Genomic DNA, 61,394 nt, shown 5'->3' with positions numbered 1-61,394 from the left:
TACAAATTTGGGAATAAGTGGGTTAATGTGGATGCTACCATGATAACAGATAATCATATGTGGATCGTGAATAATGATGAGTGAGAAAGTTACAGAGGCACAAAGATCATACCCCCAAGATATACTAACCTCTCATCATGACCAATAATAGGGGAGGGTAGCATTTTGGGGCGGGGTTATAATATTTGTGAATTTGTGCAAATACTTATGAAAAAATAAGACATTTCAAATGGGGAGACTAGATACATAAGTGCTTTCATTTCTAAACAGTAAAACAGATACCGTATGTTAGAATATACCCTAATATAAAAGGTGACATTCTGTGCTGTCGCCTCATATGAAACATCTTATCTCAAATCCAAAACACTGGAGGATAGGGCACAAAAAATTGTTTTGCTTCACTTCCAAATAAATACAGAGGGGAGTGTATATCCTCAACAATTCCTTTTTCATTAGTGTTTTTAGATTTCATACATTTTTATGGTTTATTTTGTTTATGTGTCATTGATCAGGTTGTATGACACACAACTAATCTGACCTCACATAAAACCACGAATAAGCAATACAGAACCAGCCACCAATAACTAGTATCTAATATTAGAGAGGTCAAATGTTTTTGATAAATTATTCAAACAATAAACTCTACATTTAAATATTTCATGAGCTCTAATATTTAACTCTAGTCCACTGTATAATAGCAGACAAAGGCTTTCAGATCTTCCATTTGGTGTGACTGAGTTCGTCATGGGCATGGGGTAATCATCAGAGAACACATGCACACGAGCAACAAGGCTGTGCTCTGACTTGCACTCCCAGGTAATTGGGCCCAGCAGGATGTTTGTGCACCAGGTGGGGCGGTGCAGGGGATTCAAATGACTACCCCCAGAGCCCCATGGGACCAGGTGAATCTGGGAAGCAAAGCAGCAACCAAACAAGCCAATTAACTGGCTGATTCCGCTTCCAACTCAAGACATCTGCCTTGCATTGATTATACAGTGGTTAAACCACAAACGAATTGTCAAACATTGTCAATCCCATGACCTCACTCAGATACTCCGGTACCTCCCTGCCTTTATACATAATACATAAAGAAGATCACCCAGAGACAGATGTCATGTCCCAGCTACAGGTGGAATGGGGGTTGTGGGAATGATGTAGCTACTGGTACACAGACAGACAGAGACAGACCCTGTGGAGATGGTGAGTTCAGCCCAGGGAGTCCTGTTACGACAGTGTAACCATGGGTACCAAGCCACACAAACACACTGCCCTGAAGGTACTGTACCTTTATCCCTGATGTTGTTTCATCATTCTCATGAAGACAAAGAAAGAATATGTCAGTGCATTTTACATTTGACCAACAACACATTTTATCTTTGTTATCCGATATGATTTAACCAAATATTGTATACAAGTGGAAGTAGTAGAAAGCCATGTTGACTGCCAAGACCATATAAGACTTCCTGTGCTGTATAGCTCATAAAAGTCACCGATTACATATAGTATAGTGTACACAGTATGCTGTGCCTGCCAGCTGGGAGAAATTGGGGCACAGCCAGGGAGACTGCGTGAAAAAGCAAAAATGTATTCCCATGTACAGTATACTGTACCAGTCTATAGAGCAAGTTACAGTAGGCCTACATATCACCAAGGGTTACACATAGAGATCCTAGTATTCTAATTCCTAATTCTATGGGGTTACATTACAGTGATATCATTAGGCTTCTGGAGTTGGGTGGGGAATAATATTTATTTGCGGCATTTTCATTCAATATCGTATCTATTTCTTTCAACATAGTTTGCCTATAATTGTCATATTACTGTATAGGATTGTCTTGAGAATGGAGAGAAGAAGATAGAGGGTATGTGAGTAAATGCACAAAGGCTGACATAGTGACAATATCAAAAAAGAAAAGGGGAGAGGTGGGTTTCAGGAAGATGGACTAAGAGAGGCAGGGGTTGGGGGAAGATTGAGATGAACAGATGTAGCCCTAGTTGTCCAGGTGGCCATCTTTGACTTTGTGCTCAACTTCATGTAGGCAAAAGCTCAAAGTAAACTGGGGTATAGGCTAAATAACAATCTATCCTGAAGATGACCGTTATGTCAGTCCAGATACAGTATTTATTTACTAGTCTATGATTTATGATTTACTCTCAGTGCATCAAAGGCACACTCAAAGGTACACTCATCCATGACATGCCATTTCCATTGCTATTCATACAGCCGTAACTGGAAACAAGGAACACCTATGTGAGAATGCGGTTCATTGACTACAGTTCAGCATTCAACACTATTGTTCCCTCCAAGCTTGACACCAAGCTCAGGGCCCTGGGTCTGAAAACCACCCTCTGCAACTGGATCCTGGACTTTCTGATAGGCAGTCGACAGGCTGTGAGGATTGGCAACAACACCTCCTCCACACTGACTCTTAAAAGGCTCTGCATAGTCAATCCGGAGTCTGAAGTGGCCGTACAGCATTTACTGCGATGCAGCCTCCGCAGACGTCGGGGCTTTCATACTTCTTGCGCTTAGCGGAGCAGAACAGAGCTGTTGTGAAGGAAGTTGTCAAGGAAGTGAGTTTGTATTTATACAGGACCTACCATCCCCACCTACCATCAACCAATCATGTCAATGCGGAGCTATACGGAGTGCTCCGCATTGTTTAAAAAAATTGAGAGGAGCACGGTGATGCGGAACGGAGCTTGATTTGGCCTCTGCATGCCTCCAGAGGCTCAGCAATTGTGTCACACCCTCCATACCAAGCCTCCGACCACATTTCGGATCAAGCATAAATTGTCTTTAACAAAGGGGCCACCCAGGGTTGTGTCCTCAGCCCTCTCCCTATTCACCCACGGCTGTGTGGCTTTGCACGACACCAACTCCATCATCAAGTTTGCTCTCGACGCCACGGTTGTAGGCCTGATAATCAACAATGACGCATCAGCCTATAGGGAGGAGGTAAGTGAACTGGCATTGTGGTGTCATGACAACAACCTCTCCCTCAACGCCAGCAGAACAAAGGAGTTGATTGTTGATTTCAGGAAGCAGAGGATGGAACACGCCCCAATCCACATCAACAAGACTGCAGTAGAGAGAGTCCTCGGCGTCCACATCACCGAGGACTTTTCATGGACCCACAACACCACTACTCTTTTACAGAGGGCACAGCAGCATCTCTACTTCCTAAGGCAGCTGAAGAAATTTGGCATGCCGCCCTGGGTCCCCTCCAAATACTATCGCTGAACCATCGAGAGCGTCCTGTCCGGTTGAATCACGGCCTGGTATGTGAAATGCTTCATCCAAAACCGCAAGGCCGTCCATCGGGTGGTGAAGATGGCCCAGTACATCACTGGGACCGTGCTCCCACCCATCCAAGACATCTACTCAAAAAAGTCCCTGAGGAAGCCACACAGCATCATCAAGGAACCCACACCCCAGCCACAGGTTGTTCACTCCCTTACAGTCGGACAGACGGTATCGGAGCATGAGGTCTGATACCAACAGGCTCAGAGACAGTTTCTATCCACAAGCCATTAGACTGCTGAACACTTGAACTGGATTGACCACCTGCTCTGATTCTCTGCACCATAGCACACATGCACTCACTCATGCACACACACACACACACACACACACACACACACACACACACACACACACACACACACACACACACATCACAACTGCTGCTACCAGACTCTTATTATACTGCTCAATTTATACACTTGCCCCCCATCCCCCCTTCCCCAATACACATGTAACACAGGAGGTTGGTGGCACCTTAATCAGGGAGGAAGGGCTCGTAATAATGGCTTGAGCGGAATTAGTGGGAATGGTATCAATATGTTAAACACATGGTTTCCACATGTTTGATGCCATTCCATTAGCTCCGTTCCAGCCATTATTATGATCCGCCCTCCCCTCAACAGTCTCCACTGACTTGTAAATATCGGACTATAAATAAATATATATATATATGTTTATATAAACATTGTTAAAATCTGTTGTTCTGCCCCTGAACAAGGCAGTTAACCAACTGTTCCACGGCCGTCATTGAAAATAAGAATTTGTTATTAACTGACTAACCTAGTTAAATAAAGGTCAAATAAAAATAATGTTTAAAAATTGTTCCTTTCTGTATTATATTTATGCTAAAATGTTTATTCTATTCTAATGCCATTTACTTTATGTTCGTATCCTTATCTTTTCGTATTTTCTATTGTTGTTGCATTGTCGAGAAGGAACCTTCAAGTAAGCATTTCGTTGAACGATGTATGCCATGCTTATCCCATACATACGACTTCAATAAAACTTTGAATTTGAAACTATAGGCCCTACTCCTAAGCTTTCATGTTGATGATTCCAGAGAAGAAGAGCAAAACACGGAGAAGGTTGAAACTGTAGGCCCTACTCCTAAGCCATAGGGGCGGTGTGGAGCTTTCTTGTTGATGATTCCAGAGAAGAAGAGCAAAACATGGAGAAGGTTGAAACTGTAGGCCCTACTCCTAAGCTATAGGGGCGGTGTGGAGCTTTCTTGTTGATGATTCCAGAGAAGAAGAGCAAAACACGGAACAGGTTTACAAGCACAAAGTCACTATATCACTAAAATGTGCTATTTGGTCTTAATTTAAGGTTATGGTTAGTCATAAGGTTAGCAGTGCAGTTAAGGTTAGGGTTAAGGTTATCTTTAAAATCCCATTTTACGAAGAGAAGTTGTAGAAATGGGCGGGGTTTATAACTTTGTGGCTGTGGTAACTGGTGACGATCCCAGAGAAAAGGAGCAAGCGGAAATCTCTTCGCCACGCCTCTCAGAACTTCGCACTGAACTCGCCGGCATCTCGAGAAAGACTGCTCTTCCCGTCACCTTGACCTCTATTTTAATTACAAAGGTAAGTGACTACCCACATTCATCTGTTTTATGAGAAAACGTAGTGTTTTCACAATATTCAAACTGTTTTGAAGACACAGCTTTGAGTTGTTCCCGTTGAGGTATAAAATAAGGTTATTCGTTTCCGCTAGCCAGCCCATCCACTATCATGTTGATTCATCCTCTGTTTTCAAACAGTGCAATCCGCACTTTCGCACGTTTACTTTTGAGTAACTTTAGTTAGATTCCTAGCTCATTTGGCTACGCAACATTTTTAGTCCAGTGACTGTGTTAAAAATGATGTAGCCATCTGTAGCGCATTTTCCTGTAATGTGACGATACAATTCATCTTCATCGCAGTGATGTTGTGAGTAACCTTTTCATTCATACCGTGCATTCTCAACCCACGTACGCGACTTTTTGCACACCAACTCCACGTTCAAGGGACGTTCCATTGGGAGGATTTATAGGGGATCTCATGTCAATCGGATCATTTGAGATGCTAAGAAAAAACGTACACAATGTCATCCACAACGCCAAGAGTAGATGGCTTGCAACGTTCAGAACGATAAATTATTGGTTTGACTTTCAAGACGTCGTCTATTGACATCCAGTAGTCCTCCTAGCCTTGGCCTAAAGGTACCTTACCAATGCTGCAGTCCAGTGTCTTGTGATTTATCAGATGGACAGTAGCTAATCGAATTAGGCAGCCAACCTACTGCTAGCACGACTAAGCTTTAAAACCGCCAGGAAGGACACCATTTTTGGGAGGGGGACTCTTAGGTGAATTGTATTTGTATTTTTAACCATCACTGACAGGTTGTACTGGACTTGATAGGTTATTTGTATTCAGCAGTCAAAACATGGCCTCTGATATGGAAAGGCCATTTGGGGCAGTGTTCATTGCCTTGACCTAAGGTCAGATGGTTTCTGAAAAACGTCAGTACCTCAAATTACTGATAAACTGAAAGAAACATGCTGATTCACATTTTTAGGCTCAGTAGAGAGTTTGCACAATGGACATTGGTATCATGTTTTATAGGACTAAGAACTCGTGTCATGGTGAGACTATCTGGTAGTCTTAAAAAAAAAAATGTTTTATTACTTTTCTCCTCCAAAGGTCGAGCACCATGTCCATCCTGAAGATTCATGCCCGGGAGATCTTTGATTCCCGTGGCAACCCCACTGTGGAGGTGGACCTTTACACTGACAAAGGTAAACGTTGCTATCGGCCTAACATTATGTTAAGTGGTCCTCTGTAGCTCAGTTGGTAGAGCATGGCTCTTGCCATGCCAGTATAAAACATTCACTGCGTGCATACATTTTAAGTCGCTTTGGATAAGTGTCTGCTAAATGGCATATAAAATCTGAAAATAGCTTAAGCCTAGCTTACCCAGGTAAACACTAGCTTACAAAGAACTCGCAAGTAAAAGCATTCACTTGATGATATTAAAACCAGGTTCGGGCCTTTTACCTTTTATTGGACAGGACAAACCCGTTTTCACGACTTCTGGTATATCATCAAAATAACTTAATCACAGCATGTTTTTGGACTCATTCAGCAGTTTTATCTGATTTAATTAGAATACTATTGGAAGTTAATGTTGAAAGTAAAATGTTTATTCCTTAAACATAAGTTGTAAATGATTCTGTCGCTGTTTCCTATTGACAAGAACTTTTGATAAATTGCTTGATGTCAAAACACAGTTTCTGAAGTGTCCAACTCAATATGCAGAAACAGTTTATGATACCTTTGTGTGTGGACACCCCTTCAAATGACTGGATTTGGCTAATTCAGCCACACCTGTTGCTGACAGGTGTATAAAATCGAGCACACTGCCATGCAATCTCCATAGGGAAACATTGGCAGTAGAATGGCCTTACTGAAAAGCTCAGTGACCTTCAACGTGGCACCATCATAGGATGCCATCTTTTTAACAAGTCGGTCAAATTTCTGCCCTGCTAGAGCTGCTCCAGTCAACTGTAAGTGCTGTTATTGTGAAGTGGAAACGTCTAGGAGCAACAGCGGCTCAGCCATGAAGTGGTAGGCCACACAAGCTCACAGAACGGGACCACTGAGTGCTGAAGCTACACTCACTACCAAGTTCCAAACTGCCTCTAGAAGCAACGTCAGCAAAATAATTGTTCGTCGGGAGCTCCATGAAATGGGTTTCTGTGGCTGAGCAACTGCACAAAAGCCTAAGATCACTATGCCAAGTGTCGACTGGAGTGGTGTAAAGTTCGCCGCCATTGGACTCTGGAGCAGTGGAAGCACGTTCTCTGGAGTGATGAATCACGCTTCACCATCTAGTTGTCCGATGGACAAATCTGATTTTGGCGATGTCATGAGAACGCTACCTGCCCAACTGCATAGTGCCAACTAAAGTTTGGAGGAGGAATAGGCTTCTGGGGCTGTTTTTCATGATTCGGGCTAGGCCCCATAGTTCCAGTGAAGGGAAATCTTAACGCTACACCATACAATGACATTCTAGATGATTCTGTGCCTTCAACTTTGACAACAGTGCAGAATGCGAGGTCCATACAGAAATGGTTTGTCAATCGGTGTGGAAGAACTTGACTGGCCTGCATCGAGCCCTGACATCAACCCCATCGAACACCTTTAGGATGAATTGGACCACCGACTGCGAGCCAGGCCTAATCGCCCAACATCAGTGCCCGACCTCACTAATGCTCTTACTAGTATTTTTAATAAAAATTGTCGCCACCTTAAACTGCATATGCACCTAAAACCCTTTTTTGACAAGTGGTAAATAAATCGCTTGTATCGATTAGGGGGGCAACAGGTTGTATGCGCTGGTGAAACTAACCCTACTGAAAAACTGCAGGATCCTGAGAATAATATGTATATCACTGGTTAGAGGGCAACTTGGAGAAGACAGCCAGCTACATTTTGGATTGTTGCAATTAAAAAAAAAAAATAATAATGATAATTCACGTGGGTCGCCAACGCAAAAAGGTAAACACAACACTATTTTGTTAATCACTCGTTGATATCACATCGAAATTGTCGGGGAAAATGTTTCGGTTGTGTACACTGTTTAAACTAACATTGTTCGAAGGCCACACTAATTATGAGTATTTTTATCACTGGTTACAAGAGAATTTGCTTAAGACGGTGGTCAATTTTGTAATGTCGGGTGGAGATTCTGGGAGGCTGCCGAAACGGGGATGAAACGAATCAGTTGCTTTGTTATCTAACGAAAAAAAATCACAACCCGACATAGGATATCAACACTGACAAGGTTGGCTGTTTAAGTGATAGTTTGACTTTCAAATCTGTGTTGTGAGGCCAATGACCATTTTTATAAAGGGAGACCGTCCTGAAATCTCTGTCCCATTTTGAGTTTGAAAATGACTGCAGTTCTAAATCCTGCGCCCCCGCTCATCCCAGTGCCTATGACAAAATCAATATACTTTTATTTGTTTTATTTTTATACAAACATCACCAATCTGATGTAAAAAGGATGTGTAATTCCTCCTCGAATTTGATTTGGTCAACATGAGTTTGTGTAATTTTAGTAACGCATAACGTTCACATCAAGGAAAGTTGCGTAATATTAAATATGGCTTAGTTTAGGATGATAGTAAAATGAAGCAAACGCTAAGATTGTAAAAAAATATATATATTTAAAAAAATCACATACACTGAGTGTACAAAACAGTAGGAACAACTTCCTAATATTGAATTGCACCCCCTTTTTGCCTTCAACAGCCTCAATTCGTCAGAGCATGGACTGTCAAGTGTTCCGCAGGGATGTTGGCCAATGTTGACTCCAATGCTTCCCACTGTTGTGTCAAGTTGGCTGGATGTCCTTTGGGGTGGTGGACAATTCTTGATACACACTGGAAACTGTTGAGTGTGAAACCCAGCAGCGTTGCAGTTCTTAACCCACTCAAACCAGTGCGCTTGGCACCTACCACAATACCCCATTCAAAGAAACTTAAATATTTTGTCTTGCCCATTCACCCTCTGAATGGGACATGTACACAATCATGTCTCACAAGTTAAAGGCTTTTTAAGCTGTCTCCTCCCCTTTATCCCCACTGATTTTGAAATGGATTTAACAGTTGACATTAATAAGGGATCATAGCTTTCACCTTGTCAGTCTGTCATGGAACGAGCATGATACTCAATGTTTTGTACAGTCAGTGTATGTTTCTCACTAGATTATACATTTAGAGTTTTAAAAATGCTGTTATGCACAATTTAACCAGGTGCTCTAGAAGTAGTGACTGTGCAGCAGCCTGTTCATTCACCCTCCCTACCTTTTTTTTATTCAAATTTGACAGTGAGTTCAAGAGTTCCTCCTATAGGTGATTGCCCTACTTTTCATGAGTCAGTATTTTCTATCTCTATCACTGTTCTCCATCTCCCAGGTCTGTTCAGAGCAGCTGTACCCAGTGGTGCCTCCACTGGTATTTATGAAGCCCTGGAGCTCAGAGACAACGACAAGTCACGCTACCTTGGGAAAGGTGTGTATCTGGGGTTAAAATAGTGTAACTTCATTATACTTTATGATGGCAGTCTCTTCCAGGGAGGTCTCTATAACTTGCAATCTTCAGTCTTCCTTCCTTTTTTATACTCTTCCTCTGTCAGGTCTAAAAAAGCCTGTTAAATTGGTGAGTTTGCTCCAATTATGTATGTGTAAACCCTGGATTATCGATGCTATATATTGGCCAATGAGTCTTTAAAGCCACAGGCTGCCATATTGGTTCTCTTCAGAAGGAGAATGAGTGGAATTCTACAGTATTTCAATAAAATGTTTTAATGACAAAATTACATGTATTTGTTGTAGTTGGGACTTTAGGATTAGTAAAAAAAAAAAGGATAATTTCACTTGTTTCGTTCACATAATATAATTTTAAAGTATACATTAATTAAACCTGCAGTGGTATTCTATGTTTTTTGGCCGGGGCCCCCTTTTTTATTTATTTATTAATCTTTTTTAATTCCACCAGAATTTCTGATGACCCAATCCCAAATATGTCACAATCTTAAAATCGATACACTTAGATTTTTTCACAAAACAAGTAACCTTAAATTAATTACATTTTAATCTCTTATCATAAAGAAAAGAAGCCTATACATTTAATTTAAAATGCTCTTTCTCAAAAACATTTGTATATGGTCCCATAATTGTACAATCTGTGCTCTTCATTTTTTTGCCCCCCCCCCCCCCCAAAAAAAATGTAAAACACTTGTTTTTTTTAAGGGTGGGGGCAGTTGAAGAACACAACTTTGAATATCACTGCCTTAAGGTGTCTGTCGTAGAATATACTTGGCAAAAACGAATGTAGACGTTTGTATTGCTTTTTTTTTTTTATACAATTGGGGAAGAGTACCAAAACAGTGCCCTCTGTCAGTCATACAGGGTTTATACATATTGAAGATTTGCTAGACAAATCAACATTCATATGCATCGACATACTGGAGAACTACGGAGTAGTGATCACTTATGCATGTTTTTTTTTTTTACAAATTAGCTTCATTGTTTATCCAAGGCATCTTTCCTGTCTTGTGTGATGTATGTTCTTGATGACTTTGGAAATGAAAAGCAGACTGATCTGTTGTCTCAACTACTGTACTCATCCTTGTGCATGAAGTCATCCTTGTGCATGAAGTCAACACTTTGTCACAGTAATGGTTGTATGATTCACCAAGCTTGATAACAAGGAAGCTAAAAAAAACTTATTTGATTATTAGTGCTCTGATTGTTTTGAGGACCATTTTGTTTGCGTCTGAAAAAGCATACTGGATTGTTGATTGAATTGCTTGTTTCCAAATCCCCCATCTGTCTCCATGTTTCTTAGTCAGTAATGTTTCCTTGGCCTTTCAGGTGTTTCACAAGCAGTGGACCACATTAACTCTACACTTGCACCTGCACTCGTTGGGCAGGTAGGAACATAATATTTTTAAAGTTGATGTTATTCCGGCAATGACATGGAATGTTGTCTTGATGTTTCCCACCCTGGTAAAGATAAGCAGGCCTAGTGTTCACTCCACTTCCACATACTCCTAGTTAATGCAGGCCTAGTTCCTCAGTGTGCAATGTGCCAAACACTCATTTTATTTCTTCATCTCAGGAGGTGTCTGTGGTTGAGCAGGAGAAAATCGATCAGATCATGCTTGACATGGATGGCACTGAGAACAAGTGTAAGTTGTTTCAGATTAGAATACATCAGAGGAGTATTGTTTATATTGTCTTATGTTTTGCCTAGTTTAGTTGAATGCACTGACTAAGCCACTCTGAATGAGGGCGTAAGCTGAATGACTAAATATTTGCCCCATATGAAAGTGTATCTTATCTATTTCACTTATTTATTTTTCATGTTTTTGACACATCAGCCAAGTTTGGTGCCAATGCCATCCTGGGTATTTCCCTTGCGGTGTGTAAGGCTGGTGCAGCTGAGAAAGGCGTCCCCCTGTACCGTCACATCGCTGACCTCGCTGGGAACCCAGAGGTCATACTGCCCGTACCGGTGAGCACAGGGCATATTTTACTGTTATTTAATATCAAAGTGCACTCACAAATGCCGCCTTCAGTGGTGTAAAAATACTTTAAAGTACTACTTAAGTAGTTTTTTGGGGTATCTGTGGGGCAGCAGGTAGCCTAGTGGTTAGTGTTGGGCCAGTAACCGAAAGGTTGCTGGATCAAATCCCCGAGCTGACAAGGTAAAAAAAAAATATAATAATAATCTGTCACTCTACCTCTGAACAAGGCAGTTAACCCACTGTTTCCCGGTAGGCTGTCATTGTAAATAAGAATTTGTTCTGAACTCACTTGCCTAGTTAAATAAAGGTTACAATTAAAACATCTGTACTTTATATTTTTGACAACTTTTACTCCAATTCCCAAAGAAAATAATGTACTTTTTACTCCTTACATTTTTCCTGACACCCAAAAGTACTCGTTACATTTTGAATGCTTAGCAGGACAGGAAAATCGTCTAATTCATGCACTTATCAAGAAAACATCCCTGGTCTACCCTACTGCCTCTGATCTAGCAGACTCACTAAACACATGCTTCGTTTGTAAATTATGTCTGAGTGTTGGACTGTGCCCCTGGCTAGCTGTTTAAAAAAAAAACGATCTATATCAAGTCATTTGCTTAATATAAGAAATGTTTAATGATTTATACTTTTTCTTTTGATACTTAAGTACATTTCAAACCAAATACTTTTAGACTATTACTCAAGTTGTATTTACTGGGTGAGTCATTTTCTTTTAAGGGATCTTTACTTTTACTCAAGTATGAAAATTGGGTACTTTTTCCACCACTGCCTGTCTTACAGCTTGTTGTGTAGTTACATTTCTCCACCTAGGTATTTTTGTCAAAAGATCTTAAGGAACTGATTAATAAAATAATTAGATATTATGTAATGAAATGTCATTTTAATAAATTGTGGATTTCTGATTTCCCAGGCCTTCAACGTGATCAACGGTGGATCTCACGCGGGCAACAAGCTGGCCATGCAGGAATTCATGATCCTGCCGGTGGGTGCCAGCACCTTCAAGGAGGCCATGCGCATCGGGGCTGAGGTCTACCACAACCTGAAGAACGTCATCAAGAAGAAGTACGGGCAGGACGCCACCAATGTGGGAGATGAGGGGGGCTTCGCTCCCAACATCCTGGAGAACAAGGAAGGTACGAGAACAACGGGATCAGAGGGTTTTATTTTCAGCCCAAAAAACTATATTGTGATACTTGATTGGATTCAGCTCTTTACATTAAGGGAAAAACTCACCTCATTCACCCCATGATCACAAGGTGCTGCCAATATCTAATTAACCATATTTTAACAAATGTACATCTCTGCTTAATTTTCCATAGCTCTGGAGCTGATCAAAGAGGCTATCAGCAAAGCAGGATACACAGAAGAGGTTGTGATCGGCATGGATGTGGCAGCCTCTGAGTTCTACAGGGATGGGAAATACGACTTAGACTTCAAGTCCCCTGATGACCCAGAGCGTTACATCACTCCTGATGAGCTGGCTGACCTCTACAAGAGCTTCTGCAAGGATTACCCAGGTGTGTGTGTCCTGTCCTCTTTTGTTGACCTATTAGTCATTCCTTGATAATTGTTTTAAACCTATGTAATGTTGTCTCTGGCTGGATCAGCTTTATTTATACTTTTTTATTTTATTTTTTATTCTCACAATTCAATCATTGTACGCTATAATTGAGATGGGCACTGTGTTGAATATTATGGTTCAAATACCTATTGTAGGACTGCTCTGAGCTGGCAATTGAAATTAAAGTTACACACAAAGTTATCAATTGTCCTTTTCTATGGTTGTCTACTCTGTAAATTACAGGACCGTGACTTTCCTCTCTGTATGTGATCACTTACAATCAATGTCCCCTCTTTGACAGTGGTATCCATTGAGGACCCCTTTGACCAGGATGACTGGGAGGCGTGGTCCAACTTCACCGGCAGCACTGAGATCCAAGTGGTGGGTGATGACCTCACAGTGACCAACCCCAAACGCATCACCAAGGCCGTGGAGGACAAGGCCTGCAACTGCCTGCTGCTGAAGGTCAATCAGATCGGCTCTGTGACCGAGTCTCTGGCCGCGTAAGTTTCAACCTCCCTTTACTCCATAATCACTTCTACAAGAGGAACTCCAGCCTCTTTTTATTTTTTATTTTATGCCTTTTCTGAGATTTGAGTTGCTGTAATTACACTATAAATATGCATTACAATCATGATCTATTCATGAAACTGTCAACAAACCGAGATGCGTCTCATGAGGCAAGTCAAACAGCCTGACAGTTGCAAGTCTAACGTGAGCCTTACATTTTATTTAATTTTCCAACTGTGTGAAAACGTCTACCTAATGACTCCTCTCTTCCCACTGTCCAGGTGCAAGATGGCTCAGTCCAGTGGCTGGGGAGTGATGGTCAGCCATCGCTCTGGGGAGACAGAGGACACCTTCATTGCTGATCTGGTGGTGGGCCTATGCACTGGACAGGTAAGGGGCTTCCCAAAGGAAATACTGTTGGTATTCAACTGTATATGACAGTTGAAATACCAATTTGTATTATATAGTCATATTACTGTATTTTAGTTACGGTCTTCATTATTGCTGTTTAAGTAATGTTGCCTCTGTCCATGTCCAGATTAAGACCGGGGCTCCTTGCCGCTCTGAGCGTCTGGCCAAGTACAACCAGATTCTCAGGTGAGGGTTCATGTCCTTTACAGCCTAATCAATGTTGTGACGCTTGTCATTTTTGTTCTGCTACAAAGGCTTTCTTGTTGAGCATGGTTTTCACATATGGCATCATAACAATTTGTATTATTGAATATTGCTTTGTAGTGTTAAACTTTATCCCCCGTTCATTCTCAGAATTGAAGAGGAATTGGGAGACAAGGCAGTCTTTGCTGGGAAGAACTTCAGGAACCCCCTGGCTTAACTGAGTGCAATGGGAACATACTCATGGGCATATACATGCACACACACACACAACGGTTTAGCAAGCATTCTAATGATTACTTACAAATGCTAAAGAAGCTTACTGATACTCTTTCAGATTTTGGTTTACATGCACATAACGAGGTAGCTAGAAAGACTCATTCAAAGTTCCAGTCCAATACCATAGGTTATTACATACATTCCGCTGCCCTAGATTAACAAGTTACCTGTGAGTTGCAATGAATGTCTTCCAATATAGAGCAAAATAATTATATCCATGAGTAATCAATGTAATGGATTGTGAAATTGCAAAAGCTGCAGCCTAGCTGTAGATGCAGTGAATAAACCCCTTTTTTTGAAACTGAGCCACTTGCAATTCTTTGGTCATTTATTCTCAGCAGGATGTGTAAATGTTTGATTGTCAAGCATATCATAATAACAGTGTGATGGGTGAATGGAAATCTTGAATTTAGTTATAGCTAAATGTTTTTTGTACGGACCGTTTTCATTTAACCTAGTCAGTTTTCTCGCTTTCTACAATCTTCCTGGAATTCTGAATGATATTTTATACGTTTGATCCTCTGTATTTTTTTTTTTTTTTCCGTCGTTGCTCGAAAGGGGAACGGCTCTGTGGACATCAAGTGGATGATCCTATTAGGGACCGCGGCACATGCTCAGTTATGTCTACAGAGAAAGGAACTTTGAAGGCTGCGTGTGGGGGCTGAGGTCATTGCACAGCTTAGTGGTAGGAAAAAAATCGACTCCTCGTAGCCTCCATTTTGAGTAGTAGCTATGAAATAGAGGAATTGCATAGTTTGTATCGACCACTACGCTGGCAGTGTCAACATAAAAACGACACAAGCCTCCGACATGGACGACTTGTTCAGTCCGAGAAGGTATTCGAGTTGCCTCGTTAAATGTATATGTTTTTGGACGCGAACATCTTGTATTGTAATGTTTACATTGCCATTTTTATGACATCCTTGGGAATTGCAATTGTCGCGATGGTGTTAGCCTAATCTATGTAAAGCTAACAAGCTAGCTACCGCACGGAGAAAATATCATTACATTAGCTAACGTTAGTGAATTTTGGACTTTAGTGGCATACCGGTATGTGTCAAATCAACTGTGACAGAGTTGCTGTGGTTTCTGTCGATTTTTCTGCTCCCTGTAAAGATGGCTAGCTAGCTACACATTGGAAAAGAGTATGTAGCTAGGTTATATCAATACTCCATTTTGCGAGACTTGTCGTGCCACGTAAATAGACGCGTTGACGACATGAGGTTGATTATTTTAAATAAAAAAATATGCGTTATACGCTCGAGGGCAATAAATGCTTGTTGACAATTTGTAAAAAGATGTCAATGTGTGATTGATATGTTTGCAAGGGCCTCGAGACGAGTCTCGTTTATGTAATGCTTGGAGGCGGGAACGTAATAGCCGCACTCAGATTGGCTCTTACTGATGTATGGGCGGGATTAAAGGAAAGCACTGCCCAATTGAAATGCAATTTTAAGACGGTAATATTCTGATATTTAGGGATTAAAATATTGCCACTACTCATAGCCTGTTTGCCTTGTGATTTGTGTTAAATATGCATAATCACTGTTGCATATAAACAACACATGCATTAGTATGTCATAAAAAGGGAGGTATCTAGCAGTAGACCTAGTTCTCTTTCTGTTTTAGAACAGAACATGAATTGTATAGCAATCAACATTTAAAATCCAATACAACTTTATTATCCATATGTTACAGCAGACAACAGAAATTTGATTGCACACAGTTGAGAAGAGCATGGGGTCAAGCTGCAGTGTAGCACCCCTGGATGAAGAGCATGTTGTGGGGTTAAGGGCCCAACCATAGGGGATTGTTGTTAAACTGTGAACCCAGCAGCTCTCCAGTTGCCAGATCAAATCCGCCCTTTATTTCCAGTGCCCTCCCGGGATTCAAACCAGCTAATGCGCCAACTCCTTAGCCGCTGGGCTACCTACCGGCCTTACACTGTTTACTTGATTAGTAATACAGTTGATGAAATTGTGTCAAGTTGACTTGATGCAACAACAACAAAAATACTTGTGTTTCTTGCATTGTCCCAAAAAATATTTATCTTGGTTCCTTTCTGTTCATATTGTCAGTTGCAAATATTATACAATAAAGGCTAGTTAATGTAATGAAATCTATAATAACGTAATTATATAACAATGTAATGCTATATGTAACTTGTTATAACTGAATTATCCCTATTTCCAGGAGCCTGAACAGCACGCAGGGGGAGATCAGAGTGGGATCAAGTCATCAGGTAATAGTCCAACAACCCCCTGTAGGCAGGATGTCACTCTGTCTAGTCTGTATTGCCCATACGAGACCTTAGCAGTACCGCTATGTCTTTGACAATCTCTGTTGCAAAATCTGTGAGCTACTTGATTCATACAGTGTGTCATCATCTCACGGTCATAACCTGTCATAGATTTGCCCGTATTTGTGAATTACATGGCGCAAAAGTCATATCATTGTAATAAACTGTCTGTGATGGTGAGACTAACATGGTACCTGTCTGTATTATTTGTGTGTATGCAGGCCAAGCTCCCTGAGCTGCAACCACGCCCTGTGTTTGGTGTGCAGACCCAGACAGAGAATGAAGAGTTGGTGTGGATGCCAGGGGTCAATGATTGTGACCTCCTCATGTACCTCAGAGCTGCCAGGTTAGTGTCAACTCAGCAGCACTCAATTTTGCCTGGTCCCAGATCTGTTTGTGCTGTATATCCAACTCTTGTGGTTTTTGGCTATACAGCACAAATGGGTCTGGGACCAGGCTACACTCATACTGTATCTCTTGTGTGATGAATGGTGCATACGATTCCTGGCAGATTTAAAGACTGATGGGATGCATTCAAAACCTTGGTGTCTGTCAGCGTTGCATAACACTGGTGGTGAGAGGGATGTGCATTACTATGGTCATTAAGTTGTGTGCAGAAAGAACATAATTGTTTCAGATTGGTGAGCATATCAAGCAAGTGTGACTGCTGCTGGTTTTTAGTTGTCATTTAGTCTAAAGACTTGTCCTATCAGAGTTCTTCGAGCTAGCCTGTCAGGTCATTATTGTTAAAGATAATGTCATTTTAAAACACTTCTATAGGGGTCTGTAGTGTACAATGCTTTTATGCTTGTCATCCTGACTGACTGCACAGCCCTCCTAATTTATTTATATTCCCTGCCTCTTCCTGATTGAAGGAGCATGGCAGCGTTTGCAGGGATGTGTGATGGAGGATCCACAGAGGATGGTTGTTTGGCTGCCTCTCGTGACGATACCACACTCAACGCTTTAAACATGGTCAGCAGGATAACTTTGCTGCATCTAAATGGGAATATGAAATGGAACAATAACATAATTGAATTTTCACCTGTTTTAATTCAATTTTTCTCCTTTTCCTTTTTAAATGTAATTTGTTGTTTTTCTGAAAAAAATGGTAGAGAAAACATTTCTATAGAAAAAAATGTCCAGTGTACAATTGTGTGAACAATATATTGTTTTACGAATAAGATCTGTAACCCTTCTCAGAAGCTCTGTGTTCCTTTGTCTCCCTCTACAGTTACACGCCAGCCGCTACGACGCGGCTAAAGCTCTGCAGCGCCTAGTGAAGAAACCTGTGCCCAAACTTATTGAGAAATGTTGGTCAGAAGATGATGTGGTAAGGCAGCGTGCACCATGCTTACTTCGGGTGCAAAGACAATGTTTAACTTTAGACACTATGGACCCGATTTAGAGTTGAGATGAGCGTTGCAACTCAGGCTTTTGCATAAATCATTCCTTGATGTCAGCGCAGATATTTGAGTTAAGCGCTCAAATTTCAAGACAGAATATGGCCCTATGTGCTGTTAGGGCTGCTCTGTGGTTGCATCGGGTTACTCCAAGCAACATTGCTATGCATGTTCAATATGAATTATGGCCATTGTGTAACATAGACAACAGTGCAACATTACGAAACACGTTTACACTGCATGGTATATTGCACAAGACAAATGATATCATAAGGTGAATGCACCAATTTGTAAGTCGCTCTGGATAAGAGCGTCTGCTAAATGACGTAAATGTTTTGGAACTATGTTGACTTTGTTTTGCTTCCACATCAATCTTTTTACAATCAACAGAAGCGGTTTATCAAAGGTTTGAGACAGTACGGTAAACATTTCTTCAGGATTCGCAAAGAGCTGCTGCCCAACAAGAAAACGGTAAATGAAAACACCTGGTGTAGTAAATTTTACTATCATACTGCCACTCATGTCTGTCTAGACATAACGGACAGATATAACTGGACATAACTATACACACAATCAACAGACCTAACTGCAATCTGTGCCCCTCCTCAAAATCATGCGTGTTGTGTTGTTGGCAGGGTGAGTTGATCACATTCTACTACCACTGGAAAAAGACGCCCGAGGCTGCAGGCACCCGGCCCTACCGTCAGCACCGTAGACAGCCATCATCACGCAAGGCCAAGACTCGCGCCGCCCTTGCCACTGTGAATACCCCCTCCCGGGCCCAATCATGTGAGTGCCGGGAATGATCAACTCCCCTAAGATTTAGACTAACGGCCTGCCATAAAATCAGCGATCTTCTAGTCCAGTAACTGTAGATAACACAATAAGATCGGAATGAATAGGAGTGGGTATAGTCTTTAATCTGATATAGTCTTTAATCTGATCTCTTCTCTCTCCGATCTCTTCTCTCTCCTGCAGTGGACGTGAGTTCGGCCAGTGAGGATGATCTGGACAGTGAAGACAGCGAGCAGGGCACCTGTGGACACTGTGCTACTACCAGTGAGTACAGCTGAACTCTCTCCATTTCTCTCCAGAGAACACAACAATGTTATTCCCCCATTGATTCTATTAGCTTGCATTGATGTCATGTATCGTACTTGCTCCACCAGCCACCAGTGCTCAGGTCAATGGGTTCTGATGCATTGTGTGTCTGTGTACTATGTAGCTGCCAAATCCAATTTCTCCTTTCGGGATCAATACCGTTGATTAAATTAAACTCCATCCCACAAAAACAGGCAAAAATGTATACTAAAAGGGCATTATCATAATTTCCACAATTTCACAGTATTATTCCAACCTCATAGTGTGGAAATTTATGTATACATACATACATACACACACACACACACACACAGGAAATTCCCTTTTTTGACTGCACTGGGTCTTCATTTCAGCCTCTAAGGACTGGCAGCACGGCGGCAGAGATAACATCCTCTTGTGTACGACCTGTCGGACCTTCTACAACAAACATGGCCGCCTGCCGCCCGGCCCCAAGCCTGCTGACCCTCCCTTCATGTTCAAACCTGTCAAAGAGGAAGAGGAGGGCAACGGGAAGCACGGCATGAGGACGCGACGCAGCAGAGCACCGGTAAGGCTGAGAAACTCCCATCTTAGCCCCATCTAGTGGATACCTCCCCTGCCACCCTCACTCATTTGTCTCAGTCAGTACCGTCCAGATCTTTGTCTATTGTTGTTATAATCATTCTCTCTTTCAATACTTACTCCAAGTTGTATCTCTCTCCAGTTGTCTTCACTAAGAAGTGGCCACAAGAGGCGGACCGGCTCTCCTACCAGTGAAGACCAGCAGTCCAGTAGCCATCCGTCTCCTGCACCCAGTGGAGCTAGCTCCACCTCCAACACATCCAGAAGCTCCTGCTCAGACAAGACTGACTCCACAAAGAAGCCTGGCAAGGTACATGTTCTTTTGTTTTAAGTCAGGGATATAGATTTGTATTCACTGTAATGGCGCATTTGTCAATTGAAAGTACACTACATATCTTAAGAAATGTCTACTTGTATATCTGCTATTCAGACCAGAGCTTCCTCTTCGTCCGAAGACTTTTGACTGTGTACATCGTAGAACTGAATTGAATAACCGAATTCTATTCCTTCCATCCAACAGAAGATCAAGGAAGAGGTGCCTCTACCAAAGAGTACTAAACGTTCTAGGGAGAGTGCAGCCCAGGACCCAGAGGAGCCTGAGAGAACAGCAACTAAAAGGACGAAAACACAGCAGGTGAGACATAGACTAAAACGGTAGCGAGGCAATGACAGCGAACAGGATCAAGATCAGTGAGAAGCAAAATGTACAAAACCAGTTCCCAGAAACGCTTTTGTTTCCTCATTATTCTTCAGTTAATGTCTTCCTTATCTTCCTGAGTTACATTGTTGGGTGTGCCTGGAACGATCCAGTGCCTCTTTTCGTGTAACATTAACATGATGAGAACTCCCCTCATCGACAATTCTAACCGTGTGTCATTCCTCTCAGGGTGAACAGGTGGAGTGCCGGTCAGAGGGCGATGGAGAGGCTGAGGCAGAGGGGGGGGAGGTGGAGGAGGAGTGCTGCTCAGACAGCCGCAGTGCCCAGGACGACGGCAGCAGCGACACCAAAGACATCGACCAGGACAACCGCTCCTCCTCCCCCAGCATCCCCAGCCCTCACCAGGGCAACGAGGGCAACGAGAGCGACTCCGACTCCTCTGCCCAGCAGCCCCAGGGTGCCCACCAGGCGGCAGTAGAGACCATCAGTGCCCCTGCTGCTGTAACACAGACCGCACCGACGGTTCCTCCAGTGCAGGCTGCAGTCTCGACCACATTCCTGCCCCCCCAGGGCACCTCTCCCTCTGCAGAGCCTGGCCAGGTACAGGCCCAGGCACCCCCCTCCTCAGAGCCCCCCCAGCCTGCTCAGGCTGGTCAGTCAGCTGGCTATGAGTCAGGCCCACCACACAGCCAACCCCCACCCCACTCCTCTCACCCCATCTCTGGCCCATCACCCCTCCCTCCACCACTGGGACAGGCCCTTCATCCTCCATCTCCTGTGTTCCAGGGTCCTCTTCCTCCACCTGGATCTCTTCCTCCCACCCTACCCCTGCATGGTGCTCCCCCCCAGGGCCCCCGCCCCCAGCGACCCCCTCCTCACATACCCAGGGATCCTCCTTTATCCCAGGCGATCCCCCTTACATCTGGGCCCCAAATCAAACCACCCCCAACCACACCCATCCCACCATCGCACAAGCAGCAGCCACCGCACCTCTCCTCTGCTCCCCCTTTCCCCCAGATGCCGTCCAACCTGCCCCCACCACCAGCACTGAAGCCCCTCAACTCCCTGCCCAACCAGCACCCTCCCGGTGCCCCTCCACCCCCCCTCCAGCTCATGCCCCAGTCCCTGCCCATGCAGCAGGGACTCTCACCCCAGCCTCCCGTGCTCACTCAGCTGCAGAACCTCTCTGGCAGAGGCAGTCACTCCCACTCCACCCTGCCCTCCTCTGGCCCCTCGGCCTTGCACCCTGTCCCGTCTGCCTCTGCTCCCTCTAACATGGGTCCAGTCCCTGGTCTCCAGCCCTCCTTCTCATCCATGCCCCTGCGCCCCTCGCCCGGAAACCCTATTGGCATGGGAGGGTCACATGTCCAGATTAAAGAAGAGCCATTGGATGAGTGTGAGCCTGAGAGCCCGCCCCCTCCACCCAGAAGTCCCTCGCCAGAACCTTCGGTTGTCGACATCGCCAGCCACGCCAGCCAATCAGCACGGTACTTACTGCATGACAACTCATGACGGTCCTATAGAATAGGTTTCCTTTACAGATTTAATTGTGGCCATATTGTTGACCTTCTTGTGGTGTTGTGTTTCTTGATGTACAACAGATGTTGTTCATCTGAGTTTGCTACATTCTCAAACATAATGTTGTGTGATTTTAAAATATGCTGTTTTGATACACGTCCATTGTTTTTCTTTTCAGGTTTATCAAACACCTGGACCGTGGCTACAACTCGTGTTCCAGAACAGACCTGTTCTTCACCCCTCTGGCCTCATCCAAGCTGGCCAAGAAGAGAGAGGAGGCTGTGGAGAGATCCAAGAGAGAGAATGAACACAACGCCCGAGAGAGGGAGAGGGAGAAGGACAGGGAGAGAGAGCGGGAGAGGGAACGAGAGAGGCAGGAAGAGAAAAATGCTGTGAGTTATATGCTGTGGTCTTCCCTCTATTCCTTGTTTGTTTTCTTTGACATAAATAAATGGTGGCCCATTCAGAAGGGAAACCCAAGTGTGGTGGCATCAGCGAATATTGCACAAGTTGGATTCGCACTCTTATTTACATGCGGTCTATTTAAGTCGACCAGTTCTACGCATGCTTCCTCAATGTCAGGCGCACGCATGCGCTGGTGTCTCTTGCTGCCGTGCTGGTGTCTCTTGCTGCCGTGCTGCTATTACTCGCTATGCTTGCTGTTTTCTGATCCTCCCCCAAGCCTCCGCCTGTCTGATTTCTGTGTTTGTTCTTCCAAGGGATTTGATGGAGCATATTGTGCTCACTGCTCTGGCACTGAGCTACATGAAGGAGCAGAGCCTATCGTTTCCTTTCTGAAACTGACATGTCTTACCATCTCCTATCTCAGCAATGATATTATTACATAGTACAACAACGTAATCAGTTATTGATGCCTGTAGGGCTCTATACATTGTTTTCTCGAAAATTTTAACCACCTAAATGTTCCCTCTTCCAGAGAGCGTCCAGCTCGTCCCACGACAGCCGTATGAGTGATGTCCAGATGATCGGCCAGGTCCACATGCGTTCCTCCTTCGAGCAGCCCCCCACCAGCGTGGCGGCCGTCCCCCCTTACATCGGCCCCGACACCCCGGCCCTGCGCACCCTTAGTGAGTACGCCCGACCCCACGTCATGTCCCCCACCAACCGCAACCACCCCTTCTTCGTGTCCCTGTCCCCCGGGGACCCCCTGCTGGCCTACCACATGCCCGGCCTGTACGCCGCCGACCCCAGCATGCGAGAGAGGGAGCTCCGCAACCTCCGGGAGAGGGAGCTCCGCGAGAGGATGAAGCCCGGCTTTGAGGTCAAACCCCCGGAGATGGAGACCATGCATCCATCAGCCAACCCCATGGAGCACTTTGCCCGACATGGAGCCCTGGCCCTGCCTCACATCGCTGGGCCGCCCCACCACCCCTTTGGCCACTTCCATCCGGCCATGCAGAACCACCTGGAGAGGGAGAGACAGGCGCTGGCCCTGGCCGGGCCCCAGATGCGTCCGGAGCTGAGCTACGCTGAGCGGCTGACTGCCGAGAGGCTCCACGCAGAGAGGATGGCGTCTGTGGCGAACGACCCGGCCGCCAGGCTGCAGATGCTGAATGTGACGCCGCATCACCACCAGCACTCCCACATCCACTCACACCTGCACCTGCACCAGCAGGACCCACTCAACCAAGGTGAGGGTAAGGACACGTGTATGTTTTTGTTTCATCTTCAGGATATGTGTGTACATATGTGTGCTGCATATTCACAAATCGATTATTGTTTTACTTGTCTTCTAAAACAATGAAATCTGATAAATAAATAAAAAAGCACAGAATTAAGTGGTAATAGTTGTTCCACATCTATGGTGAGTGAAGCTTAAGCACCAAGCTCTGCTACATGGTAGCTATCTTCATTTAAAAACAAATATTCATTGTTATTTAATGTTGTTTGGTAGTCTTATTTGTTGTTGAGAGAGGATGCTTCTCAATATTACTGTTGTCAGTTGGTATGCGTGTATTGCTCATTCCCCCCCCGCCCTATGTTAACTGATGTGTGTGACATGTTTTAATTGATATACTGTTTGTTCTCCTGCTTCATTAGATGATGTGTGTTACTGTCACCCAGGTAATGGCCCCCACCCTCTGGATCCCCTGGCTCCAGGGCCCCGCCTGGCCCGCTTCCCCTTCCCCGGAGGCCCCATCCCCAACCCTCTGCTCAACGACCTGCCCCACGACCATGACATGCTGCGACACCCACTGTTTGGTGAGAAACCTCAACCTTCACTGTTTTATATGGGAACGCACACATTCAGTTCACTGTATTTAGTCTATATTTCTGTGTTATTGTGAGTTGACTGAGACTCACTCTGAGGTTTTGTGTCCCTTGATCAACAGCCTATGCCGCTGTTGCAGGAGCAGGGTACCCCCGTGAGCTTCAGGGCCCCATCCCACAGATGTCTGCAGCCCACCAGCTCCAGGCCATGCATGCCCAGTCGGCAGAGCTGCAGAGGCTGGCCATGGAGCAGCAGTGGCTGCATGGACACCATCACCTACAACATGGGGGGCCTCTGCCTGGGCAGGAGGATTACTACAGGTGAGGTGATTACCACCTCAAAAAACAACCAACAACAATAGTTTACCTGAACCACAGCGCTTTCATTTATGCATTTATTGAGAAGTCTTAAATCACTAGACCAAAGTAGGATCTTGGTTTATTGATGAGCTATTGCACTGACATTTAATATTGTATTGTTGTTGTTTTCCTCCGCAGCCGCCTGAAGAAAGAAGGTGACAAGCCATCGTGAGACACCTGGCGGTGTGAGTCACCATGAAAATACATAGAGATAGCAATGCTGTGTACTTTTGACATACATTATGCGACAACTAATCTTAGTGTATCCTTTTCTATAAGTCTAAATGTAATTGAGAATTAACAATCTTTGGATCTGTATGCTTGTTTCTTGCTCAGCACTTAAAGGGATAGTTTACCCCCAAATCATCCAAGTTTGTGAGACTTTTTCATATTTCAATAATGGTCTGGCTATAAAAGTAGAAGATTAGCGTAGTCTCTATTCCATGCCATTTGTTGTCTACCACTTAATATGGATTTTGTCGATTCTAGAGTTCTAATGCAATATATAGCGAGTGCGGAATATGGCTCACCTTTTTTGGAGTTATGAAAACATCTGACAAACTTTGATTTTGGGGGGGTGAACTATCATTTTAATTTCTAAACAATCTGAATGATCTCCTTGTACAGAATGACATTTAATATTAGATGTTTGGATGATTGACTGTAATAACCTTGCATGACTGTTTCCCTTTCGATTTTCATCAGAACTTAGAGTAGCGTTGTTAATTTGTGTTTAGACAACTAAAAAGCATAGTAGATTAATTTTATTCTATATCTGCTAAATATTTGTCTAAACCCTAAAGTTTTATATATTTCAAGATAAGTTTTCACAATTTAACCTAAGCTCTGACACACACAGTACATTTTTGAGATTGTAAATAATATATGTTCAATATTCTATATTAATAACTATTATTATTAATATGAGGTGTGAATTCTTGACTTGCAAGCTGGCACAATAAAGTTAAATTATTTAGATATACACACAGTATATATAGCGTTATAAAGTAAAGTGGGTTAGCACAGGAAATTATAAATTGGAGTATCACTATTGTCACCCCTGACAGAAAACGGTGTTTAGAACAGTGGATCCGGATAGTAATATTGTGTTGGTTAGACGAAACAGAAAAAGCATTATAACCTTGGCATCCCTACCATGGACAAATCCTGTTTTAATATTTATGTGAAATAATAATAATATGGAAAAACAAAATGTATGCATTGCATATTTATTTGAATAAATAATTCTGCAATAACATGATAACATTTGTTCAATGTATGTCTTCTGTATGTATGGTTGCTTAGGATATAACTTTTGGGGCAATTGTTCTGGTAACAGCATTTGGCCAATAGGGGGCAGTCCTCACCCTTCCTCATTGAAGCTGTGCTGTTTCAGTAGGATCACTGTACACTCTGTGGCCATTTCAAATCCCAACACACTGAGTGTATGGTAATGTAGACCCTACATCCAGACTTGTGCAATTATATGGAAATGAAGTGGAGACTGAGAGGAAGAGATGCACAGTGGTACATTTAATTGCTAAACAATGATAAATAGCTTCTTGAAGTTATTTCATCAACTTACACACACAGCACCATATTATTATAGAGGTTCATGAAACTTTTCTAAGGTGAAAAGTGCTAGTGTTTGATATTCATTTCAAATTTCTCAAATATTGCAGATACCATTTGGCCTTTCTTTCCACTGCCGAGAAAACAAATCAGAGCCTTGCATAGACCATGTTAATATTGGCATTTTATAATCATGCTGAAGTACATTCAGTTACTTTAATAGGTGCACAATGTGATATAATATGTTGTGTACACAACAGAGCCCTTGGTGGAAATGTAATTGATATCTGAGATGGTAATTTGCAACAGCTGAATGATTTGCTTGGACTGACAATCATTTAGATCATTTATTACACAGCAACCAACCACACGTTATCAAATTGTATCAATTCTTTCATTTAGACATACTTAAAACTCTTCCTCCAATTCTTTTTCTTCCCTCAACGTAACGCTTTGGAAGGACATTCTGTCATGACATGTATAATACACTATACGTACGCTGACCATGTACAATACACTATACGTATGTTGACCATGTCCAATAAACTACGTACGCTGACCATGTACAATACACTATACGTATGTTGACCATGTACAATAAACTACGTACGCTGACCATGTACAATACACTATACGTATGTTGACCATGTACAATAAACTACGTACGCTGACCATGTACAATACACTATACGTATGTTGACCATGTACAATAAACTACGTACGCTGACCATGTACAATACACTATACGTATGTTGACCATGTACAATAAACTACGTACGCTGACCATGTACAATACACTATACGTATGTTGACCATGTCCAATAAACTACGTACGCTGACCATGTACAATACACTATACGTATGTTGACCATGTACAATAAACTACGTACGCTGACCATGTACAATACACTATACGTATGTTGACCATGTACAATAAACTACGTACGCTGACCATGTACAATACACTATACGTATGTTGACCATGTACAATAAACTACGTACGCTGACCATGTACAATACACTATACGTATGTTGACCATGTACAATAAACTACGTACGCTGACCATGTACAATAAACTATACGTATGTTGACCATGTACAATAAACTATACGTACGTTGACCATGTACAATACACTATACGTATGTTGACCATGTACAATAAACTACGTACGCTGACCATGTACAATACACTATACGTATGTTGACCATGTACAATAAACTACGTACGCTGACCATGTACAATACACTATACGTATGTTGACCATGTACAATAAACTACGTACGCTGACCATGTACAATAAACTATATGTACGCTGACCATGTACATTCACATGAAATGTTGCACATCTCCCTTTTTGCAGGCACAGAATATTTAGCACGTTTCTCCCGTTTGCATGCATGACAAAGCAAAGACATATACTGTAGGCTGTAGCCTCTCTCCGAAACATTAACACAAACCTGCCAGGCTGACTGACATCTTTGATTTACACGTAACTCTGACAAATCCATTTTCTCCACATAGACTTTCTACATACAAATTGCGTTAATTTTGCTTTGCACATTTGTCAAAAATAGGCACTATGGTTAGCTTTAAAATTCTGTTGATAAAATGTAGGAACTGACGATACTGACTGACTTAATCACAACAAATGCTTTTTACAAGACCAAAATACTCTGTTTTATTACATGAAGGCACCACAAAGTCATGCTTACCATGTTACTGTAAAGTTACATTGACATACTGCACAGTCTCTATTAGTCTCTATGGTCCACATCAACCTCCGTTCACCCAGAACATTTTTATCACTGCTATTTAGGTGTGTTTAATACTGTCTGAGAAATATTTGCATACTGAACATCGTAATTTAGGTAATGTCTCACTGTCAAAATCTAATATCATTTACCAGCTCAAGCTTCCTGTTGAGTAAAACATTAGTGGCCTGTGTCCCAGACACAGATTAAGCCCAGTACCAGACTAAAAAACACTTTCGATGGAGATTCTCCATTGAGCTTGCTTTTTTTTTGTCCTGGACAAGATTTAATCTGTATCTGGAAAACTGCCCCTATGTGGATTAGAATACTTATTAACTTTACTTCTACTGTCCTGCCAGTAAAAACGATGTAATACTATTGCAATTACTACTGTGATTGAGATATACAGTTGAAGTCGGAAGTTAACATACACTTGGGTTGGAGTCATTAAAACTCGTTTTTCAACCACTCTACAAATTTCTTGTTAACAAACTATAGCTTTGGCAAGTCGGTTAGAACATCTACTTTGTGCATGACACAAGTTATTTTTCCAACAATTGTTTACACACAGATTATTTTCACAATTCCAGTGGGTCAGAAGTTTACATACACTAAATTGACTGTGCCTTTAAACAGCTTGGAAAATTCCAGAAAAGGATGTCATAGCTTTAGAAGCTTCTGATAGGCTAATTGACATAATTTGAGTCAATTGGAGGTGTACCTGTGGATGTATTTCAAGGCCTACCTTCAAACTCAGTGTGTCTTTGCTTGACATCATGGGAAAATCTAAAGAATTCAGCCAAGACCTAAGAAAACAAATTGTTGACCTCCACAAGTCTGGTTCATCCTTGGGAGCAATTTCCAAACGCCTAAAGGTACCACGTTCATCTGTACAATAGTACGCAAGTATAAACACCATGGGACCACGCAGCTGTCATAAGGCTCAGGAAGGAGACGTGTTCTGTCTCCTAGAGATTAACGTACTTTGGTGCGAAAAGTGCAAATCAATCCCAGAACAACAGCAAAGGACCTTGTGAAGATGCTGGAGGAAACAGGACAACGTATCTATATCCACAGTAAAACTAGTCCTATATCAAAAGGCCGCTCAGCAAGGAAGATGCCACTGCTCCAAACCGCCATAAAAAATCCAGACTACGGTTTGCAATTGCACATGGGGACAAAGATTGTACTTTTTGGAGAAATGTCCTCTGGTCTGATGAAACAAAAATAGAACTGTTTGGTCACAATGACCATCGTTATGTTTGGAGGAAAAAGGGGGAGGCTTGCAAGCCGAAGAATACCATCCCAACCGTGAAGCACGGGGGTGGCAGCATCATGTTGTGGTGTGCTTTGCTGCAGGAGGGACTGGTGCACTTCACCAAATAGATGGCATCATGAGGCAGGAATATTATGTGGATATATTGAAGCAACATCTCAAGACATCAGTCAGGAAGTTAAAGCTTGGTCGCAAATGGTTCTTTCAAATGGACAATGACCCCAAGCATACTTCCAAAGTTGTGGCAAAATGGCTTAAGGACAACAAAGTCAAGATATTGGAGTGGCCATCACAAAGCCCTGACCTCAGTCCTATAGAAAATGTGTTGGCAAGGAGGCCTACAAACCTGACTCAGTTACACCAGCTCTGTAAGGAGGAATGGGCCAAAATTCACCCAACTTATTGTGGGAAACTTGTGAAAGGCTACCTGAAAGGTTTGACCCAAGTTAAGCAATTTAACGGCAATGCTACCAAATACTAATTGATTGTATGTAAACTTCTGACCCACTGGGAATGTGATGAAAGAAATAAAAGCTGAATTAAATAATTCTCTACTATTATTCTGACATTTCACATTCTTAAAATAAAGTGGTGATCCTAACTGACCTAAGACGGAATTTTTACAAGGATTAAATGTCAGAAATTGTGAAAATCTGAGTTTAAATGTATTTGGCTAAGGTGTATGTAAACTTCCGACTTCAACTGTAAATGGTTGTTCGTGTTTCTACGTTGTATGAAACTCTTATGACACTCCTATGGACCCAAGTTAAAATATCTGGAAAGGGTTCTCTAGAAGCAATAGCTATATATCATGCCTTATCTTCAGTAGAATCATTCAGATCTCCAGCTTCCCTTCTCTTCACCACATAGCGCCGAAGGTACTGGATGGCAGATATGGCACTCACATTTGCCAGCAGAGCTGAACAATTGTTCAGAGAGAGTTGTTTACATAATTTGAAACATGTCTCGCAATTATACCAGTCTGGTCCAAGCTCTGTTTGTGCTACCTTGGTAACTCATTGTCCGGCCAATGTTTGGCATGGCAATTCCACAAGGAGTTGGCAAGTGCAGAAACAGACTGGCATCCTGGCTACAATTAGACATGAGTAATTGACTTATTTATATTCTGTTTTAATACCTAAGAAATGTATAGAATAAATACAATAAAACATTGATATAAAAACCAATGATAGTTGATGACAGTGCTTTTTAGCAATAGTAAGCAGTTCTATGGATTTACCTGCTTTCCATGTATCTGCAGCCATTGGATCTGCTGACCTCAGTACCCAGGAGGCAAAGGCAATACAGACCAGACACATGTCAGACTGCTTCAGTGAGAAGAGGATGCCATCTTTCTCTACAGGAGGGAAAACACATGTAACTGGGATGGGTCAATGAAAATACATTACCTTAATACATAAAATGTATTAAGTATTAAGTATAATGTACATGTAACTGCCAAAATAAAAGAAACACCAACATAGTGTCTTAATAGGATGTTGGGCCACCATGAATCAGAACAGCATAGATGGCATAGATCCTACAAGTGTCTGGGACTCTATTGGAGGTATGTGACACCATTTTTCCACGGGAAATGTGTTGTTTGGTTGATGGTGGTAGAAAACGAGCTCTCGGGCACCGCTCCAGAATCTCCCATAAGTGTTCAATTTGGTTGAAATCTGGTGACTGAGAAGGCCATGGCATGTGGTTTACATCATTTTCATGCTCATCAAACCATTTAGTGATCACTTGTGCCTAATAAATGGGGGCATTGTTATCCTATGGGGGCATAGCCATGGTAGGCAAAATAATGGCCTGTCCAGGATTTTTATACATGACCCTAAGCATGATGGGATGTTAATTGCTTAATTAACTCATAACTGCACCTTTGTGGAAGCCCCTGCTTTCAATATATTTTGAATCCCTCAATTACTCAAGTGTTTCCATTATTTTGGCAGTTACCTGTATGTGTATAAGAGTATGTATGTACACAATGTGTGATTGTATAGGTAAAGGATCAACCATCTCACATCACTGGATAATACTTACTTGACACTGAGACGGTTGTCTGTAGGCTTTTGAATCGTCTCTGCTTCTCTGAAAGCTGTCTGAAAATCTGGTGTCCGAGTTGAATGACCTCAGGTGGAGGAGAGGAGATCCTGGTTGCCTCATTGACAATTGTATCAGCTTGGCTGCTCAGTGTAATGGGAGGGGGCAGAGCCCTCTGAGCCTGACCCACCGCTGGAGACATCCAGGCACCAGACCTCCAGCACCAGCTACTGCTAGTGCTGCCCATTCCTGGGAAGCGGATCCTTCTCAGGGAGAGCAGGCTCTTCCAGTTCCCTGTCCAGCCTCTCTGGCTGTAGAAGTGGGTGTTTGGTGGGTAACCATCTGGGGCTGCAGAAGAGGATGAGGAGAAGGACACAGCCTCTTTGGCCTGGATGTCGGAGCGAGTCACCACTCGGATAGGAGAGCAGTCATCCTCCTCGGATTCGAGATATGTGTCTTGTTGTGGGAAGAGAAAATCTTCCAGTTTGGGGGACCTGAGGTCTCGTGCAGCCAAGCGGGAGCAGGAGAAGATGGGGACTGGTTCTCCTTCAGCATGCAGAGACTGCTGGACCAGGGGAGGGAATAACACTCCAGCTCCGTACTTAGGGAGAGAGTAGTCATAACAGCTCTCAGCCACTGACGTAGACATAAGGGACTCGTAGACAGAGAGGACATCCTCTGTGAACAGGTACTCATATAGTTCTGGAAAGGTGATTCTGTAGCGCTCGTCCAGTATGTCTGTACTGGGTAGAATTGGGGAGGGTGTTCGGCTGATTCTATCAATCACTGCAAAAACAGGATTCTCCGCAAAGTCTAAGTCCTGACAGCTGTTGAGAAATAAGCTCTTTTCGGCTTCCTCGAGCAAGTCCTTTAGCTCCATCTCGACCTCCAGAGCTTGGACATTGCGCATGTCTTTTGGCCTCATCTCTATATCCAGACCTTGTACAATGGGCACATCCTTTAGCTGCATCTCTGCCTCCAGAGCTTGTGCATTGTGCACGTCTTTCAGCTGCATGTGGACCTCCAGAGCTGCTTGTACATTGCACATGTCTTTCAGTTGCTTCTTGACATCCAGAGCTTGGGCATTGTGCATGTCTTTCAGCTGCATCTCTACTTGAGCTACCTCCAGAGCTTGCACAATGTTGAGCATGCTTCTGCTCTTCCTGATCCTTTTCAGGCATGTAGCTTCTGGGAGGAGGCTGGTGTTGGAGATGCTGTCTTCGTTGGGGATGCTGTCTTCAGAGGAGGAGGATAGTGCTGCAAGCTCCTCACAGTCAACAGGAGTGGCCAGGCCAGTACTGGGGTCTGTTTCTTCCTCCTGTGAGATGGCCCCTGAGCAGGGAGACTCTGATCTTCTCCGTTCGAAGTTCCCAAGCTCAGGGCTGGGGATTGAGCTAGTGCCGAAAAATGGCATGTAGTCTTCGTCAAAATCGGAGAAGGTAGAGAACTCGCAACTCGAGCAGTCTGGCTTGGGGGAGTCATCGTTGTGTGTGAAATAGTCAGAGTCTGCAGTATCGGAAGTGTCCATTAGAGAGCTGTCTTGTGAATAGTATTCCGCAATATCAGTCAGGGAACTGTTCAGCATGTCTACGTCTGTGACATCAACATGTGCACTGTCAGATTCCTGAGGATGGAGGGTCTCCTTCGGGGGAGATGGGCTTCTGCATACCCTGAGGTGCAAGATGTCTTTAATCGTCAATTTTTCCATTTCATCCCAAAAAGCAGAGATGGCATACACTGGGCGAGTGGGGTCCGATGCATTATATGATGTTTCAGGGTTTTCTGATGGTGTCACTGTTACTTCGGGAAGAGGAAGAGAAGGTTGATCTTCTGAAGTGTTCGTCTGTGGTAAATGTTCCCAGACTGTACGTTGCTCACCAACTCTGTGTGCTGGTGTCTCATTAGTCATGTGGGAGTCAGGGCTGTGGTTTGAATCAGCTGGCACTGAGCTTTTCTCTGACATTATAGGGTTACTGTTACTGTGACCAGTGGAGGGACATGTTCTAACAGACTCGATGTAAGCCTGGTCAGCTGTGCTTTCATAACCTTCACGTTGTGACAGCAAGGGGCAATTTAGACAGTCTTCCTGAATTAGTGGCTGTGAATTAGTAGTATCGATTTGTAGGGGAAGAGAGATTCCACTCTCTCCGCCTATCTCACTGGAAGGTGTGTTAGTATCCTCCATTTCTGTGGCTGAGACATACTCCTCTTCAGAATCATAGCTGGTGCTGGTGGTGTAAAATAATTCCCCTTCCTCATTCGAGTACACAGACTCAGAGCAGTGAAGTGCAAATAATAGGTGTTGTAGTTTGGATAATGGATGGTCTACTGACCTTTTTAAGCCAACGGCTGAGCTGTAATTTTCCTGTTTGTTTTCTTCTATAGATGACTCTGTGTCGAGCGCCTCGGTAGAGTCCTCCCTCTGAAGGGGCGACTCTGTAGAAACATTCACTTCTTCACTGAATGATGATGAAGAGCTTAACTCTGAAAAGAGAGGGGGTAACTCTGAATAGCTTACATTTGTTTTGAGAAACTCTATATAGACTTCTCTATGATAATTATTTGGCAACGTGTGTGTGTCTGGCAGTGGTTTTGACTTATTGCATGACTGGGTACTAAACTCATTCATGGTCTCCTGTCTGTTAGATTCCTCCATTCGGTCTATATCTATCTCTGACTCACTCTCAGGGGGAGGGTCTGGCCCCTCTGAGGTGTGGTGGCCCCGTGGGACTGAATTCCTACAAGTTTTTTTTTTTCTTCTTTTTTTTTTCACCGCGGTGGCAGCATGCACTCTGTGAGGCGCTGGACTTTCGTTCACGGTCACAAACCAGCGCTCTTTTTCTTCCCTTGGTGCCACTCTGGCGTGTCTCTCGCATAATATAGCTGTTCCTGTGTGGCAGAACAGCTGCTCCTGGCTGATATTTTGGCCTGGATACAGGTCTTGGGGTGGCAGTGGAACAGGCTGTAGGGAGAGGGGTGTTAAGATGCCACGGAATGTACCAGTGCCACCTTCGCTTGGCAGCTCTCCGTCGAATCCTTTGATATCTGAGACATCACAGGCTCCAGAGGGGTCACTGTTAGCTATGCACGTGTTGCTAGAAGATTCTGGAACTGAACCCAGATTTTTTGTTACGTCCTGGTTCCTAGAGGTCTCTTCTGTGTTCTGCTCAGCAGTCTCTCCTGGGGTTTCTTTTACCAACTCTGTGGTGAGGCTGTTTTCTTCAAAGTAGCCAGATTCTCTGTTTTCTCCACAGTAGCCAGAATCTGTTTCTTTCTGTGCATGGGCGGAGTTGTCAAAGACCCTGTCCAAGAGAGCACCACCCTCTTCCTCAGTTAAGCTCAATGGATCATTTAGTTGTGTTTCTTCAGAGCCACTCTCACAAATCTTTACAGGCAGGTCTGTACAGATGAAATCCTCTCTGAGGGTAGCCTCTTCCTTAACACTGGGCTCAGATGGGATGGCAGTGTTTGGAGCTGCATTCTGCTGCTGGGGGTCATCTTGGACATTGCCTAAGGCCGGAAACACTGGACACACAGAATCCTCTGGTTCCCCATCACTGAGGCCCAAGTCGTCTGAGCCTGCGAGCTCGGGCTGTGGCAGGGAGCATTCCTCACTCTCCTTATAGAAGCTGTCCCAGTCACGCTCCGCTATGTGCACACTGTGGTCTAAGTCGTCCATGGCAACCTTCACAGGCTCCTGCATCTGTAAACAACACAACATTTAAGGACGTCAGTTAAAATGTCAAAGTTGAAAGGTTATAGAATCCTTTACATACAGTTCATTCAAACCCCTTGACCTTTTCCACATTTTGTTACGTTATAGTCTACACACAATACCCCATAATGGCAAAGTGGAAACAGGTTTTTAGAAATGTTTGCAAACTTATAAAAAACAAATACCTTATTTACATAAGTATTCAGACCCTTTGCTATGAGACTCGAAATTGAGCTCACGTGTATCCTGTTTCCATTGATCATCCTTGAGATGTTTCTTCAACTTCATTGGAGTCCAACTGTGGTAAATTTAATTGATTGGACATGATTTGGAAAGGCACACACCTGTCTATATAAGGTCCCACAGTTGACAGTGCATGTGATGTCAGAGCAAAAACCAAGCCATGGAATTGTCCGTAGAGTTCCAAGACAGGATTGTGTCGAGGCACAGATCTAGGGAAGTGTACCAAAAAATGTCTGCAGCATTGTAGGTCCCCAAGAACACAGTGGCCTCCATTATTCTTAAATGGAAGAAGTTTGGAACCACCAAGACTCTTCCTAGAGCTGGCCGCCTGGCCAATTGATAAATTGGGAGAGAAGGGCCTTGGTCAGGGAGGTGACCAAGAACCCGATGGTCGCTCTTGCAGAGCTCCAGTTCCTCTGTGGAGATAGGAGAACCTTCCAGAAGCATAACCATCTCTGCAGCACTCCACTAATCAGACGGAAGCTACTCCTCAGTAAAAGGCACATGACAGCCTGCTTGGAATTTGCCAAAAGGCACCTAAAGGAAACTCAGACCATGAGAAACAAGATTCTCTGGTCTGATGAAACCAATATTGAACTCTTTGGCCTGAATGCCAAGCGTCTCGTCTGGAGGAAACCTGGCACCATCCCTACAGTGAAGCATGGTGGTGGCAGCATCATGCTGTGGGGATGTTTTTCAGCGGCAGGGACTGGGAGACTAGTCAAGATCGAGGGAAAGATGAACGGAGAAAAGTACAGAGAGATCCTTGATGAAAACCTGCTCTAGAGCGCTCAGGACCTCAGACTGGGGTGAAGGTTCAACTTCCAACAGGACAACAACCCTAAGCACACAGCCAAGACAACGCAGGAGTGGCTTCGGGACAAGTCTCTGAATGTTTTTGAGTGGCCCAGACAGAACCCGATCGAACATCTCTGGAGAGACCTGAAAATGTCTGCAGCGACGCTCCCCAACTTGACAGAGCTTGAGTAGATCTGCTGAGAAGAATGGGAGAAACTCCCCAAATACAGGTGTGCCAAGCTTGTAGTGTCATACCCAAGAAGACTCAAGGCTGTAATTGCTGCCAAATGTGCTTCAACAAAGTACTGAGTAAAGGATCTGAATACTTATGTAACCTGTTTTTGCTTTGTGATTATGGGGTGTTGTGTGTAGATTGATGAGGGGAAAAAAACAATGAAATACATTTTTGAATAATGCTGTAACGTAACAAAATGTGGAAAAAGTGAAGGGGTCTGAATACTTCCCGAATGCAGTGTATTCTTACTTGGGGGGAGAAGTGTGCAAAACAAATTGAAAGTAAGGCACATGTTGTTACAGTATGACACATTGTTTATGCATCTTTTGCTAATTATAATTAATAAACGATAGATAAAATATTACTTTTTTAATAGTTTTTTTCTGCAGTGTCTGCAAAAAGTGTTATTGTTTTATGTTGTTCCGTAAATCAAGCGCAATGCCGTACAGAATATTTTGAAAATGATGATTGTAAACGGTGCCCTCATGCCATTTCAGACTTAGAACTAATGTTTGATTTGTCTTGGGGTGTTGTTGTGATGACCTCACTGCCCTCCTCTCTTGCTATTTGAAAGCTGACCCTAGTTCAAGCAGTACCTTGTCGAAATCTACACACTGTAGATCAGTTAATGTAAAAATGTTATGGGCTATATGCGTCACAGAAACATGGCAGTTGCAGTTCCATAACAGACCCCCCAAAATACTTCATGGCCCTACTCCTGGAAAAATGGCCATGTGATCAGAGTTGGGCAACCACACTACTGTAACCTTCCACCTACAATATCACAACATACTATGCATACTGGAAACATCTCAAGGTTAAAATTCTATTAGCGTGTGCCTTCCCTGTAGCTCAGTTGGTAGAGCATGGTGTTTGCAACACCAGGGTTGTGGGTTCGATTCCCACGGGGGGCCAGCACAGAAAAAATAAATAAAAATAATGTATGAAATGTATGCATTCACTACTGTAAGTCGCTCTGGATAAGAGCGTCTGCTAAATGACTAAAATGTAAATGTAAAAAAAAATGTGTGCAATCTATGTTAGACGTACTGTAACTCACCTCTTCACTCTGCATACACTTTGACATACAGTCCATACCCATATAAATCCTAATGTGGTCCAAAATAAATACATTCAAGTTAGCATATCTTTTGTTTTCACATACATAAAGATATAAGATTCATATGCATTAAAATCCACTTCATGGAAAGAGCTTTAACCCGTCCAACTCTTCAGAGTAAACAAGTTCAAATACCATTCCACGCATGCTGTTGAGGCTTTGTTCTGGTTTGACAGACAGCTTTTTATAATGAAATTAAGTCAGAAATGTGCAAAACATGTGCAAAGTGCACTGTGAGGCCTTGTAGGCTAGTGGTAACTTTTGTCATAAGCACAACACGGGTCCATAAGTAGCATTCTAGCATTCAGTAAGGATGGGAACTGTATTGTAGGCTACAGTATGTGTGGTGTAGGTATTCCATGCTGATATGTTTAGTGTCTGTTCAGCAAGAATGGCCTCCTACCTGTGGGATGAGTATAAAGTCTCCAGGTTCAGCTTTTCCTGCAGCAGTGACATGCTGTGTGTTTGTCCTCCTGCGTCCCCCTGTCCTTGCCTGTGGTGTAGCAGAGTCAGAGTGGGGCCTAGCCATTCACCACATTATAAATAGACCTGTAGCGGTGTGTCTGTCTCCTGGTCACATGTAGGGCTCTGCTCGGGTCCGGACCCCCCCTCCCGCCCCCCATTCTGTATCTCCCTCCCAGAGGTGTAACATTTCAGTGCCTTGAATAGAAGCCCTCTGAAGTGGAAGAGGTAGGATAGGATCAATTGTATAATTACCTATTACCTTACACAATAACAACGGTGAGCATATTATATCTAAACAGAGGCAGTGATGAAGAGAGGATTAGCATGTGTGTAGACAAGTGGATATGGTACATCTGTATTGAGAGTTATGTCTTCATGAACGTACCATTATTACATAAGTATCTGGTAGCATGAGGTGATACACTGACCAAACAGAAAAAATGATAACATAGCGCTCTTAAGAAAGTTGCTTAAATAGATGAACATGTGTGTACAGACAGAGACACAACAAGCTGATTTCACAGACAAGAGAGCAGAAATAGAGGTGTACTGGTCTTTATATAAGGAGGTACAGTACAATAAAATAGCTGTGTGTCAGCAGATTGAAAGTAATAAAATGTGTAAGTGTGAATGTGAGACAAGAGTAACACGTGCATGCGGATTAGGTGTGCTCATGTGATGATCACCACTCAAGGCCATGAAAATGCCAAGATGCCACTGTCTTTTCCAAAGAACCCACAAACCAAACTAGGGGCTCTGTTCAAAACGCATCACGGAAGTTCAGCGTTACAGCGTGATTGAAATTTAAAGGCAATGTTCCCGCTTTAGCAGAGACTGCATTCATGAAAAACACTGCATATGTCGGATCAATTGGAAATTACCTTTACGTTTATATTGCGGAATCTGTAGCATTTTTTTTTTTTTAGATAACAATTTATTTAGCGTTACAGATTTAATAGAGCCCTAGGTATCCTAAAAAAGACAGTATGATTTGCTAAAATCAAAATTGTTAAATTTGGTACATGATTTAATCAAAAAATATCTCACATATAAAACAAACTATCATATAAAACAATGTACCCTCAAAGAAGCTATGAATTTGAAAAATGTATCTGCACAGTATATTTGTTAGCTAGCTAGCCAGACAGTTTTAGAATAATGATTCCATAAATGTTTTAAATTAAATGACAATGTGCCAACATTTTTTCAGAAAATCTGTATAAAAACCATATAAACTGTATTTATAATTATATGACAATATTTTAGGTTGACAAAAATTATATGACACAATTTCTGATATATCACATGCCTTACTTTTAATATCCTGCATAAGTAAAATCAGGATTATGCCTCTACTGGCATTCATTCCAATTGGACTTGTTTGGATTTCTCCCTGACCAATATGGCTGCCATTTTCATCCCATTCTGGGACTTTCAGGGTTGATGACATACAGTGAGCTCCAAAAGTAATGGGACAGTGACTCCTTTTTTGTTGTTGATGAAAACCTGCTCCAGAGCGCTCAGGACCTCAGACTGGGGCAAAGTTTCACCTTCCAAAAGGACAACGACCCAAAGCACATAGCCAAGACAACGCAGGAGTGGCGTCGGGACCAGTCTCTGAATGTCCTTGAGTGGCCCAGCCAGAACCTGGACTTGAACCCGATCAAACATCTCTGGAGAGACCTAAAAATAGCTGTGCAGCAACGCTCCCCATCCCACCTGACTGAGCTTGAGAGCATCTACAGAGAAGAATAAGAGAAACTCCCCAAATACAGGTGTGCCAATCTTGTAGCGTCATACCCAAGAAGACTCGATGCTGTAGTCACTGCCAAAGGTGCTTCAACTAGGTACTGATTAAAGGGTCGGAACACTTATGTAAATGTTATATTTCAGTTTTAACATGTTTATAAATAAAAAACGTTTTTTGCTTTGTCATTTGTTTTTATTTAATTGAACCTTTATTTAACTAGGCAAGTCAGATAAGAGCAAATTCTTATTTACAATGACGGCCTACACGGCCAAACCCGGACGCCGCTGGGTCAATTGTGCGCCGCCCTATGGGACTCCCGATCACGGCCGGCTGTGATACAGCCTGGATGTCATTACGGGGTATTGTTTGTAGATTGATGAGCAAAAAAAACATTTAATACATTTTTAGAATATAGCTGTAACGTACCAAAATGTCAAGAGGTCTGAATACTTTCCGAAGGCACTGTATGTACAAAAAGTGCTGTGTTTTCTAAATGGTTCACCCGATATGAATGAAAATACGCTCAAATTAAAGCTGACAGACTGACTGTACTTTAACCACAGTCATTGTTGTCATTTCAAATCCAAAGTGCTGGGGTACAGAGCCAAAACAACAAGAAATGTGTCACTGTCCCAATACTTTTGGAGCTCAGTGTAGCCCATTTAGTAATTGAATAGGATCTCTATGGCTCATTTGAAGTCCTTTCACCAGGAGAGCTAGCTTGTCTTTCAGTCTCATCCTTCACAGTCCTGCTGTGCCAGTCAGAGTCACCTGCGATAATAAGGTGCCCCCAGGCCCTTTGCTGCACATTGGGTCTCCCCTCGTTATCTCACCCTAGCAGCTGAGTGATGGTGGAAGCTGTAGAGGGAGTAGGGGTCTGCCCCACAGTGGCTGGAGCCTTGCTTTTCAAACAACGAACCGATCCAGTACTAAAGACACACTGCAGCGGCCACATGATGACACACACCAGCATGACCAGCAGCACCACGAACAACACCAGCCTCTTCCAGTCTGAGAAGAAGCTACAGAGGCATCGTCTGGCCCAGACGCGTCTCCCTTGTTCAGCCTCAGTCTGTCTGGACACAGCATCCTCCTGGATCCTCCCAATGTCGATACAGATACAGGTGGAGGAGCCGACAGGGTGGAGGGGGTCAGGGCTGCTGAGGCTGGAGTAACACAGCTTCTTCCCCTCCATCCACACCCTCTCCTCCTGCTGCAGGTGGGTGGGGAGCCTGCCCAGAACCTCCAGGCTTGTGAGGAGGGCAGGGGGACCGCTGGCGGGGATGGAGGTGGGGTGCCTGCAGAGGGGGCAGGGGATCTGGCCCCCGTCCTGTTCCACAGACACGGCCATGACCCGGGTGACACACTCCAGGCAGAAGGTGTGGGTGCAGTCCAGCAGCTTGGGCGTCTTGAAGACATTGTCATAGGTGTTGAAACAGATGGAGCACTCTGGCTTGTCCCCGCCGGAGGAAGGGTCAGACTCCTGCTCATCCTCCTCGGGCACTGGGTCCAGGGCCTGGGTGTGCCAGACCTTGGTGACCTCCATGGTTTACTCTCCCTCTGGTTTTCTGATACGCACCTACAGAAACAGATGCCCACGATGACAGTGACTGTTTGAAAAAGTTGGTGTCATGTTTTGTTTGCACACCATGAAGATTAAGAAGGGATAGTCTTAGGTCTGATTAGCCTGTGTCAATTTGACTAAAGGTTTTGGCACAATGATTCCTTGAGGGCAGTACAATACCAAAGAAAACGGCTCTCTTCAAATATTAGACAGTGCATTGAAGTACACATTATAGATTAGACTGTTCACTTTCTTCATGTCTTGCTTCTCTTATCTTTTCAATGGAGGCTTTTCATTGATGCAACTATGCCAACCAACCCTTAAACATTACTGTCTGTTTGGGTATATTTTAAACATTTACGTTATACTACATTACACATTTACATTGTCTTGTGTATTCTGTCTGTCCTTGCTATAGTCTGTCTTAACCTTTTTGGATAGACATTATATGTTACGTTGACAATGTAAAGGAAACATCAGGGGAAATGGAAACAAAGGAAAGTGTTACAGAAATCCCAAATCCCCATTTCCTTAATGATCTGGCTAGGTCCTTGAGTGTAGCCAACAGGTGAGTGTGGTCTTTGTTAACGGCCCAGAGGGAAGCTGACAGGCGTCATTTTATGTCCAGCAGATTAATCATTAACTTTACATTCTACTTCCTGACTCTCCCTTCCTTCTATACATGGAGCAGCATAGGAAGCTCGAACATCCTTATAACATTTTTACGATTATTTCCATCAGTTTTACCAGCGACTGTCAGGTATCAATTTACAGTACAGAAATGTTTTAGCTTGGTAGCAGCTTTAGTTTAAAATGTTAACAAGCATTAACACATCATATTAGGAGAATGCTTCCTTTATGACTTGCTGCCAATGACATCTCACAACAACAAACAGAGAGACAAGGAGGACCGAAATGTGTTATCATTACCATTCATTTCAAAACAGTAGTATAGTCCTTACCTGGTATTAGTGGTATTAGTAGTAGTTTTGATTCAACGTCTGTTGTATTTCCAGAGGAGGTGCTTTTTTTTGTCCAGGGGGCAGTATTTGGCCAACTGATGGAGCGTCAACAGCTATGACCTTTCTCTTGTCTTTGTGATCCTTCAGGTAATAACTCAGTCACTCCCTCTCTCTGCTTTCCTTGCTCTGCTGTCTACGAACTAACAGTGGAGTCTCACCTACACCTGCAGTGCTCACAGGCTTGTCTGGAGAACAGGAAGGAGGTGGGAGGGAATGGAAAACACTTACTCACTCCTCACACACACAAACACACACACAAACATCTTGCCATATAACAGTGACAAAAGATTTGATAAAGTTTGTTTGATAAACCTTTAGTAGGGAGTGAGTCTTACTGTAAAAATAAAGACCTCTTCCTGGTATGACATACTGTAGTATGGGTGTGAATGGAAACATAGGGCCTAATGGAGCTCATATAGTATTACCCATTCATGATAAAAACACATAAATCGGCTTGAATTTGACCACTGGGCTGTATGTTTGAGGGACATATAGGAGCAGTCAAAAGTTTGGACACACCTACTCATTGCAGGGTTTTTATCTTTACTATTTTCTACATTGTAGAATAATAGTGAAGACATCAAAACTATCCAATAACACATATGGAATCATGTAGTAACCAAACAAGTGTTAAACAAATCAAAACAGATTTTATATTTGAGTTTCTTCAAAGTAGCTACCCTTTGCCTTGATGACAGCTTTGCACACTCTTGGCATTCTCTGGAATGTTTTTCCAACAATCTTAAAGGAGTTCCCACATATGCTGAGCACTTGTTGGCTGTTTTTCCTTCACTCTGCGGTCCAACTCATCCCAAACCATCTCAATTGGGTTGAGGTCGGTTGATTGTGGAGGCCAGGTTATCTGATGCAGTACTCCATCACTCTCCTTCTTGGCAAAATAGCCCTTACACAGCCTGTGTTGGGTCATTGTCCTGTTGAAAAACAAATTATAGTCCCACTAAGCGCAAACCAGATGGGATGGCATATCGCTGCAGAAGGCTGTGGTAGCCATGCTGATGAAGTGTGCCTTGAATTCTAAATAAATCACTGACAGTGTCACCAGCAAAGCACCCCCCACACCATCACACCTCCTTCTCCATGCTTCACGGTGGGAACCACACATGCAGAGATTATCCGTTCACCTACTCTGTCTCACAAAGACACGGCGATTGTAACAAAAATCTCAAATTTGGACTCATCAGACCAAAGGACAGATTTCCACCGGTCTAATGTCCATTGCTTGTGTTTCTTGGCCCAAGCAAGTCTCTTCTTATTATTGGTGTCCTTTAGTAGTGGTTTCTTTGCAGCAATTCAACCATTAAGGCCTGATTCACAAAGTCTCTGAACAGTTGATGTCGATATGTGTCTGTTACTTGAACTCTGTGAAGCATTTATTTGGGCTGCAATTCCGGAGGCTGGTAACTCTAATGAACTTATCCTCTGCAGCAGATGTAACTCTGGGCATTCCTTTCCTGTGCGGTCCTCATGAGAGAAAGTTTCATAATTTCAAAGTTTTCAAAGTTCTTGAAATTTTCCGCATTGACTGTCCTTCATGTCTTACAGTAATGGACTGTCGTTTCTCTTTGCTTATTTGAGCTGTGCTTGCCATAATATGGACTTAGTCTTTTACTAAATTGGGCTATTTTCTGTATACCACCCCTACCTTGTCACAACACAATTGATTGGCTCAAACTCATTAAGGAAAGAAATTCCACAAATCAACAAGGCACACCTGTTAATTGAAATGTATTCCAGGTGACTACCTCATGAAGCTGGTTGAGAGAATGCCAAGAGTGTGCAAAGCTGTCATCAAGGCAAAGGGTGGCTACTTTGAATAATCTAAAATATAAAATGTATTTTGATTTGTTCAACACTTTTTGGTTACTACATGATTCCCTGTGTTATTTCATAGTTTTGATGTCTTCACTATTATGTGAATGAGTAGGTGTGTCCAAACTTTTGACTGATACTGTATTTTATTAATACATCAGTATACCCAAGGATGTGAACCAAAACAGACAATGTCTTACTACTTCACCAGTCATCAAAGTCAGAAGATCAAAACACTATTTATACAACCATGTGTTTAAACTGGTTTTATTGCTCTTTATATCAAATGTCTATCCATAAACACTGAGAAATAGGTCAATGAAATGTATATAAAAGTCACTGCATCATAAAAGGTGTTGTGACTCGGGTAGTGACACAGTTGAATACAACCAAGGCAGAGCTACATTCAGAAACTGACTTATTGCCACAATAAAGCTTATCTGAACTTACATGGTGATTATTTTCCAAGCAGCCAGAGAACTATATTCAAATACAATTTCCTCATCCTGAAAGTAGTACACTTCACACAGCTGCATCTCATTATTTATGTCCCAAAAAGATTAGTCTAACTTCACTCTGAATTAATTATTCAGGATTTACAGATATCGTTGAGTGATAATAATTAAAATTCATCCTCAGGGAAGGTGCTCCAATGATCGTGTTAACATAGTTATACTGTAGTAATCCAGAACTCATAAACTGGTCACTACTAATCAATGTGACAGTGGATTTGGGAAGGTCATGCAGCACCCCCTACTGCAGCTTGCATTTGGATACTAGCACCAGTCCTGCTTCCCTATTAAAACACACTGCAGCTGCAAATATAATAGAATATCAAATCAAATTTATATAGCCCTTCTTACATCAGCTGATATCTCAAAGTGCTATAAAGAAACCCAGCCTAAAACCCCAAACAGCAAGCAATGCAGGTGTAGAAGCACAGTCGCTAGGAAAAACTCCCTAGAAAGGCCAAAACCTAGGAAGAAACCTAGAGAGGAACCAGGCTATGAGGGGTGGCCAGTCCTCTTCTGGCTGTGCCGGGTGGAGATTATAACAGAACATGGCCAAGATGTTCAAATGTTCATAAATGACCAGCATGGTCAAATAATAATAATCACAGTTGTCGAGGGTGCAACAAGTCAGCACCTCAAGAATAAATGTCAGTTGGCTTTTCATAGCCGATCATTCAGAGTATCTCTACCGCTCCTGCTGTCTCTAGAGAGTTGAAAACAGCAGGTCTGGGACAGGTAGCACGTCCGGTGAACAGGTAAGGTTTCCATAGCCGCAGGCAAAACAGTTGAAACTGGAGCAGTAGCACGGCCAGGTGGACTGGGGACAGCAAGGAGTCATCATGTCAGGTAGTCCTGAGGCATGATCCTAGGGCTCAGGTCCTCCGAGAGAGAGAAAGAGAGAATTAGAGAGAGCATACTTAAATTCACACAGGACACCGGATAAGACAGGAGAAATACTCCAGATATAACAGACTGACCCTAGCCCCCCGACACAAACTACTGCAGCATAAATACTGGAGGCTGAGACAGGAGGGGTCAGGAGACACTGTGGCCCCATCCGACGATACCCCCGGACAGGGCCAAACAGGAAGGATATAACCCCACCCAGTTTGCCAAAGCACAGCCCCCACACCACTAGAGGGATATCTTCATCCACCAACTTACCATCCTGAGACAAGGCCGAGTATAGCCCACAAAGATCTCCGCCACGGCACAACCCAAGGGGGCGCCAACCCAGACAGGAAGACCACGTCAGTGACTCAACCCACTCAAGTGACGCACCCCTCCTAGGGACGGCATGGAAGAAAACCAATAAGCCAGTGACTCAGCCCCTGTAATAGGGTTACTTTAGGGTCACTTTTTATAGCTACTGTTTACAGGCCTCCTGGGCCATATGCAGTGTTCCTTACTGAGTTCCCTGAATTCCTATCGGATCTTGTAGTCATAGCAGATAATATTCTAATTTTTGGTGACTTTAACATTCACATGGAAAAGTCCACAGACCCACTCCAAAAGGCTTTCGGAGCCATCATCGACTCAGTGGGTTTTGTCCAACATGTCTCTGGACCTACTCACTGCCACAGTCATACTCTGGACCTAGTTTTGTCCCATGGAATAAATGTTGTGGATCTTAATGTTTTTCCTCATAATCCTGGATTATCGGACCACCATTTTATTGCGTTTACAATTGCGACAAATAATCTGCTCAGACCCCAACCAAGGAAGATTAAAAGTCGTGCTATAAATTCTCAGACAACCCAAAGATTCCTTGATGCCCTTCCAGACTCCCTCTGCCTACCCAAGGACGTCAGAGGACAAGAATCAGTTAACCACCTAACCGAGGAACTCAATTCAACCTTGCGCAATACCCTAGATGCAGTTGCACCCCTAAAAATTAAAAACATCTGTCATAAGAAACTAGCTCCCTGGTATACAGAAAATACACGAGCTCTGAAGCAAGCTTCCAGAAAATTGGAACGGAAATGGCGCCACACTAAACTGGAAGTCTTCCGACTAGCTTGGAAAGACAGTACCGTGCAGTATCGAAGAGCCCTCACTGCTGCACGATCATCCTATTTTTCCAACTTAATTGAGGAAAATAAGAACAATCCGAAATTTCTTTTTGACACTGTCGCAAAGCTAACTAAAAAGCAGCATTCGCAAATGGAGGATGGCTTTCACTTCAGCAGTAATAAATTTATGAACTTTTTTGAGGAAAAGATCATGATCATTAGAAAGCAAATTACGGACTCCTCTTTAAATCTGGGTATTCCTCCAGGGCTTCATTGTCCAGAGTCTGCACAACTCTGCCAGGACCTTGGCTCAAGGGAGATACTAAAGTGTTTTAGTACTATATCTCTTGACACAATGATGAAAATAATCATGGCCTCCAAACCCTCAAGCTGCATACTGGACCCTATTCCAACTAAACTACTGAAAGAGCTGCTTCCTGTGCTTGGCCCTCCTATGTTGAACATAATAAACGGCTCTCTATCCACCGGATGTGTACCAAGCTCACTAAAAGTGGCAGTAATAAAGCCTCTCTTGAAAAAGCCGAATCTTGACCCAGAAATTATAAAAAACTATCGGCCTATATCGAATCTTCCATTCCTCTCAAAAATTTTAGAAAAAGTTGTTGCGCAGCAACTCACTGCCTTCCTGAAGACAAACAATGTATACGAAACGCTTCAGTCTGGTTTTAGACCCCATCATAGCACTGAGACTGCACTTGTGAAGGTGGTAAATGACCTTTTAATGACGTCAGACCGAGGCTCTGCATCTGTCCTCATGCTCCTAGATCTTAGTGCCGCTTTTGATACCATCGATCACCACATTCTTTTGGAGAGATTGGAAACCCAAATTGGTCTACATGGACAAGTTCTGGCCTGGTTTAGATCTTATCTGTCGGAAAGATATCAGTTTGTCTCTGTGAATGGTTCGTCCTCTGACAAATCAATTGTAAATTTCGGTGTTCCTCAAGGTTCCGTTCTAGGACCACTATTGTTTTCACTATATATTTTACCTCTTGGGGATGTCATTCGAAAACATAATGTTAAATTTCACTGCTATGCGGACGACACACAGCTGTACATTTCAATGAAACATGGTGAAGCCCCAAAATTGCTCTAGCTAGAAGCCTGTGTTTCAGACATAAGGAAGTGGATGGCTGCAAATTTTCTACTTTTAAACTCGGACAAAACAGAGATGCTTGTCCTAGGTCCCAAGAAACAAAGAGATCTTCTGTTGAATCTGACAATTAATCTGGATGGTTGTACAGTCGTCTCAAATAAAACTGTGAAGGACCTCGGCGTTACTCTGGACCCTGATCTCTCTTTTGAAGAACATATCAAGACTGCTTCAAGGACAGCTTTTTTCCATCTACGTAACATTGCAAAAATCAGAAACTTTCTGTCCAAAAATGACGCAGAAAAATTAATCCATGCTTTTGTTACTTCTAGGCTCGACTACTGCAATGCTCTACTTTCCGGCTACCCGGATAAAGCACTAAACAAACTTCAGTTAGTGCTAAATACGGCTGCTAGAATCCTGACTAGAACCAAAAAATTTGATCATATTACTCCAGTGCTAGCTTCCCTACACTGGCTTCCTGTTAAGGCAAGGGCTGATTTCAAGGTTTTACTGCTAACCTACAAAGCATTACATGGGCTTGCTCCTACCTATCTTTCCGATTTGGTCCTGCCGTACATACCTACACGTACGCTACGGTCACAAGACGCAGGCCTCCTAATTGTCCCTAGAATTTCTAAGCAAACGGCTGGAGGTAGGGCTTTCTCCTATAGAGCTCCATTTTTATGGAATGGTCTGCCTACCCATGTGAGAGACGCAGACTCAGTCTCAACCTTTAAGTCTTTACTGAAGACTTATCTCTTCAGTAGGTCCTATGATTAAGTATAGTCTGGCCCAGGAGTGTGAAGGTGAACGGAAAGGCTGGAGCAACGAACCGCCCTTGCTGTCTCTGCCTTGTCGGTTCCCCTCTTCCCACTGGGATTCTCTGCCTCTAACCCTTTTACAGGGGCTGAGTCACTGACTTACTGGTGTTCTTCCATGCCGTCCATGGGAGGGGTGCGTCACTTGAGTAGGTTGAGCCACTGACGTGGTCTTCCTGTCTGGGTTGGCGCCCCCCCCTTGGGTTGTGCCGTGGCGGACATCTTTGTGGGCTATACTCGGCCTTGTCTTCGGACGGTAAGTTGGTGGTTGTAGATATCCCTCTAGTGGTGTGGGGGCTGTGCTTTGGCAAAGTGGGTGGGGTTATATCCTGCCTGTTTGGCCCTGTCCGGGGGTATCATCGGATGGGGCCACAGTGTCTTCTGATCCCTCCTGTCTCAGCCTCCAGTATTTATGCTGCAGTAGTTTATGTGTCGGGGGGCTAGGGTCAGTCTGTTACATCTGGAGTATTCTCTTGTCTTATCCGGTGTCCTGTGTGAATGTAAATATGCTCTCTCTAATTCTCTCTTTCTTTCTTTCTTTCTCTCGGAGGACCTGAGCCCTAGGACTACCTGGCATGATGACTCCTTGCTGTCCCCAGTCCACCTGGCCATGCTGCTGCTCCAGTTTCAACTGTTCTGCCTGCGGCTACGGAACCCTGACCTGTTCACCGGACGTGCTTGTTGCACCCTCGACAATTACTATGATTATTATTATTTGACCATGCTGGTCATTTACGAACATTTTAACATCTTGACCATGTTATGTTATAATATCCACCCGGCACAGCCAGAAGAGGACTGGCCACCCCTCATAGCCTGGTTCCTCTCTAGGTTTCTTCCTAGGTTTTTGGCCTTTCTCAGGAGTTTTTCCTAGGGAGTTTTTCCCAGCCACCGTGCTTCTTTCACATGCATTGCTTGCTGTTTGGGGTTTTAGGCTGGGTTTCTGTACAGCACTTTGAGATTTCAGCTGATGTACGAAGGGCTATATAAATAAATTTGATTTGATTTGATTTGGTTAGAGGCAGAGAATCCCAGTGGAGAGAGGGGAACCAGCCAGGCAGAGACAGCAAGGGCGGTTCGTTGCTCCAGAGCCTTTCCGTTCACCTTCACACTCCTGGGCCAGACTACACTCAGTCATAGGACCCACTGAAGAGATGAGTCTTCAGTAAAGAATTAACGGTTGAGACCGAGTCTGCATCTCTCACATGGGTAGGCAGACTATTCCATAAAAATGGAGCTCTATAGGAGAAAGCCCTGCCTCCAGCTGTTTGCTTAGAAATTCTAGGGACAATTAGGAGGCCTGCGTCTTGTGACCATAGCGTACGTGTTGGTATGTACGGCAGGACCAAATCAGAAAGATAGGTAGGACCAAGCCCATGTAATGCTTTGTAGGTTAGCAGTAAAACCTTGAAATCAGCCCTTGACTTAACAAGAAGCCAGTGTAGGGAGGCCTACACTGGAGTAATATGATCACATTTTTTGGTTCTAGTCAGGATTCTAGCAGCTGTATTTAGCACATAATACTCTTCTCTTTCCAGGTACTCAGCCTTCACAGAGGTTATAGGGAAAAGAGTATGCTATGCCAATCGGTTTTTTCCAATTTTACAACACATCCTATTGTAAAATCCTACTATTAACCAACAGTAATGTAAATATTAAATTATAATAAATGAACTACCCACAAAGGATTATGAGAAAGGTGCTTTATTTTTGTAAATCATACATACTCTTCAGAATCAGAAAATACTTCATAAATGTAAAACTAGAATCAATAAGTACAAAATACCACATTACAAAAACATCATTTGTATAAAAACTATGTACAATTTTACAAATGGCTGTACAACAGCTAATGTAAGAAGGATAAATTCTATTTGGGATTAACATTATTTTACAATCAATCAGTTGTTCCTGTTGTTGGAAATACCATCACTTCAGACTCATGCCTACTGAACACACAAACTGGAATTACCAGTCACACTAGTTCTCAAAATGTCTTCATACCACAGTTCTTCCAGCATAAATAACTAAAAATGTAACTTAAAACTAACTTGTCCCTAAATTCACCATATCACTCAATCACCCTTGAAGTTTAGCAAGTAACACCCGTTGTACCATTCCTCCAGCATGAAAAAAACCAAAACAAATACTCACCCTTGATTTAATACAAGGTGTTGCTAAAAAGCCACAGGAGATCCCTCAATACCCAATAATAAACCAAAAGACAACATATGCACCTGTCTTTAAAACGATCACCACCCGTTTCCTGGAGAAATCTTTGAGCACACATCACATCAATGGCACACTAACGACTTCAGTTTAGTGCACATTCTTTTGGTAAGACAAGCATCACAACATATTTGGCAACAGTGACAACAGTTGCTACTCTTAGCCAACAAATGTCACAATTTATGCTTGAAATAAAGGAATTCAAGTAATAGCTTATGTGCAGTGGTTCTGAAAAGATCAGGCAAAATGGCAGCATGAATTTCCCACATTATGGCCAGATAAAGCATACGTCATATTAGCTAGCACCCTTTTTCAGGTCCTATTACCTGTGTTGGGGTGAATATTATAAAGATTTTTACTGAGAAGCATTTTTCATCCAACATTTAGATGACCATTTTCCTACTTGATAGAGAAATAACATTTTCTGAGGATCCATCTTTCCATGTTTTTGGGATGAATTAAATAAGACATATTAAGATATTTCACAGCCAGTGGATCGCATGTTAGCGTTCTTGGTGTGTGTTGCTCTGGAAGACCCACACCTTTCATGGAATGCGAGGAGAGCTCTTAAAGAGCTTTAAGCGTTTTTATATTATGTTCTCATTTTGTAGTGTTTGTATTTGTGCATGTATTAAATAAATTAAAATACATTCAGATTGGTTCAGTGCATAAACCACAGAGAAACAAAAAACAAAAAAAAATAAGTATGCAATTTAAAACTCCTATGAGAAGATTCACTAAATGAGAACAATAAGAATATTGAAATCAGCTTGGAAATTATAAACCTCAAATTAAGGGCTATCACTGAAGCTATCACTGTCCACCTCATCCCATTCTCTACAGAGTTCAAGTAAAACAAACAATTGGCCCAATTCTAGACAACAATAGAATAAAATCTAAATAGAAAAAACATGGATTCAAAATAAATAATCTAAGGTCTATTTACATTACAAAACAGAATTCCGGTAACAAGGCTATACTGCAGGTGTTGCAGAGTCAAAAAGCTGACACCACCTGCTTTTGAATTAAGTAAACTGTCTTCTTAGGCAACACTACAGAGGGACAGGCCTACACATGCTCACCTATTTACTGTAAGTGCTCTGGCGTGAGCCTGTCCCTGTCATTTGGCACCTGCTAGCAAGCTGGCTCAGGCCTCCTCCATTGGACCTCATCCTTCCCTAAACATTGTAGACTGTGGTAGTGGTGGTGGTGGGGATGGTGGCAGCGCTGGATGCCGAGTTTGCTGAGGGCCGCTCCCTCCTCACATATCTGGGTTTCCTAACTACAGATTACACAACACAATGGAGAGAGAGAGGAGGATGATAAACCCAATAGGATACGGTTTGACCCCAATGTTGACATTTCCCACACACAGCAGGTAGTTCAAACTCTTGACTAAGATCGTGCCAGGATAAAGGAGTGAGATCATGTAAAACGATTGAAAACAATGATATTACGCAATTGCCAGACAGACACATTTTTCTCAGTGAAACAACGACCAAAAACCCGATCGAAGGTTGTGAAGTGTTTTAGTGAAATGTTCTTACCTGAAGAGGTCGCCGATGGTATCATGACAGCCTTGAAGAAAGATGAAAATTCACAAGTCATATTTCTTGATATTAATTTTCGGTACTGCATATAAAATCATTCTAATGTATTGTTTATTCGATGTGGTGATACATTTACTCCATTGTTACAAAAGTACATTTTTCACAATAAATCGGTTGAAATGTTTGAAAATGACTTACCGTCTCATTTGGTTGGAATATGTAGGCTGTGAAAGTACACCAGACGTATTAGTTACCTTTTCCATATTTCGAGCACACCATAGAATTATTGTCCTGTTTACAGTTATTCAAATTCAACCCATTATCGTAACGACTTACCCTTATTCCGCCGGTAGAAGATACCTGGGAGACGGTTGGAGCGTTTAAGGTAGAAAAAGGAGGCAACAGAGAGAATCAGGAACAGGCTGATCAACAGAGTTCCGAACAGAAGAGAGGCTGCCACACCCGGACCACCTGTTCACACAGACAGACAATAGTTAAATAAACCTCATCACTCCTAGTGTTCTCACTAAACATACAGCTCATCTAGTCTAGCCCCATGCTGTATTAGGGATCAACTTGCCCATCGGTCAAGTCAGGAGTATTTTTTGGTTGCCTGAAGATTATGATCACTTGCCTGAAATATTTAATTAGCTATTTACATACAGAAGTGCCATATATTGCCTGCCTTTCACATACACATAGGGGAGGGGTCCGAATGATCAGTTCTGGAATTCTTTGTATTCTGGTTGTTATCAATAAAAAAAAAAAACTTTTCAGAACAGGCTCCACTTGACCGACTGCCATTAATTGTCTGTCTTTCACTTTTCAATGGGGAGGAACGAGAAAGATCAATTTTAGGCGACAGGAATTCTTTGCAGTTAGGCTGTCTTCACTTTAAAAAAATAATTACCTGCCCAAAGGGGCAAACTCAGAGCAGGCTCAACTTGCGCAACAGCTCAGGTCACTTTCCCCAGGCATCAGGACAATCCTTAATGTCAATGCCTGCTATATGTGCTATACCCAAATCATATGGCATGACAACAATAGAAGAGTTGGATACAGCCCATACAGTTTTTGACAGTTCAACACACAGGTAACTGCCAAAATAAAGGAAACACTTGAGTAAATTAAGGATACAAAGTACATAGAAAGTAGGTGCTTCCGCACAGGTGTTGTTCCTGAGTTAATTAAGGAATTAACATCCCATCATGCTTAGGGTCATGTATAAAAATGCCCAGTTGCCCATTATTTTGGCATGACTAGAAGAGACCTCAGTGACTTTGAAAGAGGGGTCTCAAAGGAGCATATGGGGTTTAAAGGGTGCGTGTCTCAGTCACCAGATCTCAACCCAATTAAACACTTATGGGAGATTCTGGAGTGGCACTTGAGACAGTGATTTCTACCACCATCGACAAAAAAACTAATTATGGAATTTCTTGTGGAAGAATGGTGTCTCATCCCTCCAATAGACACCTGTAGAACGCCCTATTAAGACACTATGTTGGTGTTTCCTTTATTTTGGCAGTTACCTGTGAATTAACCAAAATGTATGTAAAGAATAACTGGCACCATTTCTTACCAATTGTGGGAAGGACTGTAGTTATAGTTGTACGATTGGTCCTGTCTGTGATGTATGCTGTTAAAGGCAAAGCGATAAAGGGGGGAAATTAACAGGGTCAGGACATCTGTTGAACCCTCCCCCCCCAACTCTCTTCAGTGGCCTGCGTTCTTATTCAATAGTACCTAGCTTTCATGTCCAGTACTTGTCCACTTACTGTAGTTGCAAGCGGTGAAGTTCTCAAGATCTGCAACAGTCGAGTCACAGTGCATACACACAGCTGTGTTGTTTTCAAGGACACGCAGGTAGCATCCTGAGTAAATAGATTTGATGATTGCTCAAATGTTGGAAGAACAAAGGCCCTTGTCTATTTTCTAATCCTAGTACATGCGTCTAATCCAAAAGGGGCTACTACTAATGTATGAGGAATTCACTGTTGCAATTCTAAAGTTAATGAATAACATTTAACAGAACTGCACTATAGGATGACATGGTGGTCAGTACCTGGCTCGCATTGAGTGCTATTTGAGCACGAGCTGTTCAGCCTCTGTCGCTCTCCACAGCAGTCAAAGGGATTCTGATGTAGGGCCTACAAAAAAAAAAACACACTGTAAACCTTAACCACCCTAAGCACACAGCCAAGACAATCCAGGAGTGGCTGGTACCGGTACCCCCTGTATATAGCCGTGTTATTGTTATGTAATTCTCTCGTGTTACTTTTTGGATTCGATTTTTTTATTTATTTAGTAAATATTTTCTTAACTCTATTTCTTGAATTGCATTGTTGGTTAAGGGCTTGTAAGTAAGCATTTCACAGTAAGGTGTATTCGGCGCATGTGACAAATAAAATACAATTTGATTTGTAGCGTCATACCCAAGAAGACTTGAGGCTGCAATCTCTGCCAAAGGTGCGTCAACGAAGTACTGAGTAAAGGGTCTGAATACTTATGTAAATGTGATTTCAGTTTTGTATTTTTTTTAAACATTTGCAAAAATGTATAGAAACCTGTTTTTGCTATGTCATTATGGGGTATTGTGTGTAAATTGATGAGGGAATTTTTAGATTTTTTAAATCCGTTTTAGAAAAGGCTGTAACATAACAAAATGTGGAAAAAGTTAAGGGGTCTGAACATTTTAGGAATGACCTGTAACGTTACTGCATGTTACTCTACCTTCGTTACTGGAGTTTCACGACTGATCAGGATCAAAGCTGCTGAAAGGACCATGAGGTATGACACAGCCATATTCAGAACAGTCCTAGAAAAAACAGAGAAAGGTAGACTGACTCCCAGACTATAGTAACAAAATCTGTAGCTATAACGTTAGCTGCGTATCCTGAGAGATCTGAAAAATGACAGCTCAGATAATGACTGAGGTGGCTAACGACATTAGCTAGTAATCTGGCAACAAATGCAACGATTGATTGCTCTGGACGTAAACAGCATCTTACAACAGTTTTTTAAAAATTTAATACCGTATCTTACTACAGTAACTACAGCAGGTAGTCGGGCTGGAACATCCAGTCTGGTGAGATATACTGACTGTGCAGGTGCAAACGTTTGCCTTTTGGTAGGCCGTCATTGTAAATGAGAATTGTTTCTTAACTGATTTGCTTAGTTAAATAAAAGGTTAAATAAAGAAATGTAAAAAAATAATAACGTTAGCTATGTCGTGCCCTACAGTCATTAGTCATGACACATGCTGTATAACTAGCTAACGTTAGCTAGCTAGCTAGCCAGCCATGCTAAGATTAACAGACCGAATCAGAGCCAATAAAGCCGTTTTGAAGCAGTTTTTCAAATCTAGCTAGCTAACATTAACATCATAGCAAGCTAGGCTGACTGTCAGCAATCACGTCGTTATGCGCACTTCTAGCTCGACGACAGAAGTTAGCTAGTTTTTACTCGATTTCCATTCAAATAAGAACAACACTAACGTGGCTAGCTTATCTATAATCAGCATGTTAGCTATCACATAGAAAAACTGTTATTTGTTATATTGAACATCATCAATAAAGCAAAACCAACCTACCGTTGCAAATCACACAAGTTTTCGCTCGACAGATGACAGCTGCTGTACAAATAGCAGCATTTAGCTACAAATAATATTAACTTCTGGCTTTTCATCTTTCAAAATAAAAGTAGCTGATCATTGGCCACAAACTAACAAACTTAGCTATTTGTTCTATAAATGCAAAAATACATTATACATCACTTGTATGTCACAAATACATTACAAATTAGACTTGCAAAAAAGTATTGCAAAATAGACTTAGGTGAATGAGTCTTGAAGAATGAACATTTCGACAGCTAATAAAATGAGAAACTACTTTTCATTGCTTCACATTAGGAATTTCATATACATTCTTGAACAGAGAGTACCTAAAGGATTCATAATAAAAAGCATACAAGGCATGATTATTAAATCAACACACTTTTGACTTATTAACCAATTATGTCACGCTTGGCCTCGAAGAGCTATCTATTGAGGACTTTTATTTCAGTGTTTGAATTTCCTGTTTTGTGGTTTTGTAGAGGGATAACTGTTGCTAAGAGAACTGAACCAAATATTTTTTTTAACTGAACTGATTTTCATCTACAAACATCAGCTGGTCCAATCAGTTGCTAGGATACAATATGGATGGCCATGTCGTCGTTGTGTCTTCAACAAATATTTTTTTTGTATGCATAATCAATAACCCCTAAGATATCCAAATGCAGTCTTTTAGAAATCTTCACAAATAAAAACATGACTATTATAATTGTTCACTTATATTGAAATACCACAACACTTTATTTGAACCTTCTTCAATGGTTACATAACACTGATATAGATATGAAAGTGCTTGTTATTAACCCTTATGACAGATTGTTCAAGTGTATCTGAATCAGTAAACATTATCACAACAGAAAAATTGTCAGGCTGTCTAATGAGTCATGACTTTATTATGAGGGCAGTCACTGATACTTCCAAATCATTTAACCCAAATGTTTGAGCCACGGTTCTCTTGTAAGCGGGGCCTCTTCAAACAATCAGAGGGTAAGGGGTGCAAAAAGGGGACTGGTTTCAACTTCCAGCGGCAAATGTTCTCATAACACAAAAACTGTCCAGTTGTGCTGATGATTATACAATGTTTGTATAAAACATTGGCTTGATGTTGCAAGAACGTTCCCAGGACATTGCTCTCACATTTTGTGTGGCAGTATATTCTATAAACATTACTGGTACATTGTGTTAGTTATTACCTTACCTGGAAACCTAATGAGAACGTTTTGGGAATTTTCTGTGGTGGTTGTTACACATGTTGTGCACAACTTGTAGTGGATGTTAGGAAAACAATCCAAGGATATTACATTTTCTGAAAAAAATACAAAATAAATTGTTATGCATGTTAAATAGGCCTATTCAAAAACAAATAAAATCACTTTCACATTCAAAGTACACTGCACTGCCCTGAAACAACTCCCTGTTGTCATGTTTTGAGAAACTATGTTTCTTACGGGTTTATTGGACAAAGAAAAAAGACAGACAGACAGACAGACAGACAGACAGACAGACAGACAGACAGAGACAGACAGAGACAGACACGTTTTCCTCAGGTCTACAAGGTTTACATTCGGCTATTGTCAATTGTGTGTCAATTATGTGGTTATGTCAACCTTGACTCTATTCAACAGATTTTCAGGTGGTGGAAGTCTGGCTGCAATTCTGAACTCCTGCAGAAAATAATTTCTGAATTTGGTGTGGAAATGCAGATGGAAGCCACTGGGAAAGTGTCACATTCAAAAGGAAAAAAATGTAATTGGTCATTTTAATTATCTGGGCAGGCACGTGCACAGATAGGGCTCAACCAGCTACCAAGCAACTGCCCTTTTGCCCTCCTATAAAAAGTGCCCCCACAGCTTGGTGGATTTAATTTTATAAATTACTTTTTAATTGTATTTTGATCCTCTTTTCATTTTTAATTGTAAATTTAAATGTAACAAATTGCACATCCAATGTGCTAATTTCATAAGTACTTGAATCTCCTAAAATTCGCCAACCCAAGGGGCCAATTTAGACTTCGGAAATGTATGCCTTTTTTACACTTTTTATTTAAGCACTTCTCAGCATTTGGAATTCAGACTTACCATACAGTGCCTTCAGAAAATATTTACACCCCTTGACTTTTTCCACTTTTTGCTGTGTTACAGCCTGAATTTAAAATGTATAAACATTTGATTTGATGTCACTGGCCTACATACAATACCCCATAATGTCAGAGTGAAATGTTGTTTTTAGAAATGTTTACAAATGAATAAAAAACAAAAAGCTGAAATGTCTTGAGTAATTAATATTCAACCCCTTTGTTATCGCAAGCCTAAATACATTCAGGTGTAAAAATGTGCTTAAAAAGTCTCATAATAAGTTGCATGGACTTCAAACACAGATTCAACCACAAAGACCAGGGAGGTTTTCCAATGCCTCGTAAAGAAGGGCACCTATTGGTAGATGGGAGAGAAAAAAAGCACTCATTGAATATCCCTTTGAGCATGGTGAAGTTATTAATTACACTTTGGATGGTGTATCAATACACACAGTCACTACAAAGATACAGGCGTCCTTCCTAACTCAGTTGCCGGAGAGGAAGTAAACCGCGATGAGGCCAATGGTGACTTTAAAACAGTTACAGAGTTGAATGGCTCTGATAGGAGAAAACTAAGGACGGATCAGCAACATTGTAGTTACTCCACAATACTAACCAAAATGACAGAGTGAAAAGAAGGAAGCCTTTACAGAATACAAATATTCCAAAAGATGAATCCTAATACCTTTTTTGCACTATTGGTAAGTAAGCATTTCACTGTAAGGTCTACTGTTGTATTCGGCGCACATGACAAATAAACTTTGATTTGAACAAGGCACTAAAGTAATACTGCAAAAATTGTGGCAAAGCAATTCACTTTTTGTCTTGAATACAAATTGTTATGTTTGGGGCAAATCCATTACAACACATTACTGAGTACCACTCTCCATATTTTCAAGCATAATGGTGGCTGCATCATGTTATGGGTATGCTTGTAATCATTATGGACTGGGGAGTTTATCAGGATAAAAAAGAAACGTAATGGAGCTAAGCACAGGCAAAATCCTAGAGGAAAACCTGGTTCAGTATGCTTTCCACCAGACACTGCTGCTGCTCTAGTTTCAACTGTTCTGCCTGCGGCTACGGAACCCTGACCTGTTCACCGGACGTGCTTGTTGCACCCTCGACAATTACTATGATTATTATTATTTGACCATGCTGGTCATTTACGAACATTTTAACATCTTGACCATGTTCTGTTATAATATCCACCCGGCACAGCCAGAAGAGGACTGGCCACCCCTCATAGCCTGGTTCCTCTCTAGGTTTCTTCCTAGGTTTTTGGCCTTTCTCAGGAGTTTTTCCTAGGGAGTTTTTCCCAGCCACCGTGCTTCTTTCACATGCATTGCTTGCTGTTTGGGGTTTTAGGCTGGGTTTCTGTACAGCACTTTGAGATTTCAGCTGATGTACGAAGGGCTATATAAATAAATTTGATTTGATTTGATTTTGATTTAATTCACCTTTCAGCAGGACAATAACTTAAAACACAAGGCCAAATCTACACAGGAGTTGCTTACCAGGGAATGTTCCGGAGTGGCCGAGTTACTGTACAGTTTGACTTAAATCTACTTGAAAATATATGACAAGACCGGGAAAATGTTTGTCTAGCTGTGAGGATTGACGCTGGAGACAGGAAGCAGGTACAGGGAGAACATTTAAGAAACTACGGACATGAAACAGGCCAGGAACAGTGTCTGAACAGGGGACAAAGTAACGACATCAATGCTGACACAGGGACGAAACAGAGGAAATAAATAGACAAAGGGGAGGCAATCAAATAATGATGGAGTTCAGGTGGGTCCAATGAGGCGCAGGTGCGTGTAACGAATGTGATAGGTGTGCATAACGATAGGCAGTCTGGCGCCCTAGCGCGCCAGAGAAGGAGCAGGCATGACAGTACCCCCCCTATAGGGTCGCCACCCGGCGTCCCAACTGGGCGAGCCTGACGGGTCGGCCGAGGCATGGGCGCTGGACAAGCCGGCTGGGGCAAGCAAAACCTCTCGAGCCAGCTAGGGCATGGAAGCCCGACGAGCTAGCTGAGGCACCCTTGGTTCCATTGACAACGGCACCCGGACCCGACATTACCAACAAAACCCCAGGCCTCCCTGATGCTTCCAATTGTGGTGTCAACATTCTGTGAGGATCGACGCTGGAGACAGGAAAAACATTTCATAAACTACGGCCATGAAACAGGACAGGAACAGCGTCTGGACAGGGGACAAAGTAACGACATCAATGCTGACACAGGGATGAAACAGAGGAAACCGACAAATAATGGGGAGGCAATCAAATAATGATGGAGTTCAGGTGGGTCCAATGAGGCGCAGGTGCGCGTAACGATGGTGACAGGTGTGCGTAATGATAGGCAGTCTGGCGCTCGAGAGGGAGAGCGGGAGCAATTTGACAGAGTTTGAAGAATTTTGAAAGAATAACGAGCAAATGTTGCACAATCCAGGTGTGGAAATCTCTTGGAGATTTACCCAGAAAGACTCTCAGCGGTAATCGCTGACAAATGTGATTGATTCTAACCTGTATTGACTCAGGGTGTTGAATACTTATCTAATCAAGATATATTAGTGTTTTATATTTCATAAATGTTTTACAAATGTTAGAATTTTTCGTCCACTTTGACATTACAGAGTATTTTGTTCGGTATTTTGTTTTGATCGGCTATGAAAAGCCAACTGACATTTACTCCTGAGGTGCTGACCTGTTGCACCCTCGATAACCACTGTGATTATTATTATTTGGCCCTGCTGGTCATCTATGAACATTTGAACATCTTGGCCATGTTCTGTTATAATCTCCACCCGGCACAGCCAGAAGAGGACTGGCCACCCCTCATAGCCTGGTTCCTCTCTAGGTTTCTTCCTAGGTTCTGGCCTTTCTAGGGAGTTTTTCCTAGCCACCGTACTTCTACACCTGCATTGCTTGCTGTTTTGGGGTTTTAGGCTGGGTTTCTGTACAGCACTTTGAGATATCAGCTGATGTAAGAAGGGCTTTATAAATACATTTGATTTGATCTGATATTTTGTGCAGATCATTCACAAAAAATAACAATGAAATCAATTTAATTCTACTTTGTAACACAACAAAATTTGGAAAAATTCAAGGGGTGTGAATACTTTCTGAAGGCACTGTATGCACGTGCGTAACGAGGTTTGCGGTTGTGGCTCCCTTGTGTGCACTAAATACATTGAATAAAATCCCAGAAAACACATCCACTGGGTTGCCTACCAATTTGATCAGGGCAATTCCGCAGTAACAGAGTGATGATGAGAGTAACATTTTTCATTTTAAAATGGAAATGGTTAAAAGTAGTCCTTGTGCATAGAGTCGTATGATTTGTTTAACTTCGCAATCATAAACCTTTGCTTGACATATATTTTAAAGTAACAAATCTGAGTCAGAATTGTCTTTTTCATTTTCTTCAATTTGTTTTTTTGTTACTTTATCCAAAGGAATCCTTTTAAATACTGTGTACCTTCAATTTCAATTTGATCGGCACAACATTAGAATGTAGCCTATGGAAAACATGTACATATTTATCTGAGTTTCAGAACCTATGCGTATTTCATTTCGT

The 61,394-nt window shown here is 42.5% G+C and overlaps 5 protein-coding genes across 9 annotated transcripts; 2 read left to right on the top strand and 3 right to left on the bottom strand.

Annotated features, from left to right (window-relative positions):
• The first annotated feature begins 4,786 nt into the window (after positions 1–4,786).
• eno1b (enolase 1b, (alpha)) lies at positions 4,787–14,670 on the top strand. The gene is made up of 12 exons (XM_029775806.1): positions 4,787–4,890; positions 5,989–6,083; positions 9,267–9,362; positions 10,727–10,785; positions 10,974–11,043; positions 11,236–11,369; positions 12,314–12,536; positions 12,723–12,920; positions 13,266–13,467; positions 13,756–13,864; positions 14,013–14,071; positions 14,240–14,670. The coding sequence occupies exons 2-12, from the start codon at positions 5,999–6,001 to the stop codon at positions 14,304–14,306; spliced, it is 1,302 nt and encodes a 433-aa protein (XP_029631666.1). The 5' UTR covers positions 4,787–4,890; positions 5,989–5,998; the 3' UTR covers positions 14,307–14,670.
• A 347-nt stretch (positions 14,671–15,017) lies between these two features.
• Positions 15,018–25,758, top strand: rereb (arginine-glutamic acid dipeptide (RE) repeats b). Of its 5 annotated transcripts, none has more exons than XM_029775803.1 (17): positions 15,018–15,201; positions 16,559–16,607; positions 16,886–17,010; positions 17,540–17,639; positions 17,899–17,997; positions 18,458–18,538; positions 18,703–18,856; positions 19,046–19,126; positions 19,522–19,715; positions 19,872–20,039; positions 20,250–20,363; positions 20,616–21,874; positions 22,084–22,297; positions 22,843–23,557; positions 23,991–24,128; positions 24,260–24,458; positions 24,636–25,758. In XM_029775803.1, the coding sequence occupies exons 1-17, from the start codon at positions 15,176–15,178 to the stop codon at positions 24,667–24,669; spliced, it is 3,750 nt and encodes a 1,249-aa protein (XP_029631663.1). In that variant the 5' UTR covers positions 15,018–15,175; the 3' UTR covers positions 24,670–25,758. The 5 variants fall into 5 exon arrangements, with proteins under 5 accessions (XP_029631663.1, XP_029631661.1, XP_029631662.1 ...); XM_029775801.1 differs by having other exon boundaries at positions 23,967–24,128; XM_029775802.1 differs by having other exon boundaries at positions 22,843–23,563.
• Positions 25,759–29,680: 3,922 nt separating this feature from the next.
• Positions 29,681–37,787, bottom strand: perm1b (PPARGC1 and ESRR induced regulator, muscle 1b). Its single transcript, XM_029690096.1, has 4 exons — positions 37,662–37,787; positions 31,148–34,850; positions 30,339–30,455; positions 29,681–30,017 (listed from the first exon to the last, which is right to left on the bottom strand). Exons 1-4 carry the CDS (start codon positions 37,785–37,787, stop codon positions 29,908–29,910), a joined length of 4,056 nt encoding a protein of 1,351 aa, XP_029545956.1. The 3' UTR covers positions 29,681–29,907.
• A 2,165-nt stretch (positions 37,788–39,952) lies between these two features.
• LOC115207100 (RING finger protein 223) lies at positions 39,953–42,214 on the bottom strand. The gene is made up of 2 exons (XM_029774094.1): positions 42,000–42,214; positions 39,953–41,052 (listed from the first exon to the last, which is right to left on the bottom strand). The coding sequence occupies exon 2, from the start codon at positions 41,017–41,019 to the stop codon at positions 40,303–40,305; it is 717 nt and encodes a 238-aa protein (XP_029629954.1). The 5' UTR covers positions 41,020–41,052; positions 42,000–42,214; the 3' UTR covers positions 39,953–40,302.
• Positions 42,215–50,036: 7,822 nt separating this feature from the next.
• c14h1orf159 (chromosome 14 C1orf159 homolog) lies at positions 50,037–55,766 on the bottom strand. Its single transcript, XM_029775799.1, has 9 exons — positions 55,717–55,766; positions 54,858–54,942; positions 54,190–54,274; positions 53,903–53,998; positions 53,707–53,763; positions 52,464–52,598; positions 52,326–52,351; positions 52,125–52,155; positions 50,037–51,859 (listed from the first exon to the last, which is right to left on the bottom strand). Exons 2-9 carry the CDS (start codon positions 54,927–54,929, stop codon positions 51,756–51,758), a joined length of 606 nt encoding a protein of 201 aa, XP_029631659.1. The 5' UTR covers positions 54,930–54,942; positions 55,717–55,766; the 3' UTR covers positions 50,037–51,755.
• Positions 55,767–61,394: the final 5,628 nt, after the last annotated feature.

The sequence above is a fragment of the Salmo trutta genome, chromosome 14 (assembly GCF_901001165.1).
Source record: "Salmo trutta chromosome 14, fSalTru1.1, whole genome shotgun sequence".
NCBI classification, from domain to species: Eukaryota; Metazoa; Chordata; class Actinopteri; order Salmoniformes; family Salmonidae; genus Salmo; species Salmo trutta.
Note: the sequence above shows the minus strand (reverse complement) of the source record. Positions and strands in the feature narration are given on the sequence as shown.

Bases quoted from the DNA above. Each gene is read 5' to 3' on its own strand.
- rereb (XM_029775800.1), top strand. From the start codon at position 15,176: ATGGACGACTTGTTCAGTCCGAGAAG. The intron at 17,998-18,457 runs GTAAGGCAGCGT...TACAATCAACAG, and splicing joins GTTGGTCAGAAGATGATGTG to AAGCGGTTTATCAAAGGTTT. The intron at 24,129-24,259 runs GTGAGAAACCTC...CTTGATCAACAG, and splicing joins GCTGCGACACCCACTGTTTG to CCTATGCCGCTGTTGCAGGA.
- perm1b (XM_029690096.1), bottom strand. From the start codon at position 37,787: ATGGCTAGGCCCCACTCTGACTCTGCTACACCACAGGCAAGGACAGGG. The intron at 30,456-31,147 runs GTAAGTATTATC...TCCCTCCTGTAG, and splicing joins GACAACCGTCTCAGTGTCAA to AGAAAGATGGCATCCTCTTC. The intron at 30,018-30,338 runs GTAAATCCATAG...ACAATTGTTCAG, and splicing joins TGCAGATACATGGAAAGCAG to CTCTGCTGGCAAATGTGAGT.
- eno1b (XM_029775806.1), top strand. From the start codon at position 5,999: ATGTCCATCCTGAAGATTCATGCCCGGGAGATCTTTGATTCCCGTGGC. The intron at 11,044-11,235 runs GTAAGTTGTTTC...TTGACACATCAG, and splicing joins GGATGGCACTGAGAACAAGT to CCAAGTTTGGTGCCAATGCC. The intron at 14,072-14,239 runs GTGAGGGTTCAT...GTTCATTCTCAG, and splicing joins AAGTACAACCAGATTCTCAG to AATTGAAGAGGAATTGGGAG.
- c14h1orf159 (XM_029775799.1), bottom strand. From the start codon at position 54,929: ATGGCTGTGTCATACCTCATGGTCCTTTCAGCAGCTTTGATCCTGATC. The intron at 54,275-54,857 runs GTAGAGTAACAT...TTTTTTTTGTAG, and splicing joins GTGAAACTCCAGTAACGAAG to GCCCTACATCAGAATCCCTT. The intron at 53,764-53,902 runs GTAAGTGGACAA...TGCCTTTAACAG, and splicing joins CTTCACCGCTTGCAACTACA to CATACATCACAGACAGGACC.
- LOC115207100 (XM_029774094.1), bottom strand. From the start codon at position 41,019: ATGGAGGTCACCAAGGTCTGGCACACCCAGGCCCTGGACCCAGTGCCC.